Source organism: Mya arenaria, chromosome 3, assembly GCF_026914265.1.
Source record: "Mya arenaria isolate MELC-2E11 chromosome 3, ASM2691426v1".
NCBI classification, from domain to species: Eukaryota; Metazoa; Mollusca; class Bivalvia; order Myida; family Myidae; genus Mya; species Mya arenaria.
This window is the reverse complement of record NC_069124.1, coordinates 68,308,199-68,380,287: the sequence shown is the minus strand read 5'-3', so window position 1 is coordinate 68,380,287 and position 72,089 is coordinate 68,308,199. Positions and strand designations below refer to the sequence as shown.

The window sequence follows — 72,089 nt, the reverse complement described above, 5'->3', positions numbered from 1 at the left end:
CGAAAGACACGTGGAACACATACACGACAAATAACAAGCCTTTTTACATATTCATTGATTATATTGTTGAAATACACGACTGGATTTAATTGTAATAACACATTTTTCATTGATTCATGAAAAATAGCTCATCAATATCCGTGACTTCGTAGGGTAACGGCGACAAGAACTGTTTGAAGTTACCATACCAAGCTTCGTAACGTAACACCGTACATATCAATGACTGCTCGTACCTGCGAGTAGAGCGCTGACGAGCGCGATTGCCCTCCATCGGTAGAGTTTCGGGAAACAGAGGATGACACTGATAGCGAGGAGCGCGATAAACCCGAGCAGCAGGCCGATAATCTCAACAGCCTGGGTCCCCTTGAGCCAGTCTGTAAACATGCAGCAAAGAAAAACTTGAAGAAGAATATTTTCTAGATGGGTGTTATCTAATTTGTGAGAACTAGCATATCGTGTATTCGGATAATGTGTTTATGTAGTGTTGTCGACTTGTTTTGTGTCGACAAGATTGACACAAGTTATAAGTTATGTCGACTTATTATTAATGAGTTTGTTTAAGTTTACCAAAAAAAGATTAAGAAATGTCGAAAACAATGGTTCTAATGAAGGATACTGCGTTTAATTTGCAAGAAAGTGCAGAAAACATGGTATGATTATATTATGCCTTATGATGCGATAGTAGAACACAGTAAATTTTTTAGCATTCGCCAATCATTTAATATTTTTTGCGTGTTCATCTATTAAAAATATGGTTATAAACTTGGTATCAGTAATTAATATTTTCAATAAATGCATTATCTAGTAAGTGGTTGATGGTTTATCTCTCAAAATTTATGTTTTGTTATACATGTGTATGTACTGATTTTGAATAAGAGTGTCTCTTTAAACTTCTTTTTTCGCCCACAAATGATTGTTAATATAGGATTCAGGGGTCCTTCCAATACAGATCTGAATAGATTTATATCGAACTAAAATAATCTAATTCTCCTAGCTTCATTATTTTGCTACATACTTCAGTGAATTGTTAAAAATGAACATAAAATTCAGGAAATACAAATATAAGTGTGACTATATAAGTGTGACTATATAAGTGTGACTATATAAGTTGCGACTGTGGGCCTTAATTGAAACGGATGCGAGATATTTAAAACCTGCAAATAGAGTAATATTTCCTATTTAAGTATTGTACAACTTTCTAAAAGGTTTTCATTATAATACGGTTAGCTTCCCCCATCGACATACCATTCATGTTATAAGCCACGGGAACATCGACTTCGGCTTTCATAATCATAAGGACCATCGTAACATAAAACTATTCATATAATTCAGGTAGAAATTTTGAAAAAAAAGCTGTCATACCTGCATAAAAACAACTGCTATGACCAGTTTTAACCTTTTTGATCGAACGATCGACAAAACAAACAACACATTTTTTCAAGTTGGCAATGATTTAAACATAGTGGTTGATATAGATATATGATAAAGGCATTGGTTTGCGTTATCATAAATGCTTTAAAATGTTGTTTTAGGATCATTTTATAAGAGAAGATAATATATAAGTAATATCATTTACCTGTTGTTACATCGGTACCCGCGTAGGCGCACGTTCCAAGAGCACAGGTTCGCCACAGCCCGCTATGGATGCCAAGGACATTCACCCAGTAGTCAGTAGCAACCCCTACCACGTGCAGCACGAGGGCAATAAACAACAGCACAGCAGCTATAATCCATATCACAGACCTCGGGTATCGCGGTCTCTCGTCTCGCTCATAGTATCCCATCTTCAGCGTCCAGGCCTACGTCTAAAACTGTTTCAAAATTATGGTAATATAAATAACAAGGCCCGGTACGCTACGTTGGTTTTCCATAGCTGTAAGAAGGGTGGATCAAAACAGGTTTACATTACATACATTAAAGGTAAAGGATTGGTCTAAATATTTTAATACATATTGCATTAGTTTAATGGTGAACAGGTCCCTCAAGAGTTTCGACAATTATCAAAGCTTAAGCAGTGAGTTTTTTTTCAAATCCGGCGAAGATATGGGTGTTTGGCTTTTCTCGGGGTGGAGGGGGAATACAATGCACTTTTATTCTATAAATTTATACATGTGCTGTACCAAATAATCGCGTTCATATCGCAGACTGATGATGCTGCCATCCTTGGACTTTGTTTAATGACTTGAGGTTTTCAGGCAATCATAGTGTCGTAATGTCCCGAGAGTGCCAGCAAACACAAACCTTGACCCGACCCACATCCAGTGGGGCAAAACGTCGATACTTCATAGGTCCATTATATACATTTAAAAATAGTGGTGTCGTGTACGGCTCGCGGTTAAGGGTTTTGATAACACCGGCATACACGTGTGTCATTATACTTGTCAATTTTAGAGGCAATTCAACGCGGTGTATAGAAAGAAGATTGAGAAGAAAAAATATAAACTGATGAACGGACAAACAACAGAACTTTACCTATTTCAAAAGTACATTCGTAATAACATTAGAAAATAAATCAATAAAACTGATGAATGTGACCTGCAGTAAATATAATGTAAATCATGATAATATTCTATTATCGAACCATTTTTCACATATAGTCGAAACTCACTATATCGAACTTCGTTAGCTCGATGTTATGATCATCTTGAACCTTTTGGTTAGACATATTTTTGTATTTCGGTTACATCGAATGTTCGTTATAGCGACCTCGACATAGTTTTGACTGTGTAGTCAAACACAAACAAGTCACCATTTAACTTTTGCGACTGAAAAAGTGGACGGCCAACACAAATGATGTCTAGTTACTCAGGTATCGCTGTATTCGCTTCTAAACATCATATTTTAGCTTTTGTTCCAGTGAAATAGTATATCTTATTAACATGTTAAGTTTATATTCAATGCAAACACCTTAAAAAAACTAGTAGTTTTTCCTATTGAATTCTTAATACTGTACTGCGATTCGCCAATAAACTCTGAAACTATATGACAAATAAAGAAATTTTAAACAAGCCAGTTTTTATGTTTCGAAGTATTATAAGTAAGCTGAGTATTAAATGTTACATATTTTAAGTTCATAGACTGTTTTACCATTTAGACGAATTGTGATGTTACCTTAAGATAAAATAATAAATATTGATCGTTTAACTTTAGATTTTTATTTACTGTGCAATTGTCCAAAGCACACACGCTATGGTCAATGATGTCAAAAATACTCTTTTTTAAATTGTGTAGAAGTATTGTAACATGAAGTGTGTTTGTCGAATGGGTGTATGCGATTTTTATATGCTATTTTGTATTTTCAATGTGCTTATATGTTTAAATTTGAATTAGGACATTGGAAATTAATATCATTACAAGTAAATTTTAGATTTTTTTGTCGGAATTCGGTTTGTAAGTATGCAGAATAGAATGTGGCTCAATTGAGTAACGCTAATTATTGACTTGAGTTATGTCTCCCAATTGGTGTCTTGGTTGCTGTGCCATAAATATACATTCAGTATCGAACAATACACTTAACGAGGTGCTAAGTATACCATATATCACCTCATTAACTGATGGTTACCATATGACCATTTAATTTCTTAACGATTTAACGAATTGACTAAAAGAATGGTTACGAAATAACAGACAGACAGACAATTTATTTTGACTTATAAAATGTACATCGTTAACAACACATAATGATATAATATATAATGTCAACGTGTATGTAAAGTAACAGATAATGCAAATAAATGAGTATATATATATACAAATATATATGTACAAAAGTATTCAGTACTTCTAAGTAATTAAATGAAATAAACTAATTTATATATACATGTATCAGAGGATGAACATTAAACCGAATTATGCTCTAACATTAATCAAAGCGGATCTTTCTTTGAGAGCATTTTTAACAAACAGACATAGTTTAATCTGTTCAGCTCTATTGTGCGTTAGATTTCAACAGCTGCATATATAAACCATGCCAAGTCAATATTTTACTGGCAAATACATTAAATACATTGTCATAACACTGAATAAACAAGCATGGTGGTGAAATTAACAATAATTCAGCATAATTTTATAATAATATTATGGAGAAAAGTATGCAAACTATACAGTATGGGTTTTATAAGATCATCTTCATAATTAAGCACATCATTATTTAAGTCATGTATAAACGTGAAAAAGTATTATCATTGCCATTTAAAAGCTTGATATAAATAAGTTGCGTTTTTGTTGATAATATATACATTTGTTGTTGACAAAAATGTTACAAATTTGGACAAACATGGCCAACGTGTATAATACTTAGGCAAGTGGGATGTTCTAAGATTACGATAAAATGGACATATATGTATAAAGTGGTATTCATTTTCAACACAGTTCATATTACATTTATTACATATCTATTCTCCCTTTCAATATTTCTATATCTGCCTTTTACTACCAATAAAACCAAGATTCAGCGGTAACGAAATGGAAAGGTTACGAAATAACCAGATCCCATAATGACATCCAAGCAATTCATTCCTTAAGTAATAGTGGAATGTGGCCTATCAACTTGACCTTGACTGACACACGGAAAGGAGTAAACCATCATTATTCAGTTCCGTATAAATGTCAACTCACCATATTTATCTCACACAATCAACAAAGACATAATTGTTATTTCATTAAAAGGACCACAGTTCAATTCTATATCTTCATATTTGATAATTTTAATTCCTCAACTTTGCTGTTCCTATTTCCGAAAATCCCTTCAACATTAATGTGAAAAAATGGCAGCCCTCCGAACGGCATGGAACCTGTCAAAGGACAAAACTGCAAAACGATTGATTCTTGAACTGTCAAGTAGAGGAGAAACTTCCCAGTGCATATTTTCAGTCAACCTTTCAACCTTCCAGTTGCCTTTGTCAAGAAACAGTATAAGCGGTATGAGAAAATAAACATTCAATGATAAGTCATATAAGTTCGCGACTCAAGGGTCAATGTCAAACAGAATATTGCGTAAGATACAAGTAAATTTTATTATTAAGTTGGAATTTGTTCTGCTCTGACCACTGTGATATTGCTATGGTAATGTATTGGATTGTCACCATTTGTTCCTTAATCGCAATCTTCATGACCTTTCATAAAGCCACTGGTACATGTATTTCTTGCTTCCAAAAACGTGCAGATGTTTTTTATAAACCCGTATCAAGTGACAACAATGATCTGATAAAATGAGGCTTGAAAAGTAAGGAATTACAACACATTCAATATGCAAGCATAAGTAACTGATTTTCCTACTAAATAATCAATGTTTTAGTTTTAGTAAATTACCAGTTTGTCAACACAGACAATGTGAATGTCCGTCGGACAGTCGGACATGTCCGGTATATTTCAATTTTGACCGACAAAACTTTTGTTTTGGTCGGTCACAATGTCCAGTGAAAAATTAAAGTCAGCACCGTTTAATTTTCGGAAAATTTACTTTCAGTTTCTAAATAAATGTTCAGAGTTATTTTTATATCATGATTATTCAGCGTGTTAATCCGTGTTTCACTATTTGTAAACCCCTTTTCGACATGTTTCCGTAAAAAACGATAAAACGCGTAAGGTTCCGATTTCAGCTGGTACTCTAATACTTTTATTCTACGGAAATGTTCGGAAATTACAAAATTCCGTATGTAGTGGTTCCCGGCAATTTTGTTAATTTAAATATGATGATTAATATACCCAGCTGACTTTCTTTCCGCTCTGTTTAGCATTGCCAATAACAAGAACTCTACTTTCGTTTTAGCATAAATGTTGTGCCTGAGTTTGACTTGTAGTACAATTTCGTTACATTTTATAACCGTATTGTTTCTTTAATTTAAAGATGAATTAAAAGAGTAAGAATTAGCTGTTCCATGGGTAGACAAACCAGATATGAGGTTTTTTTTTGGGAGGCAAGGGAAGAAAAAAAATATGACATTTATAAGATCCGAATATTGATTTTTTTACATTATGTTTGGCTTTTTTTGTAATTTATTATAGTACTTTAGGACAAATCTAACCAAAAAGATCTAAACCTGTTATAATGGGGAATTACAAAACTTATTTTAAAAAAACAGGCTTAAAATCAAGGTTTAGGCTGATGTTACTGAATACTGTTTGTAACATTGCGACAGGTAAAAATTTGGTGCGACAGGTAAACTTTCAGTGTTCACCTGTCGCAATGTCCTGTGAAGAAGGAAAAGTTTTCGCGTTGTCTGTCAACATTGCCTATGATTTCAAGCATGAGACTCAGCAATCATACGATGATTGATTACAATTTTAGCATCTGAATCACATTGTAAATTTAGTTGAAACCCAATGTAATTAGATTACAAATAGTTAAAATTTATCTATTTCAAATTATTGTAAGGGGTCAAAATTAACACAAGCCTGCAAGCCCTGCACTGGTAAAATGTCTTCCGGGCATGCTTATATTCTGAATTTCATATAGCAGGGCATGTTAAAAAAATTGATGCCAAGCAATAGCATATATATAAGAATTCGGACTTGTTCATCCGAAAATCTAATTTCGATGACTGTGTTTTGTCAAGAAATTGTTATTTACATCAATCAAACGTAAGGCAGAAATGACTTTTTATTAAATGTTAAGCCATGACAACATTTCAGATCAGTCATTAAAGTTCGTCTTTTGGATAAGCAAGCCTGAATGATTGAATCCTTTTCCCATCAAAGTGAATAAACAAGCCATGACTTATAAATCCACAATTTGAGCAAGCCTGGAAACCTTTTGAGAGAGCTTACTTGCTTGTCCCAATTTCGACCATGGATGTCTGATAATATTATTCTTGAGTGGTATCACTCTTGGTCTTGAAGTATTTTCCTAAAAATCATGATGTTTACATTACCTTGTCACTGACCTACTTTGCATTTTTGTTAAAAAAGTTTAAACCATAATTAATGATTAATAATTTGATAAATAATTTTCCAAATGAATTATAATCTTTGTATTTGTACAAATGTTTATGTAAAAACTCACAAATATGCATAAACTTCACCATTGTTTCCAACATTTTTGTATTTCTAACCTTGAGTTGATCCAGTTGCTATTCCACATGGACTTGTAAGGACAACTCCTGATTGATTTTTTTTTCTTTGGTGAGGCTCTACTAATATTTTATTTTCTTAATACAGAAGTCAAAGATAATGATAGTAATGGGGCTATGTCTTTTAATTTTTTCATAGCCAATGTCAAAATCTTATTATATAGCTAAACAATTTTAACATGAAAAATAACAAAAAACAACATTTTAATGTTCATGCAGTCTGCATATGTTATGTAGCAGTTACTTCCCTTTGACATATAATACGGTTCAGGGGTTTCAATAAGACCCAAAATCAGGAATTTTTTAAAATTCAATGTCTGATTTTCAGGAATTTTTATAGAATTTGTAGGAAAAGTAGGGCGTTTGATGCACAATTTAAAATGTTTATATTCAACTATAATACAAGAGTCTAAAACAAATGTTTTCCTATGGTGTAATATGTATTATATCAGAACTTTTTTTGTTATGAATTAAATCATAAATGCACTTAAAAGGTGAACATAATAAAGCTATCTTATACATATTTATTTACAAACATCACATCATTATCAATAAATTAAAAAAAAACATGTTTTCATGAAGAAAAAAAAACACATGAAATTAAATATTTTTATTAAGGCATCTATCAAAAGCAAGAAATAATCCAACTCACAAAAAACTAAGAAACATAGCCTAAATAAATAAATTACATAATGATTTCATAAAAAAGCAAATTGACATTAGCAGCAACACTTGTCAAATTCCAATATGCACCAGCGATTGTTTAGTTGCAACGGCATCTTTCTTACTTTAACTTTCAGTTTCACGTTTTCTGTTCTCCGGAAGTAAACAAAAACATTCTACATTCCTATTGCCAATATTGCAACATTGTATTTTTCATAAATGGCATTAACAATAACTTTTATCAATACTGTTTTGTTATAGAACTTAACTGTAACACTGACAAGGGTTTAAGCAGTTCTCCTTTCACTTTCATTAAAATCAGGAATTTAGCGCGCACCTGTTTTCCGCGCTTTTTAGACCATGTGCTACGAAAAATGTTTGTTTTTCTGTTACACATTAACAACTTATAAGAATATTTTTAAATTAACCTGAAATAAAATAAAACAACTTAAAATAAATGAACAAAATAGCATCTTTGTTTTTCAAACCCATGGTACTTAGCGAAAAAATGGAAGGTATCCGTTAATTTTCATGATGGGCGGAGTTGATATTACGTCATTGAGTTTGAGTGCTGCTAATTGACACGGGTACCGATCAGATTCCAGATCGATAATTACTTGTCACTTCGGGTGTTATTTGCTCTTGCGGAATAAACAAACATTCAGATCATGCATTGAGGCTCCTTTCAGATGATATTGACTCTCACACTGAAATTATCTCGGGTCAAAACTGACGCATACCTAAATTTATGAATCGTCAATTTCGGGTCATAAACGATTTCTGTGCGTCAAAACCCGGGAACCCGGGCAGGAGACACGTTTTACACATTTTCTAGACGGTATGCACCTTACCTAATGATTTACTGAACATAGCATTCTTTGGGGATATGATTGGAATGATTACTTAATATTTACAAAGGTCGGATTTTCATAGCAAATTGGGCGATCGGATTTAATTTTTTCATAGCCTGGTCCCCATTTTCATCGCCATTGGTGATCGGGCGACAGGTTAATTCGCACACTGTAACTCTGCTAGAGACAATCTCAAAAGGGCATATATGAAGCCACTAAAATTAACCACTGAAAAAATTAACATTTCCTGAAAGCCATCCAAACATCACAGCTGTTTTTTTTTTTTAAAGTTAGCAGTTATAGAGTCCTATGGAAGAGCAGCTCCTCCATGAAGATGCAAATACTATGCTGAAGAATAAGCTTCAACAGTTTTGGTTTATATACTTTATCAGTAAACTTATACAGTTTCCAAACATAAATATATTTTCAAATCTTATTCAATTGACTGATGTTTACCCGTAATTCCTATACAGTAAATTAACAGATGTTATTCGCAACTCTTAAAGGACATAAGAGATCCAAGATTGAAAATTACTTTTGTCAATTTACTGTTTTGATTACTCTGTGCATTTTATGTCACGATTTACAGATGTATAACATATGTGAAATAAACACAAGAAATTTGCTGAACCTGCTGGAGGTCCAGGGACCTGATGGTTCAAGTATCAGCATCACATTTCAATGATTTTAGAGTCAACAGTAAATCATATTTATTTTTTTATTTCCAGAGAAAAATATTCTTAATTGTGAGACAACCCTGGGTCCTGCTTACTTGAGTAAAGCAAGTTTCCACTCCAGTCAACAGCATAATAAAGAAGATTACTACAAAGTCCTTGGAATCAGCAAAAGTGCTACTGCAAAAGATATCAAGAACGCATATTACAAGGTATGAAATCATTAGAAGATTACCATTTAAATATCTGTGAAGTTGAATTTTCATATATGTTTAATTTACTTTCAAAAACTATCATTTGAATCAACACATGTATAAGAGCAAAAAGTATAGTGTCTGTGTATGTGCAACATTCAATTTAAATAAAATGTGTATACATGTATACCGGGTAACAGAGAAATTAAATGAGCTTCTTTGAAGTGGAAAAAATGATGTATGTACCTTGATTCAGGATGATGCTGTAAAAAGGGGGGAGTAAGGCCTAAAAACAACAACATTTGGTTCGGGTAACCTGACCCTAAGTACGGAATAGGCGCCGACCCTACTGTTTTATAGTCAATTTAAAAAAGAAAAGAAAAACTAAATAAAAATAAAAATGATTGTTTTTATGTATCAGTTTAATCTGTTTTTAAAATAATTGTTGTTGTCATTACATTTGACACGTGTTTAGACCACAATTAAATAGTTGTTTTAGCCACAGCAACATTTCAAATTTTGACTATTTATAAAGTTTCATTGTTATAAAATGTTCATGTTTGCATATAATTCAAAGCGTGCAGAGAGGACACTGTATTTTAGCATTTTTCTTCCTGCATTTGAGTGTATCTTATTTACATTTAGAAAATGAGGACTGTTTAATACTAACTAAATTCTTAGCATATTATTTATATTATTTAAGAAATTGATGAGTGATCTACCCAGACTCGCATGGAATGTGAGAACACATTTGTCACGGATCTTGATTAAAAAAATGGTTTTATGCAAAAACACCAGAAATTCCTGGTCCTTGCATACTTTGATGTTATTCACTTTTATGATTCCCTTTATGCATTAAGGTCTAATCCTTATTTTTTTTATTCAGAATTTATTATTGTTTTTACAGTATACAGTGATATATATTTTTGTAGCAGCATATGCTTGTATATGTGTTGTACAAACAAAATAGTTTTACAGTTACACAATCCCATTGTTTATCATTTGCGCAGTTTGTTGTTTATTCCTGAATTGTCTAGAAATTATAATATGGACGAAGGTTACAAAGCAAGTTCTTAACAAATTAATGTTACAGCTTGCCAAAAAGTACCATCCAGATGTAAGCAAGGACGACCCTAATGCTGAAAAGAAATTCCAGTCTGTCTCAGAGGCATATGAAGTAAGTTGGTGGTATTTAAGAATAATCCCGATTGTGAAATTGAGTGTGCACCAATTGTTTTCTTTGAACCTTTGAAGAAATTTGTTACATAGTAATTTGAATTTAATAGTTATATTTACTGTCAGAATGTGTGATTAGTATATTTACGTTTAAGTATATATATACGTCTGAGTTTTTATTTTCTTTAATCTTATGTAATGTAAAAAAACAAGAATTAACCAGATTTTTATATAAAACATTGGAAAGTTGGTATTTTCTACTAGGAGAAAACATGAGTTAGGTTTTTATAGGGCAAGGGAATATTGATCACTTTATGCATTTTAATCACATGTAAAATTTAAGTCTAACAAATGCTCTTTCTGAATATTTATCTTATTGAGGCAATTAAAATTGAAAATGTAGGAGGAAGTGTTTGCTCAAAAAACAGATGATTTATGTTGATCCTAGGTGTTGAGTGATGAAGGGAAACGTCGCCAGTATGACACGTATGGGATGGCGGGCGCAGGAATGGGCGGAGGAGGGCAAGGACCAAGCCCAGGGGCGGGAGGCTTCACTGGATTCCAAGGTATGTCGGACTGGCTATGGAACACTTGTCATGGCTTCAGTTCAATTCTGACCGTGAATGATTTAGAAGAGTTAGGAAGCCTTTGTCTTTAAATCTATGACTTGACTGAGGTGTTAATAATTCGTGCAAAATTACAAAAAAATCAGATTTACATAAGAACAAAGAAATTAGTGTACAATAAATAGCTTCAGAATGTTGGAAACTGATGTATATAAAGTGTTTTTTTTTTATAAGGCTGAATGCAATTACAACTTTTTCATGCAGGATTTGACAACTTCCACAGTCAGATTGACCCAGAGGAGCTTTTTCGTCAGATGTTTGGTAATGCTGGATTTGGAGGGTTTCGCCAGACAAGGAACAACGACTTTGAGGAAAACATTTGGGGACATGCTCCAGCTTCAGAGGTGAGAAAACAGCTTTAATTTACTAGTTACACGTATTAATGCATGCATGTGTGTAAAATTTCTATTATGGTAATGTTGTTTCATTGGTTAATTACAGAAAACACTCGATTTCATCTTTTTTTTATTTTAAAATTCATGTCTTTAGACTCTTTAATATACCCGTAATGCAACTCCACACGTCCAATTTTGGAAGCCCTTGCACAATGGATTAACTTTAAATTATGTTACCATAATTCATGGTACCTATGAAAGCTTTGAGGTAAAGATGACTTCTAACACTAATTAAAACAGCATTTTAGAAGATCAAGTATTTGTCTAATTCATTTGTATAAGAAATAGTTTCCACTATTTTCAAATACAAGCATGCTTGAAATTCAGTGTCGAGGCTGTTGAGTTTCACTATGAATTTGTCTTAAACTCACTGGGAGCAGTATTTATTCAAAAGGGATTCGAACAAGCTTAGACTAGGATTTTGTACTCTTAAATTTTACCAATGTGGCACGCTGGTACTAACATAGATTGTAACTAGTAATTTATTTTAAATATCTAACTTGAAAAACAATATTTCAACTTTCCTGTTCCGTTTCAGATTATGATGAACATCTCATTTCAAGAGGCTTGCCGTGGCGTGAATAAGGAGATAGAGTTGAATGTGAAAAGCACCTGTCATGCCTGTAACGGGTCAAAAGCCGCCCCCGGGTACAAACCAGAGACATGTCCACAGTGTCAGGGCACAGGACTGGTAAGAATAAGGACATATATGCAGGTTTAAGTGTACAGATTTGATTACTCAACAGAGATCTGCAAATAGAATGGTTTGATAATTCAAATCATGATTAGCTAGTGTGGTGTTTCTTATTCAGTGTATGTATTTGTATGCTTGTAATTTTAATCTACCAGGTATTTCTTATTGCCTTTTCAATAAAGTAATTAAGTGTTTAAAACTTAAAATCAATGAAGCCTGTAGTGATATGTGAGCCCATGTTGAGGAAAATGACCAACAACACAAGTTACACGATTGAGAACAACAGCATGAACTCAATTTAAATAATATCCTTGAACATTTGCTTTTGCTATGCATATAAGGTAACTTGAAAACATCTTTACTTATGTAGTTTAATATTTATTAAAACATTTAGCAAGAAGGAAATCCAATATTTCTTAAAACATTTATCAAGAAGGAAATCCATTAATTAGATGATAACACTTCTATAATGTCCTTGCAGGAGACCATGAATACAGGAGTATTCATGATGAGCACTACTTGCCGGATGTGCCAGGGTCAAAAGAAGATCATAAAGAAGCGATGTGAAGTTTGCCGCGGCAATGGCAAGGTGCTCGGAAGGAAGAAAGTTGTGGTTGCCATACCGGCAGGTGGGTGGGCGGGCGCAGTGCTGAGGGTTTTTTTTCAATTAAGAAACCTGTTGTTAATAATTTCTTGATGGGTATGGTCACAGATGATTGGTCTTTAAATTCTTTTGTTTTAAGTTAGGAAAGTAAGGATCTGACAATATCAGTGCTTTGTATCAAAATAAATAACTAGGTCTGCTATTTTACCTTAAAATTCTATTTTAAATCTTCAATTTGAAAGAATTCCAAAAAAGTATTTTACCAGTGCAGGGCTTGTGTTAGTTTAGACTACTGCATACATACATGTATGTCTGCATTAAATTGTTAAAGGTTTATGGTATTAGACCAAAAAATTAAAAAATTACAATTGGTATATTGACTGTTCTTACTGCAGGTATTGAAGACGGGCAAACTGTAAGACAACATGTTGGTGACCAAGAGCTTTTCATCACATTTAAGGTATAACCCAAGTCTATTGTACAACATGCGTGTTCATTTGCTCATATAAATATCCATGACTTTTGTAAGGAAGTTTTTATCTTCGAATTCTTTCATATCACTTACGGTATATACCAAATATACACACAAATCCTGAAAATGTCAACTGGTGTTTGAGTAAATACATGTTGGAGATGTTTAGATAATATCTGTTTCTGCATTACAGGTAGGACGCAGTAACATATTCCGACGTGAGGGAGCGGACGTCCACAGTGATGTGACTATCACTCTAGCACAAGCTGTGCTTGGAGGAACCAAACGTGTGCCCGGCATTTATGAGGATATACTATTAAGTGTAAGATCTCTTGGTTTTGCTTCAATTTTGGTATCTGATGATGGATAGGAAATATATCAGTTTATTACATACACAATATAAGGATTGGGCTGGAAGAAGATCAACCATTTATGAGAGCTCTTTCCAACAGTTGATGAATTGCAAAATTTTGTCATATCAATGCTTTTCGGATAATACAAATGAACATAAGTCAGTTTTCATATGTGGTTCTATAAAACCGAATTAATTTAAATCCTAGAATATGTTTTACAGGAAAAACAATTACAAAGATATAAGAAGGCAATATTTTTATTGTTAAGTAATAGAATTGACTAAATACTTTACACAGTTGTTCAGGACCATCACACAATGAGGTTACATAACTCCATATTATCCTAAATACAAGTTATGGTCCCAGATTGACTTAGGTTAAAGTTTTAGGGCAGGTTAAAGTTTTAGGGTATTGCAGGGATTTTCACATACCATTCATTCAATTGACTTAATACTTCACACAGATGTTCAGAGCCATCACATAATGAGGTTATATAACTCCATATTATCTTTTATACAAATTATGGCCCCTGATTGACTATGGAACTTAGGTTAAAGTTTTAGGGCAGGTTGGGATATTGTTCATTCAATGGACATAATACTTCACACAATTGTTCAGGACCATCACCCAATGAGGTTACATAACTCCATATCTTTAATACAAGTTATGGCCCCTGATTGACTTATGTTAAAGTTTTAGGCAAGTAAAAGTTAAGGGCAAGTTAGGATTTTAATAAAAAAACTTCTATACCGTTCATTAAATGCACTTAATAAAATTCAAAATTATTAATTACGACCATCTTACAACAAGAAACATAACTCCTTTTTAAGCCTAAATACAAATTATGGCCCTTGAATATTTTAAAAAAAAATTATTATTTTTTTAATTTCCTTTGAAAGGCATATTTGTTTATTCTTAACCACATTTTCATAATGGGAAATCAAGTTATTTGAATGACTTGCGTTATTGTTTGGGCAGGCTGGTGGGAGGGCAGCATCAAAGTCACCTTATGTATCAAATAATTTTAGTTGGGTTTGACATAAAGAGATCAAACTTGGTATTATTACATCGTTATTGTATTCTTAGTCAAAGCGGCGTAGTCGAGCGCGCTGTCTTACGACGGCTCTTGTTTTATAAAGCTATAATTTTAAATTTGTTTGGATTTTCAAAGATGTTTTTCGAAAATAGATCAGCAGCTAAAGCACTTTAGTTTCTGTAAAACTTGGAAGTGATCTATCTCCGTGACAAAAGTAGAAGAAGGTACTCTCAATATTGAAAGGACATTTGTGTAAAAAATGTATATACATTTTAATATATTAAAATATATTATCTTCTTTTTTTCTCAGATTCCAGCCGGGACCCAGTCCCATGACAGGATGAGACTGAGTGGGAAGGGCATCAGTCGTGTAAACACATACGGACATGGAGATCACTATGTACACTTCAAAATCAAGGTCCCACTGTGAGTACCTCTGCTACGTGTTGGTTGATAAAGAAATATGTCAAGCATGTTTGCTCTGGAATTTTTTCCAACATGTTTGTTTGAAAATTGGCTTAATTATCTCCATGTTAAAATGCAGTCATTTGGATCATAAATGTATGTACTCCGTATATACGTTGTGCCAGATTATAAAAAAATATATATAAAAACACCACTGTATTGCTGCATTGAGGTTGATTTTCTTGAACCATATTTTTAAGTCACCTGAGTGCAGAACAACGGGCATTACTGTTGGCATATGCTGAGACAGAGAGGAATGTTGATGGCACGATTAGCGGGCTGGTTGATACAAAGTCTGGTATGTCAAATTTCTTATGTTTGTTTTTCAAAAGTATGTAAATTGGTAACTGCAGTAACAGGAGGAGATTTCCCCAAAAAGTTCAATAATTGAATGTTTTGGGACAGTAAATTGTTACAAAAGTTAATTATTTAGTTTAAAGTTATAAAAAGAAAAAAGAAACACATTGTGATAAGATCAAAATTTTCTTTACTAACTGGTATGGGTCATCATAGAAAATATTTAATCAGCTTTGAACTGCCAAAGGCTCAGGACTTTGTCACCTTTCTATTACAGGAGGTGGCAAAGCAACGGAAGAGCCAGTACAAGGGGAATGCTCCTCCTCCAGTGATAGCTCCTACACTCATGACATGCCACAAGAAAACGAATCCTTCTTTGGCAAAATTAAACGAAAACTGTTTGGATGATGATAGACTTATGCTAGGCTCATATTGATATTTATTATGTAAGTTCAGGGCCCAGGGGCCATGATTATGAACAGACGCAAACACAAGTCTAGACTCAGATTCAGACAAGCACTTCTATTAAATTACAAACAATTATCTTTGTTCCATTTGTTTTACAAAAATAAATGAAAATAATTGTACGATATCAAATAGTAAAAATTGCCAGTTTTATTATCAACACTCAACTAGAATGAGAGTTAAAATGAAAGGAATATTTGCAGTGTGGCATCTTGCGTATAAATTAAGACTGTTTTTAATTTTGGCCCCTGGATTACGAGCAGTGTCAAGTATGAATCTAAACTCAGAAAACGACTTTATTGGGGCCTCCCATTTTTAGCTCTACTGGCCAAAGGCCAGAAGAGCTTATGCGATGGTAATGTGTACGTAGTATGTGCATTTGTGCGGTCGTGCGTCTGTAGACAATTACTTGTGAACACGATACAGTCTTCAGTTTTGATTGTATCTCGATGAAACTTGTACAGTATCTAGATATCCATCAGAGCTCGGTTCCTTTCGAAAACCAGCAAGATCCGCCCTGAAAGTTTTAAAGAAATGCTTTCTATTTTTAGCCAGGTCTGCATGAGCGAATTCTATTTTAAGCCAAGTTTACATGTACATGTAAATTCAAGTCTAGAGTTAAGGGAGACAATTTGCAAGTCTAGGATTTTGAGAGACAATTTGCTTTTTGCTTCTGCAGTTGATTTTGTGAATTACTCTGCCTTGTTTTTGTTGAAAGCCCAAAAGCCATTTTTTAGCTTTAAGTTCTGTAGTTTGCACATTCATCTTAACAAAATTGGTTGTGAATGTTTAAGTTATGCACCTGGTGTCATTACTGGCCACACCCAGGGTTCACAGGTTTGGTAAACATAAATCTGGAAAGGTTTGAAAATCTTTTTGTGTGTTCGTGCATCCATCTCAGCACAATTGATTGTGAATGTTCAAATTGATCAATGTTGTCCTTGACTTTGACCTTTTGACCAACTTTTTTTAACTTTTAAAACTACAGAAATTTTTACTATGAGTACAGTTTTGAAAGCATTTTTTTTTGTCAGATGACTTTTAATTGGCACATATTAAAAAAGTTCATGCAACTTATCTGCTTACAATACTTTCTGGGCTCAGATGTTGAACGTGCTACCTTTTCAGGTAACCCAAACACAAAACATAAACTATATGTCTGTTGCCTTTTACCCATACATACATGCTCTGGATTGATATGACCACAAAAGCCATGCCAGTAGAGCATGGGCCTCTTGTTTTATGAAGAAATCATGGCCCCAGGTTTAAATAGATTACGCAGTTTGTTAAAGAGCTCTGAAAACGACTCAACAAAACTTGACTGAAAATATGATTACAATGTAGATTATATTTAGTTGCAAAATAGAAACATTTTCATTATCAGTACACATATTTCATTCATGTACATACAGGTCGTAAAGCTGCGGACGAGGGTGGCCTTGTCTCAAAGATTCGGGATGCCATTAACACTACTGGAAATGAAAACACCAGCACTGAAGAAGGCTCCGACTCTGGTGGCACTAGTGGGACACCTGGTGAGAATGACTCAGATTTCAAATCATCCGATACATCAAGCTCTAATGAAACTGAAGCTAGCTTGGACAAAGACAGTAAAAACAGTTCAACAAAGAAGACCGACAAGAAAAGTAAAAGTGCAACTGGTTCAATTAATGGCAAGAAAATGGAGGCCCAGTCTGGGGACAAAAATGACAAGGCCAAACTGGACAAGGCAGAGAAGAAAGTAGGAAAGATGGCTTGTTGACCTATACATTCTTCAGTAAATCGCACTTCACACTTGATTTTTGTCCAAAACTGATAATCTGCCAGTAATGATGCTTGCCTTGCATCATTTATACAAATATATTAAATTGACAATCTTTCTATACCTTTCATAAAAACCTTAATAGTGTTCATCAGAGATACATACATGTTTATGCTGTAACATCATTATACCAGGAATACGTATTTTGGAATTTCATGTTCATAAAATTTATTATTGTCAGTAATTTTCTAATCTTGCACGAATTTCAACTTGCTGTATGATAGTGAGGTCTGTCATTTGATATGGTATGTATATTTTAAGAAATATAAACATTTTTAAGATAATAATTTAATTGTTAACTGTGTGTATATTAAGTATGCTTGTGTAAGTGGTAGTTTTCACTTAGAAACCTGTTTTTAGCTATATTTCTGTGATATGCAGTCATCTGTAAATTGAAGAATTTATTAACAGAAATTGCCTTGCTTTCTTATACTATTTATACTCCCTATCATAGCATTATGATATATATGTAAAAGAAATATATAGCAAACTTCAACGATTGACCTTAAAATGTGACTGACCTATGACATACATGCTTGGAACCTATGATGTACATACTGGAGATCTATAACAAACAAACTGGGGACCTATGTTGTTCATGCTGGTGAACTATGACATACAAGCTGGAGACCTATGTTGTACATACTGAGGACCTATGACATACATACTGGGGACCTATGGCGTACATACTGGGGACCCATGACGTACATACTGGGGACCCATGACGTACATACTGGGGACCTATGATGTACATACTGGGGACCTATGACATACATACTGGGGACCCATGACGTACATACTGGGGACCTATGACGTACATACTGGGGACCCATGACGTACATACTGGGGACCCATGACGTACATACTGGGGACCTATGATGTATATACTGGGGACCTATGTCGTACATACTGGGGACCTATGATGTACATACTGGGGACCTATGACGTACATACTGGGGACCTATGATGTACATACTGGGGACCCATGACGTACATACTGGGGACCTATGGCGTACATACTGGGGACCTATGATGTACATACTGGAGACCTATGATGTACATACTGGGGACCTATGATGTACATACTGGGAACCCATGGCGTACATACTGGGGACCCATGACGTACATACTGGGGACCCATGACGTACATACTGGGGACCTATGACGTACATACTGGGGACCCATGGCGTACATACTGGGGAGCCATGACGTACATACTGGGGACCCATGACGTACATACTGGGGACCTATGGCGTTCATACTGGGGACCTATGGCGTACATACTGGGGACCTATGATGTACATACTGGGGACCTATGATGTACATACTGGAGACCTATGATGTACATACTGGGGACCCATGACGTACATACTGGGGACCTATGATGTACATACTGGGGACCCATGACGTACATACTGGGAATCTATGGCATACATATCGGTTTCCCCACCCATCTTTCGAAATAGGGTAGGTAGGTAGGTAGATAAAAACTAACAAGAGTAGATAAATCTTAAGCTATATAGGTGTTACATTTGTCGCACCATATCTCGTCTGAAAAATCATGTCATGTGGCACCAGAAGTATTGTTCCTTTACAAGGATTATGTGATATTATTGATAAACAGATATATTCTGATACTGAACAGAAGTGATGTGTATCGATAAAAATGGGCAATTGTATTGATAGTTTGTGTGGGTATTATATGACATAATTTATTGCACATTTAGAATACCTTTCACTAGTTCCTGATAGCTATTTACATTTTTAGCTCAGGGTGAGCTTATCCCATCAGCCGGCGTGTGTCGTCAGTCAAATTGCATAAAAAGACATCTCCTAAACCACCTGGCCAATTAAGATGAAACTTCACTGGGTAACCTTGGATGTTTGCCTTTTTAAAGAAATTCATTCCATGAGGAAAAATCTCGACAAAAACCATGGGGTTTAAAGCTTAAATATCTGGTTAGTGACTTTGTCTAGTGGTCCGCTACCAAGCTTGATCAAATATGGTCAAAACTGACCCCGCTTGTGGGTCACAAGTTCCTTACATACCTACATCGAGAAATATTTGAAAATCTTCTTGTCTGAAACCACTAGGCCCAGACCCTTTTTGTTTTGTATGTAGCACCATAGAGCATTTCTCTATCAGGTTCGTTCAAATCTTGCAGCTGGGGTCAAAACTGGCTGTGCTTAGGGGTCACAAGTTTCTTATACACCTGAAATGTTTGAAAATCTTGTCTGAAATGGCTAGGCCCAGATTTTCGATAGTTTTATGTAGCATCATACAGTTGTCTTCCACCAAGTTTGTTCAAATTATGCTCCTGGGGACAAAACTGGCACTACCCTCGGGTTTACAAGTTTCCTGTACCCAAATATGAGGAAATCATTGAAAATATTCTTGTCTGAAACCTCTAGGCACTTGATTTGTGTATGCATTATCAAGTGTGTCTCCCAGGATTTATTTAAGGGATGTCCGGTTGAACAGAGTGTAGGGAGGTGTGTCCCTCTTTTTAGTATTTTATTCACTGATGGTGTAATTTCACGTTTATTTCAAGATCAAGTTTTATTATAGACTTATATAAGGAAATCTTTTCTCAAACCACATGGCCCAGACCTTTAATATTGTTATGTAGCATCAAATTTGTTCAAATTATGCCCCTGAGGTCAAAGCTGGCCCAACCCCTTTTGACCTCCTTTCTTATTTTTGAAGCTTGGACTATGTGTACTGTTACGAAAACAAATATCAAAGCTGCACTTGTATGTCCTTTTCTGTGACCTTTTGACCTACTTTCTTATTTTTGAAGCTACAGCAATGAAATTTACAACAAATAATGTGAAAAGTATCCCCGCATGCCCAAATGTAGGAATTACTGCCTGGATAGAACAATTAAAGCAAGCAAGTGGAAAGTGTTTCACTGAAGGGAAACATGCACAAAATTGTCAATTAAGTAGAGCCAAGAGGAAGAATGGGAAAAATTGGTACTGTTATGTGACACAAACTATCATCAAGTTTATACAGGAAAACATACCAGGTTTAGAAGGTTGCCATGACCTTGACCTCAAAGGTACAGAGTACAGACACAGGTCTTGTGCTTGACAGTTGACACGTCCTCATGCTATGGTAGTCAGTTCTGCCCCCAAAACAATAAATTCGAAATTGTATGACAAAGATTTGAACCAAACACAAACTATTATTAGTAAAGCTTACCAGGGTTTGACACTAAGGGAACCTCAACGATCTCAAATTTCAAGGAGGGACTCCTACTTTTGCAAGTCAGGTGTTTCTGCGGGATCCCTTGTTTGGGAGCCGACTTACTTTTTAGTATTAAAAATGCAAAAACCAAGAGCTGTCATAGAAACTAAGACGCTGCTTTTAAGTTTAAGGATTGTAAAATTTTGGTGAAACATGCATGGATCACTGTAAAATTACATGCAAAACCCTAACTAGTATAAATAATAAAGGGGCAAAATCAATATTATATGCAAGACAGAGTTAGCTTACTTGATTAAGAAGGGTGGATGGTTGAGTGGGAGGCCTTCGTTTCAATGCAATACATGAAGTAGTTGCTGAATTATTGAGTTATATGTGCTTAGATGCACAACCTTGACAAGAATTTCTGAGTTGAATAATAAAGGGGCAACATTTATATTATATGGGAGATAGAGTTACCTAACTTATTATTAAGGTTGGATGGATAGGAGCCCTTGTATAATGTTTCAATGCAATACAGGATGTGTTTGCCAAGATATTGACTAAAATGTGGTTACATGCAAAACCTCAACCATAATTTCCAAGTCGAATAATAAAGGGTCATCATTTGCATCATCTGCAAACATGATATTAATAATGCCCTTTGTTTTTCACCTGAAACAAACACACAAAAGAGTGTCAGAAGGGTTAAATCCATCTGGTTTAGATTTGATGAATTAAATCATGTTGTGTTCGCCCGGCTTCTGTTTTTTCCCCACAGTTTCCACATGTAATGTTTATTTTCAGAGGGTTTCAAGGAGGAATCCCAAGCAGGTGGAGTCCCGCGGGACCCTTACAATTTTTTTACTATTGACACTTGCAAAACATACAAAGTTTAGATGGATGCCGTGTCCTTAATCAAAGGTAGGGACACAGGTCTTAAATGCAACACATCCTCATACTGTGGTTGTCACTGCTGCCAAATAATTTTAAAATTCAACCATAAATGAGTAAGATATGGACTGGACATGAACAAACTATTATCAGCTAGGCTTATATTGCAAAACATAACATAAAACATTTCACTAATTATACCCCCACAAACAAAGTTTGAGGGGATATATAGGAGTGAGCTTGTCAGTCGGTCTGTCTGTCAGTCGGTTGGTCGGTCGGTCTGTCTGTCGGTTTTCATGGTTTCCGGACGATAACTCATGAAAGGCTAGACAGATTTGAAAAAATTTTGGTACACAGGTGTAACATTAGAAGATACAGGTCAAGTTCGATATTGGGGCTGGTGGGGTCAAGGTCAAGGTCACTGTTACTAAAAATAGAAAAACGGTTTCCGGACGATAACTCATGAAAGGTTTGACAGATTTAAAAAAAATTTGGTATACAGGTGTAACATCAGAAGATACAGGTCAAGTTTGATATTGGGGCTGGTGGGGCCAAGGTCAAGGTCACTGTTACTAAAAAAAGAAAAACGGTTTCCGGACGATATCTCATGAAAGGCTAAATGGATTTGAACAATTTTTGGTACACAGGTGTAACATCAGAAGATACAGATCAAGTTCGATATTGGGGCTGGTGGGGTCAAGGTCACTGTTACTAAAAATAGAAAAATGGTTTCCGGACGATAACTCGTGAAAGGCTTGACAGATTTGAACATTTTTTGGTACACAGGTGTAACATCAGAAGATACAGGTCAAGTTCGGTATTGGGGCTGGTGGGGCCAAGGTCAAGGTCACTGTTACTAAAACTAGAAAAATGGTTTCCGCTTCATAACTTAAATTGGGCATGAGATATTGTGATAAAACTTGCTGTATAGGCAGCCTCTGTGAAGACAATGCTTGTGATTGAAAATGGGGCCAGTGGAGTAAAGGTTTTTGTGCACTGTTACGAAAATAAAAAAAACGGTTTCCAGACAAGAAGATGCAGTGAGCAGTAACCTTGGAGTTATGGCCTCTTTTCAAAGGAATGGTTTGCCATTCCTGTGTCCAGGCGGCATTTGGGGGTATTCGTCACTCCTGTGACAGCTCTAGTTTCGGTTGCTGTGACTTTGACCTCAAACGTAGGGACAAGGGCTAAATTGGGTTATATCTCACCTCACCATGGCAATCTAGTGATTCTAAATCCTTATTAGCATAACTGTGGCAAGGACTGGACAAGATGAATGTTCTAACCTAAACAGATGGATGCAGCTACAATAAACTTGACCGCAATTGTAACAATTATATTGAGCTTACCACACTGGCTTAAAAGTTATCTTTTTAAATTTTATATAAATGGAGCAATAAAAAATAAGAACAGAATATATATTTTTTTGTAAGGTTACAGCAATAAAATAAAATATAATTTTTTTTAGAAAACACAGATGTATACTGAATGTTTAATAGCAATTTGTTACAACATGCGTATAAATAAATATTTATAGTTGATAGTAAAAATAGTATCGTTGCTAGGCAAATCAATGTCCATTTGTATGTTCTGGTTTAATAATCTTTACATCCAGACAACTGTTCTGCAAGACCACTTTGGCCACTAGGGTCTGACTGTGACCCACCACAAGGTCATCCTTAATCATTATTCCTGCCTGTTTCCAATGGCAACGTGCATCCAGGGTGTTAACTACGGTGTCTTTATCAAGTCTCATTTCAAACCAATAGACTAGGGCTGTGACCTTCCCAGAGGCTATGACCTCTGTTGACCTTTCTACATTGAGGTCAAGAACTTCAGGTCCTGTTTCTACAGTGATGCTAGCAAGGTCAATTGAGAGCAGCTCAGTAACATCAGTGAGTTTTGTGTAGTTTAGAGTTGTAAGGTCAATATTCAGGTGGTTCTGCATCTGAAATAAAATGCATAAATTTGTACTGTAAGTGCTATTTTAATTGTCTGTTTTTTTACTCGACCCTGGGTTGTCCCTCAAGATCTTGATTGAAAATACAGTACGCATTTGACCATCTTGTGACCTGCTTTGGTGATAAAAGCCTGTTCCAAAGTTTTGCTCAAAGAAAGTAGTTGTCTACAAAAAACAACACTAGATGTTTGACACCTAGTTACCACTGTCACAATATTGAAACAGTTCAGAGAAAAGTTGATCGTTGACCTTGAATCTAACTGCTGAAAAGTTAATGGCTTTGCATGACAGTGATATCAAACAAGTTAAGAAAACTCGAACAAATGACCCCAAAGTGTGGCCTCTTTGATCCACCTATACAGGTCTTGCCTTCTGACATGTCCCCGTCTTATGTTGAATTATTGTGCTATTATTGTTATTTTAAAATCCCCTAATGCATTGCCTTTCCAACCTAAAATACAAGGATTTAAACCAATGACCTTGAATGTGATAATGATCTTTGACTCACCTGTCTTGGCCTTGCCTTTTGGTAAGCAGTTGTTATTTCAGTTATTTTAAAATACCCCAATGCATGGTCTTATTAGTCTGGACAAGGCAACAGTAAAAGGGATTTTTACCAATTATCCATGAGTGTGACCTTGAACTTGATCTTGCACATGACACGCAATCATCTCATGGTGACTAAATGTGCCACGTTATTTAAATTTTTTCCAAGGTATGGCCATGTTACAGCCTAGACATGGCTAAAAAAACGGGATTTTTTACAATTGACCATTGAACATGACCTTGACTTATATTTGTATGACCTACAGACAAGTTACAGCCCTGACAAGCCAATATCAGCTGGATGGACACCTCGAGTGGGCTAAACAAAACTATAGTTTAAGACCAAATGGATAGTAAAGAAACCATACCAGGTGCAAACAATTATCAAACATCAATTGCTTTGTATCTTAGAAACTTCCAGTATTGTCTATAATGCTCCTATATTTAACATAGATGCCAAACTTGTGTATCTCAAACAAGTCAAAAGTAAACTGAGGAACAAACAAATTTTGTCATGAATAATTGTATTTGAACTTTCACCTGTGAGTGGACTGCATGAATACAGACTTACATAATACTAGAAGACAGACCAGCCACACTTGTAATAAAAATACCTGAAAGACATTGATGAACTCTGCTATTCTGAAGTCGAGTGTTTTGTCATTTCCTGTCACATGACTCAGATTCTCCAGTTCCTCTGATTCTATAAATAGACCATGGATCTTCACCTCCACAGGCAAAACCTTCCCAGATGGAGCTAGACTTGTGATTCTGAAAGATGAAACCAGTGAAATTAAATTAACCACAATAGCAATTAACATAATTAACATCATTAGTTAACATTGCTTAGCGATGATTAATCCATTTAAATCTCACAGTAATCTGAGGTAATAGAGTAAAATCAAATAATCCGACAATCTTTGATTTTGACATTTTTGGACATTGTCTGAATTAATCATATAAGTATTTTTGAACTGGTTTGTCCTGGAATTACAACAAAGAGTCTCTTTAATGCAAATATCTTGACATAAGATCTTTATTTTTGCACTTTGTGTTCCTGAATCAATAACTGAACAATTTGGCTATAAGTGGATGCAATGAAAGAGGTCTCAAAACCAGGTGGCCTACTCGCCTCAATTATTATGACACCATTTAATACCTGATTCTTGATATAATACAAATCTTTCTTTTTGCTGTTGTACATGAAAGCTATCAATTTGTCTTGGATTGAACTATTCCCCAATCAACAATATGAACAATGCGCTATGATATCATTGGAAATGCCAAATATTAGTTTCGGATGGCAAATTCCTAGTTTGGCTCTACATCATAAATCCACGTTAACCTTTGTAAAACAGACCAGCTTTAAACAAATTATGTTAATATCAACATGAACTGACTTGTGAAAAATTAAGTCCTCCAGTGCCTGCTGTCTGAAAGCTCCACATGGATCAACAAGGTCACACACCACCAAATCTGCCTGCATCTCTAGCTCTTGCAGTGCAGATAACTCCGCAAGGCACACACTCCCCTTCTCACAACCGTTTACACCAGCTACCTGCTGTATGATGGGGAAATGTTCTTCTATGGTCACCATGGTGACAGATTTGAAGCCCATCTTGACAGCCTGAATTCCAAGGAATGATAATCTGGGAGTGATATAAAGCAAAGAAATATCCTTCTTTTCACTGTCAGACACAAACTTTTCTAACACATGGCAATACTGCTTGTTTAAGTGAATATCATTTACATATTCTATTTCCGAAGTCTCCGTTACAAACTCTAACTTCTGGGAAATGTTGTAACTAGATTTTAAGGAACATTTTGACATGTCAAACAGTACATCGTTTCCATCACCTTCCATTTGTACATCACTTGATTGAGTAAATGTTATGTCATGTGTTCCAGCTTTATCAGTTTGGTATGTTGCATTGCCCTCAGGATTATTCACAAAGCTGCCATGTTTCAGTTGTGATGAACATGTTTCATGTTCAACTTTAAACAATTTATCATTTTCTTTATAATCAGTTTTGTTTTCTGGTTCACTGCACTCTCCATAGTTTTCTGCAGTTTTTGAGTTTGGAATTCCCTGACAATCATTTTCAACTTTGCGTTTCCTAAACGGTAGATTATTCATGCTGCATTCCCTGACTGAGACCCCAGATCCAGTTTCTGTGTCACCATGGCAACTGGAATTGTCAGCCGATGCTGATGTCCCGGCTGTTGGCTTTGTGACCACATTTTGAGGCTGGGACAATACCAAGTCACATTTGGTCAATCTCAAACAGTCCTGCTCAAAATGGAATTTGGTCACTAGTTTGTCTTTCTTTCTAACATGGTAATTTTCATGATCTGAAAAAAGAAATGAATATATCAAAAACAAAATAAACATAGATATACATTGTACAACAATTGACAGTGCTCACTCAATCTGGTTTACCATTATAATAATGTTTTGAAGCTAGTCAACCCACCACTTCACATGAAATGCACAAATCAATTGTTCGAAGATCATGGGAATACAGTTTATGTACAAGGTTAAACGCATCACAGATGTTGTACGTGTTAACAGGGATATAGATGTAGAAAGACTAATCAAAACAGACCTGGATCTCCAGTTAGGTGGACAGCTGACACAGGGTATATGGCCTGTTCCCAGCAGCTTTGGGAGTCTGCCCCAGTTCCTATGGTGATGGTGTCATCAAGGTGAAGGTCAAACCAGACAGCCAGGGCATCCAGCCTGCCCTGCCTCCGCAAAAACAGCTCACAGATCCAGTCCTTCCCTTTGTGTAAGGACTCTAGATCCTAAAGAATCACAAACAATACAGAATGATAATATTCCAATTTAAACTTTCTATATTAAGGAAGGAGAAGATATAGTGCCTATCATGATCAGGGGAACAGATACGTTGGCTCCATCTTATAAGCCTTAGAACTAGTGGAATAATACTCTTATGACCGTAAAACTTATAGTAATAGCTCAAACCTGTTTTTATTTTTGCTCTGACAATTCATTTGCCCTGTTTAAGGTATATATATAATATACCCTTTTTAAGGTACATATAATACAAGAAAACTTCAGGGAAAAAACAAGTAGTCAAAAATTCAACTATTAACCATGTTTACATGCACAAGTCAACAGCCCAAATGACACTAAATGAGAGGCGTTATCATACAAACACCTCAACCAATTCACAAATGCTTAAAAAAAAGCATTATCAATAAATGAAGGAATTACTGCCTTGGAACAGTCAGTAAAACATGAGTGTACTGGAACATGTGTGACAGTGTCCACTGCAGGTTTAAACTAGTTTATATGAACATAACTTCACTTGTCTCAATATTCCAACATGAAAACCATGAAGTAAAACTAACATTTACACAAATAAAGTAAGTTCAAGTAGCTTGCTAAAGCAATTTCATGGTTTCAAACTAAGTCTACATACAGTCTCGTAAATGGATCATTGTACAAAAAAATATATTTCAATATTTTAAACTCAAGTGACAATACCCATTTTCTTTTAATATTTTTAAGATTTTACACAAGGAAGACTACAAGGAAGCATTACATGTACAATAGTGGATGCACACATACACAGAGGTTACAGAAGCTGACACGGAGGAGCTCGGATATGTTGGTGAGTATCTTGTAGCCCCCACAGATGTTAGCGAGGTTCTCTGTGGTGTATGGCTCCTCCCCAACCCTGCCCGTGGAGCACACAAGGTTCACACACCCGAGGTCAATGTGCTGTAACACCGGGTACAGCAGCCTGAGAAAATAATGGGCAAACACACACTGATCAGAATAATAAAATCTTTGAAGTGATTTAGCTGGTAGTGAAATCTAATTATGATTCACTTTAACAAAAAGTAAGACATTTGATCAAGAACCAAATAAGAAAATGGAATATTATTTTATGAGTTTTTTGTATAAAAAATGTTAAAATTTCCAACAAGAAAGCATTAAATAAGCTGATAAAAATAGTAATATTATCAAACTTCAATCAATGTTGCTGAAAAGAATTAAGATTTCAATAAAATCACAAATGAAATAAAAAATAAAATCACCTTGTTTTTGCCCTGATGGTATCACATTCAATGCCACACACATAGACTGTAGCCCCACATGGAATTACAGTACCAGTCTGAAAGAGTTGAGCTATATTAATTACAAATTTATATATATTTGTTTTTGGAATTACAAATGAGAAAAAATTACTCTAAATTATGTTTATAAAAACCAGTTGAAATTAGATGTGATCAGTGGATGTGAATTATGACCCCCTCTACACCACCTTCTTGTAGTTAGAAGTATCACTAGGAGTGTGCACGCTCAATGAATACCCTATGTCGTTGAGGAGGCATAAATTTAGTTACCACGCACAAGTTCTACTATATGGAAACAAGAGCTATCACAGAATGTGATTAATACCCCAGCATGCCAAAATATATTTAAAAATCTGAACTTGTATGTCAAAGATATCACCAGATACAAACTATCAACAGTATAAGTCTTAAATTGGAAATTATACGTTCAGAAGGTTGCTGTGACCTTGACTGCGAAGGTAGGGACACAGGTCACAGGCCACACATCCTGACACATATTATGATGGTCACTTCTGCCAAATAATTTTAAATTTCAACTGCGAATGAGAAAGATATGGACCCAAAAATAGTATGGATCGACAGACACATACTTCAGATGGATGCTGAGACATTGACCTTGGTGGTAAGCAAATGGGTCTTTTGCACAACACATCTTAATGCTATGGTGGTAACTAATGCTAAATAAAAATCTGACCATGAATGAGTATGATATGGACCAAACAAAAACAGGACAGACCGACGGACACATACTTAGTTCTTAGGGTTGCTGTGACCTTGGCCTTGAATGTAGGGACATGGGTCTTGGGACACATTCTTATTGTATGGAGGTCACCTTTACCAAATAAATTTAAAATTTAACCATGAATGAGCATGATATGGACCAAACAAAATCAGAACAGACTGACGGACACAGACTGACGGACACAGACTGACGGACACAGACTGACGGACACATACTTAGTTCAGAAGGTTGCTGTGACCTTGGCCTTGAAGGACATGGGTCTTGTGTGAAACACATTCTTATTGTATGGAGATCATTTTTAACAAATAATTTTAAAATTTAACCATGAATGAGCAAAAATATGGACCAGACACAAACTATTATCAGTTAGGCTTATATAACAAAACATATTAAGTTCAGACAGTTACTGTGACCTTAACCTTGAAGATAGGGACACATAGCATGTTTGCTACACATCCTCATATGCTATGATAGTCACTTTTGCAACATATTTCTAAAATCTGATCATGAATGAGAAAGTTATGGATTAGACAAAAATGAGACAGACTGACGTACACATACTAAGTTAAGAAGGATGCTGTGACCTTGAATCATTCTCATACTAAGGTGGTGACTCCAGCTAAAATAATTTTATATCTGACCATGAATGAGACAGATATGGACAGAACAAAAATGTGACAGGTGTGATGATGCACATGATTTCTATGTAGCCCAGGACTTCACTTTGTGAAGAGGATGTATTCTAAGGTCGTAAAGAACTATTATATTTGTGAAATAAGGCATGACATTTCCTTTTTAGGTTTAAAAGTTTTTTAGGGAAGTAACAAAAACAAGTATTAAATTAATCAAAGGACAATAATGCTAATAAATTTTGTTTCTTATGCACAGCAAGTAGACTTGTCTCAGTAAAAATATTAAGTATAATAAAGTGAAAAGGCAATATCTCTAAAAATACCATACTCAAAATAATGTTCCTTTTCCACAGCACTTCTACTCAACACGGTCAATAAGTGTATTAAGTCAATACCTTAAGACTATTTGTTTTAAAAGAAGTAAAGACCACTTACAGGGCTAGTAGACAGAAGATTCTTCCATGCGTGAACAAGAGTTGACACGATATGTTCCCCAAACAAACCAGCATCAAACGTCTCTGTGACTACAAGCTTCACTCTAGAATCATTCAAAGGAATAACTCAACCAAACAAGATACAAAACATTCTATGATTCCTTTAAATGCTTTCCTTTCAAGTACAGCCCTGAGCCTGTATTCATAAAACATTTTTAGTCATTTCCTAAGTTACGTCATTTTCCTCAGTTAAGTATTTCACTGTGATTTTGATCCAATTTCATGACAATATCTAAAATATTTCAATATTTTCATTGATGTTAAAGAAAATATTTTTCTTTTAATTTGACTATGAAAAATTTAAGAATTCAACTTAAGTTAAGAAATTACTCAATATGTTTTATGAATACCCACCCTGGAATTAAATCTTATATGCATCTGTTGAACATCAAGCATATTGTGAATGACTAAAGTTTGTACTGAAAATGCCAGAAAGTCCCAAACAACGTAACAAAACAAATATTATAGATACATATATAACATAATCTGAGAATGTAAGTAAAGGTGTCCCATATTTTAATGAAACCTGATTATTCATATGTACTAGGTATATACTTTTTTCCTGCTTACCGTACATTGTCAGCAAAACAATGAAATTTAAAACTAAACCAAGTTGGAAGTTTTATTTATAGTAGATTATGTAGATATAGCCACAGACTGTGATATAGCTATAAAATGGACACCATGTTTTGTTTTTTGCAGGATAGGGTAAACTTAGAACCTTGTTTTTGTCACCATGCCACAGCAGATCTCCAAATTTGAGTTTGGTCACTAGTTAAACAATATAAACTGATTTAATTAGGTTTATTTGAACAACTTACTATTACAAGTTGAATGCCACGTGCCCAGTACCGCCAGTGAGTTTTAGCACATATATAAATATGTACAGAAGGTTTGGGTACTTTCTGGCGTTAACCCAATAAAACATTCCATCTGTAGTACTTTACAATGCCTTACAAAATTTACAACAGTGAACTGAATGTATATTCCAAATATAGAATTTTAAATCATTCGAGAATCAATGCAAATCAACTAAAAGATGATTTAATATCGACTTTTTATTATTGTTTCAACTATCATTATTTCTTTTGTGCCATCACCTTTCTGGAATATCTGTGGGCAATTGCAAGGCTGTGGAATGTTTGTGAAGGAGGTGTACTTTGTTCTGGGCTCCATTTGCCAGGAGCACATCTCTGGCAACATCAATCATCGCTTGGGAACTGTCACAGGCCGTTATGTGATGCGCCCCGGCAGAGGAGCACATCAAGCTATAATGATTTCATATTACCGGTAATAACATTTATTGATTATATTTCATAACTAAATATAAAACTAGTATTTAGTCCAATATGATAACTAAGACCAACATTTGACAGAACACACAAACCAAATTAAAAAAACTGCCTGTGAGGACATTTTCTAGAATAAGGCACAATACACAAGTTCATGATAAGAGTCATCATTTAATTTTATAAACAAGTTCAAACTGTTGACCAGGGTTCATAAATATGGATTGCATGTCTTTGTTATATTTTTAATGAGTTCCTGGTATCACTCAAAAGTTAAATGGAATTGTACTATTTATTTACATATCTTTCTGGCAGTCATACTATATAATGAAAATAGCTTTACAATTGGTTAGTTACATAGTATTCGCTGTATCAGTCAACATTACCTTAGAATTCCTGTCCCTGTTCCAATGTCAAGCACAGAGTTGTAGCCAGACTTTATGGCCTTGTGAATGGCAAACCTATCAGTATTAAACAATAAAAAACAATATAACAAGTGATATTGTAAGTTTATAAAACATTCCTCAAGGGATATGTGTCTTTTAATATGTAGTTTAAAATTTGTACAGAAGATTACTTGAACACCATTCAACTATGACATTCTTACATAAAGTCTTATAAAAAATCTACCTAAACTACCTTTCTATATTAAGAATGTAACAAAAACATGATGACAATAATTATTAGCTACACAATGCAACTGTATAAAGGATACCGAGCTACACAATGCACCTGTATGAAGGATACCTAGCTACACAATGTACCTGTATAAAGGGTACCGAGCTACACAATGCACCTGTATAAAGGGTACCGAGCTACACAATGCATCTGTATGAAGGATACCGAGCTACACAAAACACCTGTATGAAGGGTACCAAGCTAAACAATGCACCTGTACAAAGGATACCGAGCTACACAATGCACCTGTATGAAGGCTGCCGAGCTACACAATGCACCTGTATGAAGGGTACTAAGCTACACAATGCACCTGTATGAAGGGTACCAAGCTAAACAATGCACCTGTATGACTTATTTCTCTTTCTGTCATTCAGCATGGCAAAATGCCAGCGCTCCACAAGATGACTGCATATGTTCTCAAGGTTATCTCTTGCTGCCAGATAGTCAGGGCTTATCAGCAAAGACTTCCGTATGTACGCTGCTGCTTCTTGTACATATCCTAATCTGAAGTATCAACTAAAGCTCATTAATTAAAAGTAAATTAAGTAATTGGATTAATAAGAAAGCAGTACCAATACAAAACATTTGCATGTGCCACAGTAAAAGTGTTTTGGATCTAAATCTGATCCCAGGGATATGGACAATCTGGTTTGCATACAAATGACTGATACCTTTTTTAATTTTCCATCTTATTTGACACTTTTCAAATTTTTTAATGGTAAACATAATCGCCATTTAAAATAAAAACTAAAATTATTTTATATGTTTACACTTGTACACCAGTCAATTGTAACCACGGTCCCCCCAGGTCTGGGGGTATACCGGGGATACCCAGGGAAATGGGCCATGTTTTTACCTTTCAGGTGGCCCTGCAGTGCCGGGTGAATTCGGTGGTTATGTCTTCGCGCAAAATATAGTGGGGAATGGGCTTTACCTAGGTCCCTTGGGTGTGGGGGCATTTAGCGGGGATTTTACCATCAGTTCATCCCGCAGGGTGGTGATTTTATCCGGGGTTGGCTGGGCCGAAAGTCAGTCTCGCTATTCCCCGGACCGGGGGGGGGGGGGGGGGCGTGGTTACAATTGACTGGTGCCTTATTGCAGTACATTTTTTTGCTGTCTTTAAGTTATCTTCAATTTTTAAGCACTTAACTCTTCTACTGGTAAAAATATAAAAAAGAATGCTTTTTAAGACATAACTAGAAGTAGAAACCAAGGAACCAGTCAGAAATAAATTTTACCGGAATAGTTGTGCTCCAATATTGTTGTAAACAACCTCATGGTTTGGAAAAAGAACACATGCTTGGTCGTAACTTTTAAAAAGGTCTTCAAATCTTCTTTCCTCCTCCAGTTGCTCGAACCACTCTTTAGAAGCAAGTGCAAATTCTGTAAAAACTGAATGGGACTCATCAGATTTCAATTTTAGAAACAAGAGATAGTTGGAAAAGGCTCTGCCATAATTTTTAGTTTCTAAACAATGTCTTGCATTGCAGAGTGATATTTGGGCTATTTTAGCAACGTTCGACATGTTGTCAATCGCTGTCAAAGCAGCATTCTGCAAAACAAATTATGAAAATTAAGTCAGAGATTTTGTTTTTCTTGTCACGTAATGTATACTTCAGAAAATTAGCATCATGGGTTAAACTCCACCAATTCTTTCAGAGTTAAATTATACTATATTTCTTTTAACCTGAGTTTGATGCTAAATATGTTTTTTTAAATCTTATACTGTTAAATATTGATAATGTTGAACAGTACTGATAAATATACAGCACCTTGTTAAATTTTCAAACAACATCAACAACAACAACAACAACAAAAATAACAACAGCAAAAAATAATAATGATATCTTTATTTATAGACGATGACACAATTAAGCCAAATACATGTACCATACCTGATGTGGTGCGTATGGTAGCATGTCATTAAAAAATTAAATTCAATTTTAAGTATTTTATACTCAGTTGAAATCACACTTTCAGTGACCGGCATTTCCTTGAAACTGTTCCTAGTTATATTGTTTTCAGGCCAGTGGAGTATTCGCCTATAACTATAAGATGTTGTTTAAAAACTTGAATACAGATAAAGTAGCTTTCGTTAATAAATCTGGGAATCATTACACCGTACTGCTTGGTGTACATTCATTCTTTTATTTGACAATATTGTGTTAAATACCCTAACAACATAACAAAAAATGGGCATGAAATTGTAAACATTTTCCAAATCTTTTAGTTTATTTGCATATAATATATATACTAACTTCCCATTACGTTATGTACTACGTCTGGTACAGTTGTAAATATTCCTTGGTTTCTCCAAGAACAACGAAATCGTCGGCAAATAACAATAAAATCATTTTAGTAAATATCATTTAAGCTTAACCAAAATCTTTCCAAAATCTTTTCTATTTTGCGATACAATTAATTAAGCCTTCAACAAATCGAGAAAACATTGATGTCGTCCAATTCATGAACATGTTATTATCACTGTGAAGCGTTAAACTCACTACTGTTTTGTAAAAAAACAACAACACTTTTTTGTGACTAAATAATGTATGGTAAATCATTCGACCGAGTATTGAAACTAAGATATACTGACAGCTAAAATCCCTCAGCAAATGTTGATATTTGGTCCAATATCATCCTTGAAGACCACAATATTTAAAAGCGTTATAAACGGGATTCAGCGATTCGTTGTAGCGTGATGTTGTTAATGTATTCTTAAAACGTCAAAGCATTCATATTCGGGTGTATAAATCACTGTTGTTTTCTTCTTTTTATTACACTCAACACATATATACACATATATGTGAATAGAGGTAGACGTTATATTCTAATATAGATATAATTATAATATAAAAACAACAACGAATGAACCAGATTTTTGTGGTCAGATGTTATTTAATTAAAGCATAATATATGTCAATATGAAAAGCCATAGATATACTTAACCATCTATGATCTAATTATAGTCGAACTATTCATCTTTAAAATATTAGGTTATAATTCCAAGTGGGTTTCGCAATATTTTAAATAAAAACATATATGAATTTGATTGTGTCGATTAGCTTTTGACAATCATTCTCACACATTATACTTTGAAAGTATAAAATATTCATCGACATAATTTCTTAATTTGTATAGCTGGTAAATATTGCCTTCTTTAATTTGCAAAGTGGTCGCATTTCAGAATGAACTTTTTTTTTTACTTTTTGGATGAAATAGTGTATTTTCCAGAACTACTACTACTACTACTTGATAGCCCATTTATATGATTATTAAAATGGACGAATTTTCCAGCAGATTAAGTCATTACAGCTTACTTGTTGGCCCTCGATCATAGTTGTGCGATTTAATTCCTACTTCTTTACATATGTGAGTATACATGAGTCCTTGGGAGAAAGCAAAGAACATGCCATACTCATAAACATACCATCTTTAATAAAAGATATATGAACATTTAACATATAAAATGGCAGCATCTTCGGAAATACTTTATACAGATCCTGGGAATTTTGAGAGCCAAGTGCCCTCTGAAATAACCGTTTCGATCATTTGGCCACATTTTGTCTTTGGGAAATCAAACTGTGGTGGAGGAACCCAGTCTTTCTTCAGGACATGATGCCTTTCACCGGCTGCCAAGGAACCTTGTTGCTTAATGTTCGAGCTGATATCTTCGACATCAACCGCTGTCGGAGAGCTGGGGAAAAACATAGAAAACATTCTTAAAAATGTTTGTAAAACTCAAAAAAATAAATAAATAGAAAATCAATTGTTCACGTTCAGAGTCCTGATAAGTAAGATATAATATTTAATGAACAAGCATATTACAAGTGTTCAACCGTTCTACGTATAGTTCATATGGTATATTTTTATGACTTAAATTGTATTCAATCACGAATTTATCGATAACCCGATATGGCTGATATTATAATGACATAAGACTTGATAATCTTACAGGCTTGAGCAATTTTAACCAGCTTATTTTATTTTCACTGGTTATAAGTAAATCGAGTTTAAATTATTAATACAACTGGATACGTACAAAGATTGATCTTATATCATGAAAATGGTCAAAATGTACAGTATAGTTGCATGTAGCCTTTCAATGACTTTTTTCCCAGAGGCAAATTATACACGCACCGACAACACATGCGCACGAAAGCGGCCATATTCGAGCAACGTTACCGGCAACAAGCAAAATAAAGGTTTAATGTGATTACAAATATTATTCACAAGTAGACCAACGAACGATTAATAAATGACGTTTTATTAATGATTTGTCATTAATGGATTTCGTGTTTATATTGAAATTGATCCAATTTCTTTTCCATATGTTTTGGGTGGGGGTATGTTTACAAAAAAACAACCAGATGTTGTGCAATAGTTGTTGGTTTAGTAGTGGATGTCATAGTAGCCACATAAAGGGACGATTCTTTATTAAATCAATTGTGGTTTGCAAGGTTTTGATTGATCAAATTCAATTTGTGTTTCTTTGATTGACACAACATTTCATTAATGTTATCTGTTCAAAGTTCATTTTTTGAAGGATTTTTAAGTATTGTAAGCTGGCTTTGTTGTCTGTGTAAGCTTGCTTTAACATAAACATTTAATCTTTATTTTATTCAATTAAGAATACAACCTACATTTTACGCCAATGAAATTGCAGAAAGGCAACCATTAAGTAGTAGACTAGTCCACCTAAATGGCCGTCAACCAGTCTTTTGACAATTTTTAGACTATGGCAGACTGGTGACGTCCACCATCCCAGCAAAAAGTAGCAAACGGGCCTTGCGCAGAGGATCCTCGCGGCCACAATTTTTAAATTATCTTTGTTATAAATTCAAATTTCTACGAAAATATCATTGCCTACTATCAAACACACATTTATTTATGTCATTATGCCAAAAAAACATGTTCAGATACCATAATGCACTTACATGCATCGATTGTATCCATTAATCTGTAAATCTAGGACAAATCTGACAGGTTGTGTACATGTATGAAACGGGGTAGAGGATTTCGAATATTTTGGTCGTTAATAGGCTCGGTTAAATAACACTATTAAAATGCAACCATTTCAATGCGCTGAACGCTAACGTGTTTGATGGGTCAAGTTGGGTGAAGTTCATGATGATGATGTTCGTGATGATGATGATGATGATGATGATGATGATGATGATGATTAGGTATCACCATTTTTGAACACTGTTGCGTTGCTCTGCACAATACATAGAAAAGGGAGGATAACTGTGACTGCGCACAGGGTTAACCATCATTGACGGATGGGTACAAATTTATTCGATAAAAATCAACATGTATATAAAATGGTGGACTGCTACGCTCATTTCGTGACCCAGAGTATATTTATGTAAAAATAACGACTCTAACGACAAATCCAACCCAGTTAAGATCACTGTTAGGTACATTTGTAACAATTATATCATTATTAATCAACATCGATGCATAATATTACTATATATTCTTTCGTCCAGTGTTAAATGGTAGAGAGTTGTAGCGTTACAGGGATACACATGAAATGTCAAAATAATAAAAAAGTATCCCTGATCGCTCATTATTGTAGCTAAGTAGTAGACTTAAACATTAAGAATTTCAACCTTTGCGCGTGTTAAAAAGTCTGCCTACTGCCAATCATCCAATACACGCTACGCTTACTCCTCCCATTCTTAATCATTAAGAATTCACTTTATGTCATCTAACTATTACTAAGAGCTACATATTTAATATACAATTAGGTTTGGTGAAGTATTGGAACATGACATATTCCCCAACCTTAGACTTTAAAAAGGAAGTGTTTTAGGCTTTAAACAATATTGATCAGTGATTTTAATACTCATTATATACTGGTTGACGTCACAAATCCGAACACTTTTTGAGGTTTTTCACAATTATCTTGGAGAGTTTTTGTTGAAGTAAGTTAAAATTGGGTATGAATCATCTTTGGTTAATGTGACAGTGCTCCAGCTAGGCCTAAATAGCAGGGTGGGGCACCCCGCTGCCCTTTTCAAGCACCCTGCTGTGCCATTTTGTTTGACAGAGTCAATTTTCAGAAATAAGTATGAAAATAATAAATATAAATAGTTTTGACACTAAATTAAAGAAAACAGGTAAAGTATTCATAACCAACTATTAGGATTGAAAGTAATTACAACAAATACACAATAAGAATTCAACATTGGCCCTTGCAAGTGCCTGATCAAGGCTCATTGAAAGTGCCCTTTTTAACCTAGCACCCTGCCCTTTTCAAATCCTGGCTGGAGCACTGATGTGACAACATCTGTCAAAGTACAGATTCACGATCTCATCAATTTTATGTCGAAAATCGATCATTTTATAGACAGTTAATCACCCTTAAATTTATGCTATGGAGGGCACAAATACTGAACACTTGAAAAGCGAAAATACATGGTCATACAATTATAATCATTAAGTATGCTATATTAAATATACACTTAGCTGCAAAGTTATTTATTGTTTCCGATGTTTTTCAAAACATGAAATTCCAATGCAAAGCGTGATTTCTGTTTATAAATATCTTGAATGTAGGTCAACATAACTGCAAAACCTAAAGATGCGCGTCCGCCCTCTGACGTCATTCCCCCCGTGTGCTACATTTTGATCCTTTAGCGTATAAACATTGAATGGCATTTTTTTAGGAAAATACTCAACAAAACAAGATGAAACTTCCGCAAGTGTGACCAAGGCAAGCCTTTGTATTGATCTAGATCATCGAATAATCGATCACGGTAAACAAACGTGTGTTTTAGCTGGTGTTCGGGATTTGTGCCCTGTTCGGAAATGTACCATCAACCAGTAGATGCTCTTACATCAGCGTATAATTCATAGATTTTGATTACAGAAAAATCTCAACAAATCATTTGCCTTGTAACAAAAACATTACCTAACCTGGCCTAACTTTTTCTTAAGCTTTTTTACGCCTTATAAATGTGATCATTTTTTCTTTAAACAATTAAATCATGAGTATTTATATTTTAATTATCCACTGGCATGAAAACAATATTACTAGATATTTACCATTTGGCTTTTTAAACATTTGATCCCTTATTCACTTCGAACTTTGTACATACCATTACATGTAGTCCAAATAATTGTGTATTAAAAGTATTTTTAGTAATAATATACACATGTGAAAGGAGGCAAATACCTCTTATAATTGATGAATAATTAAATAATAGCCCTTTTAGTGAGTGATTAGAATTGGGAGTTTAGGTTACATATTTTAACATAATTACATTGTTTCTGTCTTCCAGGTGTCAAGATGTCCAAGAGGAAACCTAAAGTTGAGGAAGAGAAAGATAAGCTGACAAGAATCGCCATTGTCAGCAGTGACAAATGTAAACCTAAGAAATGTCGTCAAGAATGCAAGAAGTTTTGTCCTGTAGTACGAATGGGTACGTTATAAACTGCTGTTAATCATTTCATAGAATAATCATTTTTGACTGCAAATTCTTTAACTTATATTTGTACACATTTAACTCATACTACTAAAGCCCTCGTTAATTACCTGCTTTGTTCAACAAAAGAATCTGTTAAGGTGAAGTTCACCTGAATTTGTTTGTTCTTTGTAATCTTGCAAATTTGGTTCAGTATCTTGTCAATTTCATGTTTATCATGAATTATATTTAACTTATATGTTTAAAATGATATAATTCGGGTGAAATATACATTTCAAAAATGATTACTTCCTTTTTCTTTGCAGGAAAATTATGCATTGAAGTTACACCAACAGATAAAATAGCCTTTATATCAGAAGATCTTTGCATTGGATGTGGTATATGTTCAAAGGTAGGCAGACTTAAAAGTCATCGAAATTAGACTTTTGGATGAACAAGCCCGAATGCTTATACTATTGCTTTTGAACAAGCCCTGCTATATAAAATTCAGAATTTGAGCAAGCCCGAAAGACATTTTACCAGTGCAGGGCTAGCGGGCTTGTGCTAATTTCGACCACTGCCTTAAGTTTTAATAATGTGCAACACTTAATACAGAATGAAAGGGTTTAGGCCTGTTTTGAAATGCCAGGTTGCTTTCAGAAATGATTTCATTATGAACCGGGTCTTAATGTTAAAAATGACCATTATAGTTTTCAATATATTATTACATGATTGGTTGACCTGTAACAGTGTTCATAAAGATATCATTGTTGCTCATGTAAGATGACATGTAACAGTTGTTGTTGTATTTGACTTCAGAAATGTCCTTTTGAAGCAATCAACATCATCAATTTACCAAGTAATCTTGCGAAAGACACAACACATAGGTACAGCGCAAACAGCTTTAAACTGCATAGGTAAGAGTTACACTTCATAATGTGTTACATAGATGACAGTTATGCAAGGAGTTCACTTCTTTAACATGAATGTCATTTATATAAATTTTTAAACTTCTATTTAATCTGTGATAATTATAAACTATAATTGTGTACTTTTGAGTTTTAACATGTTCAGAAATCTTATACATAATTATCTGATGTTTTAAGATTGTTCTAATTAATGTTGAAGTCTATACAATTTATTAACCTTAAATCAGATTGCCGACCCCTAGACCAGGTGAAGTCCTTGGTCTGGTGGGGACAAACGGTATCGGGAAGTCAACAGCGCTCAAGATTCTTGCTGGGAAACAAAAGCCAAATCTTGGCAGATTCAGCGTAAGTTCATTAGTTTATCATTGTATACAGTGCTATGATCTATCTTAATTTTTGTAATTGTCTCCATAAATGTGTCCCCCGCCAAATCTGGTTTCAGGAGGGGGATATTGTTTTGGTGTTGTCCATCTGTCTGTCCGGTACCATATCTTGGTAGGCATTGATCAGAAAATGTTCAAACTTGGTCAGAATGTTCCCTTTGACCAAATCTCAACTACTTTTAAAATTGGGTCACATGGGGTCAAAAACTAGGTCACTAGGTCAAATCTTAAAAAAATCTTTGGAAACATACTAGAGGCATTGTACATGTCTTCATGAAACTTGATCAGAATGTTTGCCTTGATGAAATCTTAGATTAGTTTGGAACTGGGTAACATGGAGTCATAAGCTAGGTTTCTTGGTCAATTCTAAATGCTACATTATATACAATATTTTTTTTATTTCATACAGTTGCAATCAAACTCAAACTCATATATATATTATATTGTTCTAATTAATGTTGAAGTCTATACAATTTATATATTTGTAAATATATATATTTCACCAACAATTGATTTCCATTCCTTGACTTAGCCTTATCAGGCGGGGGATATCAATTCAACAAATTTGCTTGTTAAATGGCTTTTTTAATTTCTTTTTATGCCCCCGAAGGTGGGCATATTAAAATTGCACCGTCCATCCGTCCGGCTCTGTAACTTTCCCTTGTATGGACAGATTTTAAAATAACTTGCCACATGTGTTCCACATACCAAGACAACGTGTGGCGTGCAAGACTGGTGTCCATACCTCAAAGGTCAAGGTCACACTTAGTGTTTATTCACAATGGAGTGCTGCATATAAGGACATAGAGTATAGGTTGTCGTGTCCGGGCTGTAACTTTCTCTTGTATGGACAGATTTTCAAATAACTTGCCACATGTGTTCCACATAACAAGACGACGTGTCACGTGCAAGACCCGTGTCCCTGCCTCAAAGGTTAAGGTCACACAGTGTTTATTCACAATGGAGTGCTGCATATAAGGACATAGAGTATAGGTTGTCGTGTCCGAGCTGTAACTTTCCCTTGTATGGACAGATTTTAAAATAACTTGCCACATGTGTTCCACATACCAAGACGATGTGTCGCGTGCAAGACCCGTGTCCCTACCTAAAAGGTCAAGGTCACACTCAGTGGTTATTCACAATGGAGTGCTGCATATAAGGACATAGAGTATAGGTTGTCGTGTCCGGACTGTAACTTTCCCTTGTATGGACAGATTTTAAAATAACTTGCCACATGTGTTCCACATACCAAGACGATGTGTCGCGTGCAAGACCCGTGTCCCTGCCTCAAAGGTCAAGGTCACACATAGTGTTTATTCACAATGGAGTGCTGCATATAAGGACATAAGAGTATAGGTTGTCGTGTCAGGGCTGTTACTTTCCCTTGTATGGACAGATTTTAAAATCACTTGCTAAATGTGTTCCACATATGAAGACGACGTGTCGTGTGCAAGACCCATGTCCCTACCTCTAAGGTAAAAGATACACTAAGTGTTTATTCACAAGGGAATTCTGAATATAAGGACATAACAGTGTAGGTTGTCAAGTATGGGTGGTATTTTTTTATGTTCAGAGGCAATTTAAAATAACTTGCCATATGTATTTGACACGTAAAGGCAATATCAACTTTTCATGTACTGACCTTGTTCGTAGGTCAATGTCACATTCGGGGGCTTTCGTCACATACTGTGACAGCTCTTGTTTCAATTTATAACCTATTTTAAAATATATGCTTTTATCCCCATGTCAGCAATTCATTGTTATGTTTTGTGATGTCATGTATGTTTGTTACGCATGTCGGAAAACAGCTCATGGAGCTAATGCTTCTTGTTATCATATACACAACTTAAGATAAAGATTCTTGTATCAGTCATCAAAATATTTGTGAAAAAAGTCCAATACAGACCCATGTTCGAGGAAAAAAGTCTCTTGATATTGTGATAGCAGCAGGTTATTGATATAATCTACATGTACTACGTTTTTCTTTATGTAGACTAAACATTTTATATGAACAGTGTACATTAGCTAAAGTGAACAAGATTTATTGTTAAATACAAAGGCTAAATAGATCATGAATATATGGTCTGAAATGAACATCTGATTCTGAAGGCAATGGATGTAATGTTTTGACCAAGAGGCGATTTCATGAGCCTAGGACCTTTCATACAGACTGTGAGATTAGGCACAGTGTGTTTTACAGCTTTACGCTTTCCTTTAATCCATCTCTGTCACTCACATTTTATAACAACCTAACTATTGATAGGTTACTTAATCTTTGTTTGACTTCACCTTGCACAGGATCCCCCAGACTGGACGGAGATCCTGACCTACTTTCGAGGCTCAGAGTTGCAGAATTTCTTCACTAAGATTCTGGAAGATGACCTGAAAGCCATCATCAAGCCCCAATATGTGGACCAGATTCCCCGCGCTGTCAAGGTATGATTTGAGCTTATAAGCCGTGGGAAGTTTCATGAAGAAGTTAAGGAGCAACTGTATCTAGGAGAGATTTCCAACAGTAATACTGCATTGTTGAATATCTCTCCAAGGAATCAACCTCTTTAATTATTTTATTTTTTTAATTGGTATTGAGTTGTCTTTCATTTCATGCTTTGTGTTAATTCACTTGAGGCATTTACTGATATGTTTGTTTGTGTGTAAGAATGACATGTTACTGTTGAGGAGTTTAATTGAATTATTAATCCATAAAAATACTGTAATGAAGTAAGTTTTGACATATTTACTGACTTTGTTGTAGGGGTCAGTTCAGACACTTTTGGACAAAAAAGATGATATAGGAATCCAGGATGAGATCTGCAAACAGCTAGGTAATAGTCACTCATGAAGTATGAAATTTTCCTGTTTCATGATTAAAGAAATCAGTATTCTAATGTTTATAGAATTTCATCATTATGTCCAACTATCTATAGATATTTGTATATGGATTTTATCTAAAATAAGAGTTAAACAAACTGATTCCTGAGATTAATGTTTTGGTTTGGTGCATGCCAATTTGGTTTTGAATGATACGTAAGATTTATTGTTTATGCCACAATTTTTTTGTTTTATTTTAAGCCCATTAGCAAATAGTGAAATATAAGTGCAAGACCTTCTCTTATAACTATTGTTTCCTTCTGTGTTGCAGACCTTCTGCATGTGAAGGATCGAGATGTGGAAGCGTTGTCCGGCGGAGAGCTACAGAGATTTGCCTGTGCAATGGTCTGCATACAGAAGGCTGACATGTACGTGCATTATGAACAAAGTCTTGCCGAGCATCCATCTGATTAATCACATGATTTAAGTATATAACTGATCAGAGTTTTTCTGGGATTTTATAAACAGTATTCTGTAATGTTCCCAATGGCAAAAATAGCCTTTTTTCAAATTTTCCAATAAAAAATTCCTTTCAGAGGTTCTGCATACATGTAGTTATGCATACAAATTCCTATCAAAGCATCATAATTGCATATTGCTTAAAAGAAATATGGATCGGCTTAGTTTTTTAGTCTATTGAATTTGATCACTTCCCAAAAATGTTGCACAATGCAAAGTACATTTTAAAAAAAAAATGAAAAAACTTAGACGATAAATATTTTCTTTGTTGATCAAACAATTGACTATTTCCAAAAGTAAAACAAATGGATTAAATTAAGCTATGTAGGGTGTTAACTGCAAAAAAAAAACACCATAATATTAATGATTATTGTCTAGTATTTGGGTTTGTGAGGCCCATCTGGCCCAGCTTTTAAGTTACATGTAGCTTGTAAAATTTGAGTGGGTCTGGTAAAATATTTGCAAAATTAATTAAATTGTAAACAAAGAGCCAAAAGTATGTTTAATGTGGTTTTTTTTCGAACAGATAAAAGCTCAAAATCATTCTCAATGTTTGGAAATAGCCATTTCTCAATAAGGTTTTACTCAATTGATTTAACTTCCTTTTAACATTAAATAACCTGAAAGAAATGTTAATTTACAAGTTTATATATATATTGTTTCAGCTTTATGTTTGATGAGCCATCAAGTTACCTGGACGTAAAGCAGAGATTGAATGCTGCCATTGCCATCCGTAACCTGATTGCCTCGGACAAGTACATCATTGTGGTGGAGCACGATCTCTCTGTGCTGGACTACCTCTCTGACTTCATCTGCTGTTTGTATGGCGTGCCTGGAGCATATGGTGTGGTCACTATGCCCTTCGGTGTCAGAGAAGGTCAGTCCATTTGATTGGTTAATACAGTCACCTGTTATAGCTGTTATTTTTAACATAAAGTATCTTACATATTATGTTTGTACAAATTAAAAAAATAAACACATGTCAAATTGATACTATTGTGGTATTTAGGTTTTAATCAAACTTGTCATCTTGAAAAGTTTCATAAATCTATCATTAAGATGCCAGTATTTTGTTTGGTTTCAATGAGTCTAACAAACGTTATTAATTTGAAAATGAGTTGAATGTTGTGAAAAAGTAGTTAGGACATATTTTTATATATGTAATATTTGTATCAGTAATTTTCCATGTACTCAGGTATCAACATTTTCCTTGATGGGTTTGTGCCTACTGAGAACCTGCGTTTCCGAGAGGTGTCACTCACCTTCAAAGTGGCGGAGACTGCAATGGAGGAGGAGATCAAGAGAATGTGCAGATATGAGTACCCAGATATGGTGAAAAACCTCGGTAAGTAGGCTTTCAGAAGTAACAAGGATTGGATTTAATGATGAACAGGTTTAGACATTTTGTTGTGCATTTGATGCTATTGTTATTGTAGTAAAAGCTGTCATGTTGGATATAACTTGCAGAATTCAGAAACAAACTAAGTTCATATGTTCACAATGACATAGGCGTATATGTTGCATTTCTTGTCACTCAAACTTAAAATGAGGGAGTTAAACCTTTGATTTATGAAGGAAACTGAAGAGAATTAATACATTACATTTTTTGGGGTTGGTTTCCAATCACCAGCTATCATGGCAATATATTGAAGGTTGTTTTATTCAGGTTCATTCAGCCTGAAAGTGAATGCTGGCCAGTTTACAGACTCTGAGATTGTTGTGATGTTGGGGGAAAATGGAACCGGGAAGACAACATTCATCAGGATGTTGGCTGGCAAACTGCAGCCAGATTCAGGAGGTAAGTGTCTTTTCCTAATGAGACGTAAACTTCTTAGATGGTATGTTATTGTTACATGGATTATTGAAGCACACTAACAGTTAGCACTACAAAATGATATGATTTGTAACAATCGTCCTCGACATAAAGTTTAAGATGAAACATAAGTAATTTTTGGCTCCTAAAATACTCTCTAAGACATGATGAAACATAAGTAATTTTTGGCTCCTAAAATACTCTCTAAGACATGTGTTGCCTTAACTTTTAATTATTAAAAGAATTTATTATCATTCAACCAATAAAAGCTTACTTGACCCAAAGTGTATTCTATTCAGGCCAGTGTCCGGTGCTAAATGTGAGCTACAAGCCCCAGAAGATCAGCCCCAAGTCTCAGGGCTCGGTCCGCCAGTTACTTCATGATCGCATCAGGGACGCCTACATCCACCCGCAGTTTGTGACTGACGTGATGAAACCGCTCCTCATTGAATGTATCATGGATCAGGAGGTAAGGAATAGGTTCAAGATACTCCTTAGATTATTTAATAATATGCCTTAAATGGTATTTGACACATTTTGTTTTGGAAATCCCTGGGATATTGATGAATGTTTGAATTGAACTGAAGTCATGTTCTGTTTATAAAATGCCAGTTTTGAAAAAAAAAAGTGTTACTAATAAATTTTAAGGATATAGCTTGTTATACATGTGATTGTTGATAAACGTTGTAAATCATCTAAGAATGTTCTGTTGTTTTAATGTTGGTAAAATGTTATGAAGTGTTTAGTGGGCACTATGCAGTAAACAAACAGTTCCGGTTACCGGGGTAAAATTATCTTGTTAATTTACTGATGTTATCGAGACATGGATGGTTATCTGATGCGCAGTGAATTATATAAACTCATGTGTATATTAGATATTGAATTCAAAGACTATAAATTAATTTGGTCAAAAATAAATTAGAATAAGCCAATGAGGACAATTTTAATGAATTGCTGAATAAATGTGTTGAGTGATCCCTAAACTGAGGCTTGAAAAGATATAAAAATTAATAAGTAGTTAAATCAAGATTTTAGTTTCAAAAGCTCTGTACCAGTGATAAATAATGAAATTAAGAATGTCTTCAGGTACAAAATCTGTCTGGAGGAGAATTACAGAGAGTGGCACTGACCCTGTGCCTTGGAAAGCCTGCGGATGTGTACCTGATCGACGAGCCCTCCGCCTACCTAGACTCTGAACAGCGTCTCCATGCTGCCAAGGTTATCAAGAGGTTAGTACTCATGGCTTGATCAAACGTTTGCTGGTAGTGCTGAAAGCTATATTGACAGTATTTAGCTGGGCTTTATCACCTTCTCTAGCAGTGGCCACGGTTTGGCTACATTGCAGTTAAAAATATTAAAAATATTTACATTTTCCCCAATTTACTGGTACAAACACTTGTTTCCAAAATATTATTAACAAAAACATAAAAGAATAAATTTTTAAATCAAGGTATCAATGTGTACTAATGTTTTTAAAGCTGTGTCTGTTTTATCACATGTCACTCTTATATAAATTTTATTAAATGATCTAGAAGCATTTAGGCGAACCTTTTTGGCTGATCTTTACCCATTTTTGCTGAAAAAGCACTGAGGTAAAGAAAAACTTCAAGGTATTGTCAGAAGATGTCCTTGATATCGGTGTTGTCCAAAAACTTTCAAATAAATTTGAAACACATGTTGCCTCACGTTAAATACACATGAACAGCAAGGCCCATAACTCTGGCTTTCATGATGGGAAAATTTTGCCCCCTTTTAGACTGAAAGTAACAAGCAATCCCGGGCATATGCTTGCGATATTCTTGTTAATAATCAGTTTGACTCCACTTAAAAGATTTCCATTGATGATTCAGTATTATTTTGTATCTCCAGGTTTATCCTTCATGCTAAGAAGACGGCGTTTGTGGTCGAGCACGATTTCATCATGGCGACATACCTGGCCGACAGAGTGGTTGTGTTTGAAGGCAACCCTGGCATCGACACTATAGCTAACACGTGAGCACAATTGTCATGTCACTTATGATAAAGACAAGAAATGTAGCTTGGAGTTTAAGATGATAACACCAGTGTTGTGATAAAAAAAATATTACTGATTGCTTTTTCTCCATGCCAGTTATTGCTTCTAGATAGCTCTTTGTAGCTAATGGTTACTGTATTAATGCTCCCAACAACAAAGCTTTACCTTAAAGGCTTTAACCTTTAACTGGACTAATGAAAGTTATGCAGTTGCCTTGACCTTATTACCTATCCATGTTGCAGGCCTCAGTCTCTACTGAATGGCATGAACAAGTTCCTCAAGTCCCTGGACATCACATTCCGTCGGGACCCAAACAACTTCCGACCCAGAATCAACAAGCTCGCCTCCGTCAAGGTAACATACACTATCAGAAAAGAGTTGTCGCCCTTAAGTCTTATATTGGCCGTTATTGCTTTTCTTGTAGCTGAAGGCATTAACTTCTTACCTGATTCATATACATTTGTCAGTCTCTGACCTTATAATATTATATTTAATGGAGTAATATGTTATAATCAATATAATTTTCTTCTGCTAAAAAGAGTACCGGTAGACAAAATTTATCTCTTAAGAATGTAATGTGATCTATCCTTTTTATCAGTGATTCATTATCATTTCAGGATACAGAGCAGAAGAAGGGTGGGAATTATTTCTTCCTTGAAGATTAAGGCACCCTAGTGGTGTCTGACAAACCACTCGTTAGGAGGCCCAGCCTGCAGTACATGAAAACAGTCAATCTGGTCTGCTGGTCAAGGTTTAATACTTCAAAAGACAGTAACAATGAAGAAATTTGTGCGATCAAATCCTTGTTGCATGGATACACATTCTATATTCAAGAGTCCCTGCATGGCATTTGTTTTCTATCAATTTGCCATTTTAACAGGCAAAGTTTTGACCCTGTCCCAGTCTTGCTGTTATTTTATATCACTACAGCATTTGAAAATTTAACATCGTTGACAGAAGATTTGTTTTCTTGGATACAACCTTTGACCCCTGCTTGTTCAGGTCCAGGTCATCTAGGTGGAGGGAAGAAGTATTGCAGGCTGTTTTGGTGGATTGCAGGGGATAGTTTCACAGTAACAGTGACCTTCATGTGGGGTTGGCAAGGGTTAGATGACTTTGTTGGTTTCTGTTGCTATGACAACTATTTTAGCCTCCCAATAATAGATGAAATATATTTTGATTTTTTTCTGTCTTTAATTTTAAGGTAGAATACTTGTCTGTGTGTTTCTTTTCAAGTTTTTTTTTCCTGTTAAGGGGAATTGATTTCAATTCTTGTTATGTCCTTGATTTTAGTTTCCTGAAAATTTAACCATATTGTCATAGCAACAGAAACCAAACATGCACAGCCCAAAAGATACTATTTGTATAAGTCTTAGGATAAAATAGTATCACAGTGCTCCAGCTAGGCCTAAATAGCAGGATGGGGCATTATACTGCCCTTTTCCCGCTCCCTGCTGCCTTTTTACCAAATGTCCCTAAATCTGGTCCGTAGTGTCCCTAAATCTGGTCCGTAATGTCTGGTCCATAATGTCCATGGTCCGTAGTGTCCGTAATTCATCCTGATGTGCCCTTTTGTTTGACAGAGTTAATTTTCAAAAGTATAGAAATAATATACATAATTTTGACACTGATGTATACATAACATCTAAGGTATTCGAAACAAACTATTAGTTATAAAAGAAGTTGCAACACGTACACAATAACAATTGAACATTGACGCTTGCAAGTGCCCAATCACTGCTCATTCAATGCGCATCACAAATGCCCTTTCTGACCTAGCACCCTTTCCCATTTCAAATCCTTGCTGGAGCACTGGTGTCTAAAGTATTTAACAGCCAAACACTTGACATCAATTAGCTGCTCGTTGATATGAATGGTTTATATTGGGGATAGTGGAACAAAGACACCACACAGTTACTGTGATTTTATTCCATTGAAGTGAACTCGCTAGTGCTAGAATTTGGTGCTGTTGGTCACCTTAGGTAATCTGTATGGTACACAGATGCGCCTACTCACTGAATTTTATTTGTAAAATAACCTGGTTATGTATTTATTTGTACAAAAATGAAATTTTTATGTGATGCTGATAATTCAAAACGAAATTGTTGAAATGTTGCATGAATCAAAGACTACAAGGAAATGTATAGTGGCATGTTTTAGCCATACTGCTTAACCCTTGATTAAAAAAAACTGTAATCATGTCTTAAACACTATTCACGACAACCTATGACTTAGAAGATTGATATTTTTGTTATTTGTGATAAAGAAGATAACAAAAGTGATTAAGTTTTCAGGAAAATAAAAGATAACTTCTTTATACATTGTGTTTATTTTCATTTCATGTCCTGGCTGCATACCTGTACTTTATCAACCAGGTTTTCACAAAGTGAAACCTGGTTATTAGAATGGCGAACGTCGTTGTTCGGGTGGGCGGCGTCAAACTCACCTATGAAACTGAATAACTTTAGTAAGGGTTGACATATCTTGACCAAACCTGGTCTATAGAAAGAGTTTATGGGTACTTTCATGGGATTGCGTTTGGGGTCCCTAGGGTCGAGGTCACTTACTAAAAATAGAAAAATGGTTGACACTGAATTACTTTAGTTAGGGATAACATATCTTGACTAAACTTGGTCAATAGGAAGAGTTTATGGATACCTTTCATGGGATTGCGTTTGGGGTCCCTAGATTCAAGGTCATGGTCACTGTTACTGAAATTAGAAAAAACGGTTGAAACTGAATAACTTTAGTTAGGGATGACATATCTTGACTAAACTTGGTCTATAGGAAGAGTTTATGGAGGCCTTTCATGGGATTGCATTTGGGGTCCCTAGGGTCAAGGTCACTTTTACTAAAAATAGAAAAATGGTTGAAACTGAATTACTTTAGTTAGGGATAACATATCTTGACTAAACTTGGTTAATAGGAAGAGTTTATGGAGACCTTTCATGGTATTGCGTTTAGGGTCCCTAGGGTCAAGGTCAAGGTCAATGTTACAAAAATAGAAAAACGGTTGAAACTGAATAACTTTAGTAAGGGTTGATATATCTTGACACTTGGTCAATAGGAAGAGTTTATGGATACCTTTCATGAGATTGGGTTTGGGGTACCTAGATTCAAGGTCAAGGTCACTGTTACTAAAAATAGAAAAACGGTTGAAACTGAATAACTTGAGGGATGACATATCTTGACTAAGCTTGGTCTATGGGAAGAGTTTATGGAGACCTTTCATGGGATTGCGTTTGGGGTCCCTAGATTCAAGGTCACTGTTACTAAAAATAGAAAAATGGTTGGAACTGAATAACTTATGTTAGGGTTGACATATCCTGACACAACTTGATTAAAAGGAAGAGTTTATGGATACCTTTCAATGGATTGCATTTGGAGTCCCTAGGTTCAAGGTCACTGTTACTAAAAATAGAAAAACAGACACAGGCTGAAGTTCTTCTGTCAATCATTAAAAACCTGGTTTCGTGACATTGTGGCGTTTCTTGTTACCAATACGTTAGCTTGATACCCCCTTCATGCTAACGTTTCTATAGACGTATGGGTAAACTACCTTTATGTATATCTAGCGTATACATAACCTAACTTTTGGTATCATACCAAAATACTTTTTTTTCGTAAGAACATGTAAAATATAGATCAGCCACTTTATACAAATATATATTATTGGAAAAATCATTGCTTTATTGGCAAAAATCCAGCGACTCCTTCGTTTATGTAAAAGTAATAGAACAGAACAGAATATTTATTTAGATACAAGCATATACAGCTTATGATCATAAACATTAGCAATATTTAGTAATGCATGCACATACAATACATATGATAACATAAATGGAGTAAACAAAAAGCAATTGAGCAAATATTAGCAAAGTTAGAGTACATATTTTAACATAATTTTCATGAGAGTAAATTTCTTATCCCGGAACGTTTAAATAAGCATCTCTATGTTCATTTGCTTTAAAAATAAATATCGCTAATCTGTGTAGCAAAGTCTTCTTGGTAGTGTTCAATAGTTGCACAAGTTTATACACACTTGGTCAATTAAAATAAAAGCGCGGTATATATTGTTCCCGTAAGTGTACATATTTGTCACATATTAACACAAAGTGGTATTCGTCCTCAATGTCATTAGAGGTACAGAGTTCACATTTCCTCTCATTTCTTGGTATATTTCGGTAACGTCCGTCCTCGATCCTGAGTCTGTGTGATGAAAGTCTTAGTTTGCTTAAAGCATGTCTGTGTTTTACATTGTCAACTAAACATAAATATGGAGACATTGCAAATGTTGTAAAAGTAATAGATGGAAAAGGTTTATGTTAAAACATAATCTTAATAATTAAGAATGAGCGGAGAGGGCATCGCGAATGAGCCCTTTTCAGTAAAGATATAGCTTCAGGTCATTTAAATGACTGAATACAAACTCATTGGCTGACACTTGGTCAACGCAAAATCTGACACAGGGGGTGTATATTGGATGAGTGGCAGTAGGTGGACGTGGACACCCGGAAATTTAGAATAAACATACATGATTAAATATAATATAGATGTAAGTCATTGATAGTCATGTAAGAACAAAATTGGACTGAAAGGAACCAGGCCTTAATGACAATTGTGCTGAATTGACGGGACCCCTCTCATTTTTTCAAGACCTGCTTGTTTTGCTACATGTTTAAATCCATTAAACTAGAACAGTACATCAGACAAGTCATTCAAGATGATTTTTTTAAAGTGTTTGTATTGGCTTGGTCTGAAGTTTTTTTTCTAGATCTCGAGCGCGTTAATGTCCAATTTACCTCCGTTTTACAATCGGATGATGATGATGATGACGACGATGATGCCAATGGTGATCCATAGGAACAACTGATCATATTAGGAACACTAGAATTTTCATTCAAAGTGAGACCGTCGGTAAACAAAAGGATTGGTTGCAGAAATTAAATAAACAAAAGTTTCAACGAAAGAAAGTCTTAAAAGTAAATATTTTTATTAGAAACGAATGTTGTGTCTGTTGCTGTGCTATAGATGTATTTTATTGACATTCACCCGTTTTAAGCTCACCTGAGCACAATGTGCTCAGCGTTAGCTATTGTGATCAGGTGATTGTCGGTCGTCCATTGTCATCTCTCCGTCCGTTGTCATCCATCCGTTCGTTGTCAACATTTTCCTTCAAATAACTTCCATAAATTATTGGAACAGTTTCAACTAAACTTCACAGAAATGTTCCTTGGGTGATCCTCTTCCAGATTCCTTCAAAGAAAGTTGTTCTTCAAAGTGCTCTGCCGTGGTGAGTAAAATAAAAAAAAATCGACTATTGCTACTTTTTCCTAACTCGTATAAGAAAATAATTGGCTATAATTTTGTATTGCCCGTATTAGAAACCCGTTTTCTCCCCATTGGGACGTTTTTTAGTTCATTTTTCAAGTAATATTCATTTAATTAAATTGCTTTCGAAAATCAATTCTACCCTGTCGATGGTAAAATGTGTGGCCTCGGTGATGACAGTCATATCCTGCATTGTATTTCGCAATGGAGCAATAAGGTAGGTTTCAAACAAAGTACTAATTGATGGCCAATTACGGACAATCTGGAAGTCATAATCTGCTTAATAGAAATAGATACTCGCTGTCAAATTTCAGGAGTGCAAAACAGTTGCTTTATTGAACAAAGTACGCACAAGCAACTAAAAATGTAGGCTTTGTTCAAAGGAAATACTTTTTTGCATTGGCCCATTGACCAGAAAGATTATTTGACATATCGTCTACATTTGTTTTTAATGTTAACACTTAATAAACTTAGTAATTTTAAATGTCCAAAGCGACCCCTAGGTAAAAAGTATCCATACAGATTTTAACATTTAGAATCGCTCCTGGGATCACTGTGATGAGGTTATATTAATATGAAAACATATGGTTACACATGTAATATTGTTTGAGCCGTTAATTGACTGTTCTTCCATGTATTACTTTTCTATTTCAGTCCTAAAATCTTGCGTTGTGTTTAGTTTGCATGATTGCAATTAGAGAGGACAAACTCTCTTATTCCAATATTTTTAGCAAAAAAACTACAGAAACAAGCTCAGTAGCAAAATGTTTAAACATAAACCCGGTTTAATGGCACTCAGAGTAAACGCCAAAGATATATAACATAAAATCACAAACAAGAAACATGGAAGAACAGCACAAAACTCCACAAGCAGCACAGTGCATACATACTATATATAAAAAACTAAGTATGTTTATTAAGGATTGTTAGGTACCGCCTTGGAACCAAGGCAACTCTGCGCATGCACTCGGAAGCTACTTTAGCCTGGACTTGCGCAAACGATATATTTTGATGGAAGGAAACACACCAATACACTTTTGGTAGAATTTAAGTTGACAAGTGCTGTTGTGTCAGTTTTTAAGCAAAACGTGAACTGTTAGTACAGCTTTTAAAACAAACTTGGATATTAACGTATATATGCCATCAAGCTTAACTTGATAAGTCTTTGAGATTTATATTCTTATTTCAAACTTCATAATCAGACAGATCTCATTGAGGAGGATTGCAGTGCAAAGGAACCATCACTATGGCTGCAGTATTTTTTCAGTAAATGCGCTTTTCTAATGCTCATTGGTATCCTTTGTCTAATGGCTAAATTGATACTGTTTGTAATTCGACGGAGGATACGGCAGCCTCTGACTGCTCTTGTTAAAATATTTTTTTTATACTACTTGAATTTTATTCTTAGCATAAACCAGTAAGCGCCATTTTGTATTGTTTACCCCAAAATCTGCTTTCGGCACCTCTGATATAGCCAAACAATTTCCACATTTAAACCAAGGCATATTATTTTCAGTTCTGTATTACGCAGCACATGTAAGAAGTTGCAAATCCTGGAATTGCCGATGTGTCCTCACTGTCCGAACATGGGGACACATGGGGACACAACCTTTACATGATATTGTCAACCAAAACCAATGGAAACAGCACTTCAACAAGATCAGGTCAACATAAACCACTGCGAACTAATAGTAGGTAAGAAGATAAAAAAAAGTCCTATTGATTATTATAATTAATTGAATACAGCTTGTTTAAATGGAAAAAAAAAACTGTCTAACATCATGGTTAAGTTAAAGACCTCATCTTATCACAGACCATAAGAGAGTTTTAATTACAAATTGAAATACACTTACCAGTCTATTGTCTAAAAATATATTATTAATAAGGATTATCAATGTAAAAACAAGTGTACACTAAATGCACAACATCCAAAAAGGGAAACGTTATTTAATTTAAGAAAGTCAATGAACAATGGCAACACTCTAAAATTATTCTGCATGAACACTAAAGAAGGAATCATGTTTTTCCATTCATAATTAAATTGCAGTCTTCTGGAGACACTCTTACCAGTATAACCAGACATGTCAACACCCCGTAGATATATGCCAGAAGTGGTCCTTCACGAACAGATACAGAACACATAACCTCAATGAGTTCTGTTCAGCATGAATCCTTAACTTGATCTGGTCAACATGAACATGGGAACAATATGAACCACACGAACCACTCCTGAGCACAGAACCCTGGTCAACATGAAAAATAGGAAAAAGGTAGTAAGTAAATAGATAATCATTATCATACTCGTTTAAATGATATCAAAGTATATGTTTTGTTATTATTGTATGATTAAGGTTGTTTTACAATTGCTCTTAAAATGAACCATAAGAAAATGAGGTAGAAACATTTAATTCAAACCACCTAAATGCGTTTATTTTTAAAGAGTTGAAGAAAAGAATGATTCAACTGTGTAATTGAGCAAATAATTAAAAGGCAACCCATAAGTATCTTGGTCAAGTATCCCTCCATCATCATCATCATCATCATCATCATCATCATCATCAAATAATGAAATGTCTGGATTTCGACTTTATAACCATTCAAGATATTGACAGGGAGATTTGTATACATGTTTCTAGATACAAAATGCTCATGTGTAATAAGGCCCATTACTCAGGTTCATAGAATGTCCAATGTCCAATCTTCACCAAATTTGTGAATGTGGATGGGCATAATAGCTTTGACAAGTTTAATAACCAGCCATATCGCTTTAGTCACTAAAGAGTTTTCTGCCTTTAATTATAGAAAGTACCTAAAAATCGTCTTGCCCGATAAAATACTCCAGGAGCCTGTCCTCTCATCAATAAATTGGGTTGGAATGTGTATGGGCATAGTATTTTAAACAGGTTCAAAAACCAGCCATATTGCTTGAGTCACTCAAAAATTATCGCCCTAGAATTATAAAAAAAATCCATTAATCTGTCTTCTCCGATAAATAGTTTTAGAATCCTTTCTGCAATTATCTTGGACAATTTCAAAAAATATCAGTCGTGTCGATTGAATCATTCTAGAGTTATCACCCTTTAATTATGAAAAATACCTAAATTTGGTCTTGTTCAATAAATAATTTAGAAGCCTTTGTCCAATCATGACCAAATTCAGTCAGAATGTGTATAAGAATATAAGAATAATATCTTGGACATGTTTGATAACCAGTCATATCACTTGAGTCACGAAAGATAAATCATCCTTTCATTAGAAAAAACAACAACTGTATTTACAGTGTCTGCTCTCGAAAATTTGCTTCTCGTTTAACCACTTGTCACCAAACTTTGTGTCCTTAAAATAAAGATGGGTGCATTTTGTGACAGTTGGCGTTCTTGTAATAATTGTCAAGTTATGTCCATTGCTGGGTTGAAAAAGTCAAGCAAATACATTACTTGTAAATCATTCAAGATATTCATTTGAAACTTTGTACACATGTTATAAGTGACATATGATGTTTTGTTGGAAGGCCATTACCTCTTGATTTTATAGTTGTCAAGTTATGCGCACGTACACACACACACACACACACACACACACGCGCAGGCTAACACACACACTTTTTCTGCCAATAGCAACTTTGTCCATTATCAAATACCCAATACCAGCTAACAACAGCTGTGCCCTTTCAGGTATATGTACAAGAACCTGATGGCCTAATCCTTTGCAAGCAGTTATTTACGGGTACTCTGTTATTCTGCATAATAACCATAGACACCATATCACTGTCCACAACTATTTATTCTTTTAAGAATGCGATTATGAACTACAGGCACTTGATGCCCACAAACACCTATATTCTTGAAAGCAATCTAGTATGTCTACAAGAATAGTGAAAACTCAGGCTTTTCAAATATAAACACAGATATCAACATCTCCTTCATCTCATTAAAAACCCAAGGCACCAGTGTCTGCTTACAATAACTTTTAAAACTACAAATGTATGTCCTTTCAGATACCAAATTAAGCAGCCCACTGCAGTTCGCTTCATAGTTTCAGATATTACTACAGTCTGACAGACACACTTTGTCTGCCAACATTTTTTTTCTGGCATTCAATATATAACAATATCACACTATATCCACCAACACACATTGCTATGATTGAGATGTGACCATGGTACCACATGCAACTGATGCATGTTTACACCAATTTGCAAATTACTCAGTTTTATTAGATACAGCCACAGATTCCCTTATATGCCAGCAATGATTGACTCTGTCTTTACAGATATAACATCAGGCCTCTGATGCATGTTAACACCAATATGCTGTATTAACACTTACAACTCTGATAGCCTTGTATGCCAACAATTTACTCAGTCCTTAAAGATAATACTATATAAACCTGATGACCCCAATGACACTCTTTCCAGTCTTTTAGCATATAACCACATTAACCAATTGCCTGCCAATGGCAACTTACTGAGGTTATGCCGTTCGACAACAGCAATTTATTCAGTCCTTTAATATATTCCCATAGAAACCTGTTGCCTGCGAACTCATTTACCCAGTCCTAAAGGAACCTGCTGCTCGACAACAGCAATTTACTTAGTCCATCAAGATACAACCATTGGAACGTTATGCACATCAACATCATTTTACTCAGTCCTTCTAGATCACACTAATAAATAAAAACTTGATGCTGGACAACAGCAATTTACTTAGTTTTTTATGATATACCCATACGAACCTGCTTGACAACAACATTTTACTGAGTCCTTTTAAGGTAAAACCATATGAACTTGATGCCCCCAAAAAACACTTTATTCGGTTCATCAAGCTCATTATAATCATAGGAACCAGCTGCCCGTCAACAACAATTTACTCAAATCTTCAATAAATACCCATAGGAACCTGATGCCTTCCAGCAACAATATCTCCAGTCCTTCAAGATATAATCAAAGGAACTTGATGCTCCCAATAACACTTGACTCAATAACTTAGAATATAACCATAGAAACCAGATGCCTGCTATCAACAATTTACTCACTGATTTAAAAATATTACCATTGAAACTTTATGCTAGCCGACAACAATTTACTCAGTCCTTCAAGATCATAATAACCATAGTAACCGGATGTCTGCCGAAAACAATTAACTCAGACCTTAAATATATAACCATAGGATCTTATTGCCCCAACAATTATTTTCTCAGTCCTTCAAGATGAAACCTTTGTGTCTTCCAACAACAATTTGCTGTCATTGAAAACAACCAGGCACCCTATGCCCAACAACAGTAAGTTCCATTTCCCTTTCTGGTAAAACCATACACACCCTATGCTAGACATCAATGAATTCCTGTTTTACAGATTTGACTATAGACACCCTACTATGTCCGCCTTTGAGTAAATGACTCGTTTTTTTTTAAGATTTTACCACACGCACTTGGTGCCTACCAACAACAACTAACTATCAGATATGAACAGAGGTACCCTATGCCTGCCAACCACATCACTTAGCTCTGTCCTTCTGGACATTACACAGAGACAATTTTCTGCCAGCAGCAATTTACTCAATCTATGAAGAAATAAATACATGCATGATCTTTCTGCCAACATCAATTTACTCTATTCTACCAGTAATAACAGCAGGAATCTGTTGCTCACCAACGGCATTTTTTATCCTTCTTCATATAACCACATATGTGTTCACCCTTTCTATGCACGAGTATACTCAATTCTTCTAGATATAACCATGCATACCTGATATTTACCAACAACAATTGTGCTCTGTCCATTTAGGTATAACGTTCATCCTATGTGGTCTAACAGCATTGAATTCCTATCCTTCCTAGTTGGTATCACTACCGTCATCTCACACATTCTACACTCTAGCTGTACTATTTATGTAGATACCTGCCATCTACCGGCAACAATTGTGCTATGTCCATTTAGGTATAGCGTTCATCCTATGTCTTCCAACAGCATTGCATTTCATTCCTAGTTGATATTGCTGCCGTTAGCTAACACATTCTACTCTCTAGCTGTGCTATTATTTACTTCAAGTTGGGGTGACAAAGGCACTGCCCAGCTGAAAACTCAATCAATTTGATGCCAACCCTGAACATATAACTAAATGTTTCCTCTCCATTAACTTACGACATCATGGATTTAAAATATTTTTCTTCATAGGTTTATGGGTTTAACCACAAAATCTTTTGTCATTTAGTCATTTGTGTTCATAGTTCAAGTACATTAAAATATCATGAATTTAAGAAGGATTTGTTGAATTTACAGACATGTATATGTAATCATTATAGTTTTTGGTTTGAACTATTTGGGGTATAATTGAACTGTTTTCATTAATTATTCTATGTCTCATATAATAATGTATGTGCATACGGTGCATAATTGAACTTTCTTCATTAATTATTGTTATTTGTATATGTGAACCGCATCAAACATAAATGGGTCTAATTGTATACATGTACTTTAAAATCACACCATAAAATGTAAATACATGTGTTATAACTCATCAAAAGAAACGTGAACAGCCTTAAATGTTCCATGTACCTTAATTAACATGTCACACTGTGTTTGCACCATTCCAGTTTTAGTCACAGGAATCTATGACTATACTTTACTTAAAGCTCCAATCTGCCAGGCCTATTTCTGCCAGTCACAGGTTCATGTACATTTGTGCTTACATTATTGAAAGCAGTCACTGACTGTATTAAAGAATGGGTGTTGAATAGTTTTCACTATTTCTATTTAAAAGGGATCACTTTTTTTATTGCTTGCAGCCAATTTCTATTGAAGTGCATTGAAACCGTTCTGTTGTATCAATATGTCTGTGTTTTAGAGATAAACGTTATTACCATTGCCTTCGTGTCAACATCAACGTCAGTGTGCCAATCCTTACCATGGTAAACTCTAAAAAAATGTTCAAGATATTTAAATGAAAATTTGAACACATGCTGCAAGATTATTACGCACATGTATAGCAAGTCCCATACATGTACTTGAATAGTTATCTTGTAATGTCTCTTGATAGGAACAATGGCATGCACAAACTTTAACTTGGCCATAACTTTATAACCAATCATTGCATTAACATGAATCTTTGTGCACATATTATTTGATACAAAATACACATGTGTAGCAAGGCCCATTACTCTGGATGTAATACCTGTTCAGTTATGGCTTTGATAGTTAGGAAAAGTGATGTAAAAACCTGAACTTGGTCATTATCTAAGATTTGTTCAAGGTACATAATAATTATTATATGCAACGTTGAAAACATGTTACTTGACAAAATGCATATGTGTAGCAAGGCCCATAACCCTGTATTTAATAATTGTCATGTTATGCCCATTTTCTTGGTAGCCTTGGTCTGTGTTGAGCAATTTTTATTAACTATTTTGTAGTTACCTTAATTTGTTTTTGGTTTATGTCGATTAAGGTTATTAATTTATTAACTTGTTATCTATGTATTATGTTGTTATCTATGTATTATGTTGTTTGAACCATTTTCTTGTTACCTTTTGAGTTTTTTTATGCTGATAACGGCTTAAACTCTATTATGCCATAATGTCCTCAAAAATGAACAGTCTTAACTGTTGGCATGATTGGACAACTTGATAAAACATCAACTGGTGACATTGGATTGCTGATAACTGTTAAGTTCCATGAAGGATGAAAAACGGCGCTAAGGGAGAAAAGATCAAACATAGATATAGACAGCCTGCTTGAATTCCAGCTACAAGAAGAGTAGTTTAGTATAGTTAAAAGTTCATTCCAACGGACCTGAGATGGTTCTGTAGTGAAAATTTTACGAGAAACAAATCTTTACAAAAAGCATTTTGGAGCAGTGTTTGTCTATTTGACAGACCGTGATGTGAAGAAATGAATCAGAAATGGATGAAAAGGCACTGGTTGTACGTTACATGAAGCTGTGTTAACATTGAGAGGATGCACGTGCTGCTTCAGGATGACTGTATTTAACGTTATTTTGACCTGGTACTCGGGAATGTCTTTGACTACTTTTGTTATATGGTTTATTCAGAAATACATGTATACATACTGTCCATGTGTATACATTTGAGAACATAATATATATATTTAAGTTGTCAAGTGATCAATGCCATATTCATAATATACAGAACATATATGACATCGCGTAAAATACAAAACTAAATAACTATTGTATACATGTAGAGTAAAATCAATACATGACAATATATGACAGCGAGAGATCAGTGTGAAATAACGTTTATATAGGCTATCACTAGTCATAATAATAATGATACTTGTTTCTTAAACTAAATGCATAATTAACATACATGGCTAAATTTCTTTTCACTTTAACATTTTCGGATTGCATTAATTCAACAAATTTTGGCACGTTTGGACTATTTCGATAATACTTATTAATATATGAATTTCGTAATTCGTTATACAGAGGGCATTCAAGAATAAATGAAATTCATCTTCCAAAACATCACACACATATGTATATATGAAATATCTTTGTTTTCAATATTTATGAACCACATTTTATTATAATGTGTATTTGTTTTTGTTTGTTTCTTAACCTGAATTAATTGTACTTCCTTATCACATCTTGTATAATGTTAAACTTATTATACATTCTGCTGTAACTTAAGTTTGTTTTAAGCTGCTATGTTTTAGGTGACTTTTAACCAGTTTTATGTTAACTGAAATAGTTTTTAAATGTATTTTTTGGTACCCATAATCGATGTATCAACTGAATTTTAAACAGAGTAATGTAATGTGCGTTTTAATCTGTTTGCTGGCAGCCATGGTCTTTGTAACTAATGAATTTGAACCATAGTCATGTAACCTTAATATGTTTTGCTCTTTTTGCGGCAGCATTGGTCAATGTATTAAGTTATTTCATGTTTTATTTTTCCCTGGTTTGTATTTTGCTGCAGCCATGGTTTATGTATAAAGTTCTTTTTGAGCAGCTTATATTGTTACCATAAGTTGTAATTAGCTGTATTTTTGAGACAGCTATGATCTATGTATTAAGTTATTTAACTGCTATGTTGTAACTTTAGTTTGTATTTTTTTGTGGCAGCCATGATTTATATCTTATGTAAATACTGATTTACTTTGTTGCTTCGTTAGTTTGTATTTGGCTCTTTTTGAAGCAGCCATGATTTATGTAAGTTATTTTCACTCAGTGTCATGTTACCTTGGCCTGTGCTTAGCTCAGATTTGGAGGCCATAGTGTATGCACTTTAGTATTTTTAACCTGTGTCATGTAACCCTAGTTTGTTTTTGACTCTTTTTGCTGCAGCCATGATTAATGTATTCAGTTCTTACAGGTTTATTTTTACCTTAGTTTGTAGGTCTTTTTTGCGGCAGCCATGATCTATGAAAAACTAATTTTAAACGGGTGTCATGTTGCCTAATTTTGTATTTGGCTCTTTTAGCTGAAGCTGTGATCTATGTATTAAGTGACTTTAAACAAGTGACATATAACCTTAGTTTGTATTTGGCTCTTTTTGCGGAAGCTGTGATCTATGTATTAAGTGACTATTAACAAGTGACATATATAACCTTATTGTTTGTATTGGGTTTTTTTTTCGGAAGCAATGTTCTATGTTTTAGATCATTATTGAACACTATATTGTCATCTAAGTTTGAATTTTGCTCTTTTGCAGCTGTCGTGATCTATATATTTAGTTGTTATTGAAATGCTATGTTGTTACCGTAGTTTGTATTAGGCTCTTTTTCAGCTGCCATGATCTATATATTAAGTTACTGTTGAAAGGCTCTGTTGTTACCTTAGTTTGTATTTGGCTCTTTTGCAGCAGCCATTACCTATTTATTATAGTTCATATTGAACAGATATAGTTTTAATTTGGTTTGTATTTGGTTATTTTTGCTGAAGCCATGATCTATGTATTAAGTTATTATTAAACGACTATGTTGTTACCTTAGTTTGTATTTGGCTCTTTTTTCAGCTGCCATAATCTATATTAAGTTATTGTTGAAATGCTATGTTGTTATCTAAAGTTGTATTTGGCTCTTTTTCAGCTGCCATAATCAATGTTCCAAGTTATTATTAAAATGCTTTGTTGCTACCTAAGTTTGTATTTGGCTCTTTTTCAGCTGCCATGATCTATATATTAAGTTACTGTTGAAAGGCTATGTGGTTACATTAGTTTGTACTTGGCTCTTTTGCGGCAGCCATTACCTATTTATTATAGTTCATATTGAACAGCTATAGTTTTAACTTTGTTTGTATTTGGCTCTTTTTGTGACAGTCATGATGTATAATTTAAATTATTATTGAACCGCTATATTGTTACCTTAGTTTGTATTTGGCACTATTTGTTGCATCCATGATCTTATGTATTTAATTATTATTGAACTGCTATGTTGCTACCTTAGTTTGTATTTGGCTGCTTCTTGGTAGCAGTTTGATATGTAATTAGTGAATAAGAACCGGTTGTTTTAACACTTATATTTTTATTTCTTTGTTTTATCATTGTCAGAGTTTATAACATAGAACCATTTTGATATAACCTTAGTTTGGCTGTTTTCTTTTATCTATATGCAAAGTGATGTTGATCCATTTTAACCACTTGAAACCCATATCAAAACATATCCCTTTGTTTCCATTATATCATTCTTATTGATTGCAAGGCCTTTATCATTCCCAATGACACACTATGGTAAATTGGTAAAACATTTGCGATTTACATTCTTTGACCACTCTTTCATAATATAGATTCTCTTGCATTAAACCAATGGTATTGTATCCTTTCATATTCAATTACAGGCAGTTGGTGCCAGCCAATATCAATTTACTCTGTCCTTCCTAATGGAGCCACGGTTACTCTTTGCCTGCCAATAACCCACAACTCTGTCCTTTAATATATAAACACCGGCACCATTTCAATTGGCCCACATGTCTACCAACAACATATAACTCTGTCCTTTAATATATAAACACAGGCGTCAATATCCACTGATAAAGCTTAATTATGTCCTTTAATTTATAAACACAGGCACCTCATTACTCTCCTTTAAATTTGGACACACGCCTTCATGTATGCAAACAACACATAACTCTGTCATTTAATAAAAAAACATAGACCTGATGTCGGCCAACTACACGTTACTCTGTCCTTGGATATTTAAACACAGGCACTAATGTCCACCGACAACATATAACTTTGTGCTTTGATATATAAACTCAGTCACTCTGTCCTTTAGTATATAAACACTGGCCCAAATTTCTATCAATAACGTGTTACACTGTCCTTTCATTTACGAACACATTCACCAATGTCTACCGACAACGCGTAACTCCTTTAAAATATATAAACAAAGGACCCAATGGCTACCAGCATCGAGTAACTCTGACCTTTATTAGATACACATAGCTACACATTTTTGTCTTTTAATATATTAACACAGGCACTAATGGCACAAACTCAATCCTTAAAATAAGTTTATAAACACAGGCCCCAATGTCTTTCAACAACACGTAACACTGTCCTTTTATAGATAAACCAGAGCTCAGTGTACGCAAACACCACGTTACTCTTTGTCCTTTATTATATAAACACAGAGCACCATGTCTTCAAACAACGCGTTACTCTGTTCTTTACTATATAAACCCAGGATCCAATGGCTTTGTACACCAGAAATATGTAAACGTAGTCCCCCATGCCTTCAACAACATGGGGCCCCATGTGTACATACATTACAAAACACTTTCCCTTAATACATAAACAAGGATTCCCATGTCTACCAACAATAAGTTACTCTGTCCTGGTTGTCATCTTCATCTCTTTAAAACTGCAGAATGACACATGTCTACTTCATCTCTACGTTGAAGTGCAAAAAACTCCTAGGTTGCCTACTTTCTCTCTACACAGAGCTGTTTAATGACGCAGCCCGTCCACTCCATCTTTACATTAAACTGCAGAGTGGTACGGGTTGTTCACTTCATCTCTAAATCAACTGCAGAATGACACATTTCTTTAACTTAATCTGCATGTCTACATATGATGCCGAATAACACTCCATTAGAAAGATCGCAGAAGGAAACCATATTGTTCTCTTCATCTCTACTCTGCAGAATGACCTAGGTTGCCCCATTTTCCTCGATGTATAATGCATAATGGCAAAAATGTCAAGTCAAGTCAATAAGGAATGACAAGGATTGTGCACTTTTATCTCTACATATAATACAGAATGACATGAACATGTCCACCATATCTTTACATAGAACTGCAGAAATACAGAAATTATACACTTCATCTCTACATAGAACTGCAGAATGGCAAAAGTTGTCTGCTTTATACGTACACAGAAGTGCAAACTGATACAGTTTATCAAATAAATCTCAACATAGTCCTGCACAAGGACACATGTTGTCAACTTCATCTCTATATAGAACTGTAGACACGGGTTGTTCACTTTATCTCTTCATAGAACTGTATATTGACACAGGTAGTCCCTCTTATATATTCATAGAACTGCAATATGACACAATATATCCACTTCATATGTACACAAAGAACGGCAGAATAAGACATGTTGGTCACTTCAGCTCTACGAGGTATAAGGAATGGCACAGGATGTCAACTTAATCACTTATTAAATTGTATAATTACAGAGGTTGTCCACTTCTTCTCTACATAATGCTGCAGAATTACGCAGGTTGTCTACATATAATTTTATAATGACAACGCCATGTCTTAAAGCAACTGCAGAATGACACATTTTGTCAACTTCATCGGAATGACATGGATTTTTGACTTTATCTCTTCAAATAGTTGCAGAATGATAGAAATTTCAAAATAATCTCTACTCAGTATTCACAATAGCACATGTTGTCCATTCCATCTCTACTGCAGGGTGACATAGGCTGAACATTGCATATCTCCAAAGAACTACAAAACGACACAGTTTGTCCACTTAATCTCTACATAGTATTGCAGAATGACATAATTTCTCAGCTCCATCTCCACAAAGAATTGCAGAATGACACAGGCTGTCCAATTCATGTCTTCAAAGTATTGCAGAATAAAACAACTTATCCACTTTATCTCTACGTAAAACTGCAGAATGGCAGAATGTTTCTTATTCATCTCTACACAGTATACAGAAACACATGTTGTTCACTTCCTCCTCTCGGCATAGAACTGCATAATGACGAAGGACTCTTCTTGTCTTCAATGAACTGCAAAGAAATGAGTAGCACAGTTTTTCCACTTTATCTTTACAAAGAATTGCACAATGTCACATGGCACAAAGTCATGATGTCAGTTTCATCTGTTCAGAATGCTGCAAATTGCCTACTTAATCTCATAATTCAGAATGATGCATTTTGTCACTTTTATCTTTACATCTGTAGGTCTGTGAAAGGCAAAACTTATCAAATTCCTACACTGTAACACATGTTGTCCATGTTAACTTTACATATAACTGTAGGATGACCCAGGCTGTCCACTTCATCTCTGCATACAACTGCAGAATGTCACTGCATAACTTAATTATAAATGTTTTCCATTCATCAATAAAGTGTATGCAGTGTGACTAATGTTACCCACTTCATCTTTTAAATGATTGCAGAATGAAACAGGCTGTCCACTTAATATCTCTCCAGAGAAGAATGACACTATCTTGAAAAAACTGCAGAATCACACAAGTTGTCCACTCCACCGGTATTACGAACAGTAGAACTACACAAGATGTCCACTTCATCTCTACAAGGAACTGCACAATGAAATAGGTTTTCCACTTTATCTTTGCATTGTACTTCAGGTTGTCCTCTTCATCACTAAAATAATTGCAGAATGACAAGCTTTTTTACCTCGTCTCTACAAAAAACATGGAAAATGACATGGGTTGTACCCTTCCTCTCCTTATAGACTTGCAGAATGACACAATTTGTCCTCTTCATCTCTTCATAAAACTACTGTTTGGCACAAGTTGTTTACTTTATCTCTTTATAGAACTGCAGAATGTCACAAGATGTTTTCTTTATCTCTTCATAGTACTGCAGAATGTCACAAAGTTGTCCGCTTCATCTCTTTTTACAATTGTTATCTTCCTCTCCTCATGGAACTGCAGAATGATACGGGCTAACAACTTTCAAATTGGCGCCCAAATTTGGACCATCAACTGAAAGCTCCGAATTTCGTAACCATTCGCACATTAAGGTTAAACAGGTAACATTTCGTCAGAGTAACCCTTTGTAGAATAATGGTTAAAGAAATAATTACAAGTGTTTTTGTCTAGGTATGCAAACGTATATTTGAATATTCGACCGAACGTTTTGTATTCGAATGTCAAAATCGGTAGTCAACTATTCGATGTCTTTTGTTGAATAAATAAACAAATAAACCATTTGCCTACATCTGTGTCGTTGTGTATGAAATTCCTTTGTCTTGTTTTTACAACAATTGGCCCCTAATGCCAGAGATGGAATGTGATGACATTACACTATACACGCTATACACGCGTCATACGCCATTAAGGGCATATGGTCGTAAGTTTTCAGATAGATTGGTTAAACCGTTGGAGGTTAAGGATACACAAAATCCCAAACGTTTACGGAGCTGACTGGGGGAGGCATTCAAATGGAATGTACCAAACGGTCAGAGAGACAAGTATGAGAACGTTTTATTGAAATATTAAAACCTATACATAAACTACCACCAATATAACATGCAGTAAAATCACAAAAAGGTGATGGAAAATTCGTTTTGAAAATCCCTTGAGACCCATTGCACCAACTGAAAGGATACTAACACTATATGCATGTGGTAGAACATGTACCACCGTATAAGATTCAACAAACCCAGTGTTCCAAGTAAGTCTACAAAAGACAAACGATGTGCCCTTCACAAGATCATTGGCAAAATCAAGGGTGTAAAATCTCTGGTAAGCAAACTAAAATAAAAGATACAAGGAAAAAGCACAGTGTGAAAGACGATTGTTGATGATGTTCACTTAAAATTGAACACCAATCTCGTTCAAAATTACCAATATATTAGGCATTAGGTTACTTGCAAGTGACTTAATGTGTTGGCCAAAAGAAAAGGGGAATGCATAACTATTTTTAAAATAATATTCTGGATTGGCGACATTCTTACTTTCGCAGGAGAATTGAGATATGAGCCATCGAAACCAATAGGATTTATATCATTAAGATGAGACATTTACATCCAAGTGCTGTGGACCAATCAATATGGGACTCGGTTGTAGCGAGATATTCAGTTTTTGAGGTGTAAATATAAAACTCACCGAGATGTTAATAGCGCAAGAACTATTTTGCTCAAATCTCTAAGACAAGAAATACATTTATCGTTGAAAAAGGAAAAAAAAACATAAGGCCCCAATTTCTCGAAAGTTCTTAAGCTTAACAGGCTTAAGTAGCTTATTTCAATAAGCCAAAATACATACTTAAATTGATTTTTGATAAATGAAAAATGGTTAATGTGATCATCATAATGACAACTCCTATCTACAGTATAAAAACTCTTAAAGAAGTTAATGTTATGCAATGTATTGAACACCAAAAATAGTGAGCTTAGCTTAATCCTGTTATAAGGGACTTAAGAAGTTTCGAGAAATCGGGACCAGGTAACTGTATAAAATCTAGGTTACCATGTCAAATCTTAATGCGACATAAAAAACGAAATTATTTTACTTCAAACAGTTGCAAATAAATTAATTAAATTAAATCCAATGTCTATAGGAGTCCATCACTCTGCAGCCATATTGCATGTTTTGATTGGAAGATTTCACCAACACATGTTTACCATGCCATCTACTTTGCCTAATCTGGTGGGGTATATCAATGCATGGATTTTACTTGTTTAATGTTACCACGGCAGATACACTAGTGAAAGGCACATAATTACTTGACAATGTCGTCCTGCAATGAGCGTATTTCATTCATCAATAAAAAAAGTATCAGTTCAGTAATTATACCATTTAATTACCGTTACGTCATCCGTCAATGTACTTGGTTTGTTCATCAATAATGTTTCATCCGATGTCATGGAAGCAAACTGAAAAATACGTATAATACAATGCAAAAAACAAATATGTTTTTGTTATGTAAAACACAATCATTTATGTAGTACTGTTACAAGAGGGGCAGATCGTGAATGTTATAGTCATCTGAAGTCACCAATACAAGAAATTGTAGCTTTACTGTGAGGAGCAGTTTATCAAACCCATACAATCGTTTTAACAGTTTATTTCACATTTTACAAGAACTTTGTTTGATAAAAGTACCGACACGTATTTAAAAGCAGAAAGAAAAAAACATATTTATTTTCCTTAATTGGTTCCCATGGCAACCATTTTTATTGCAAGAAGTTTACAGTTTTAGAGTACTTTTTCTTGCGGAATATTATCGTTTATGAAAACACAGATTTTTGCAAATTAAGACTGTAATAATATAGTTGTATACAAAATGTCACAATGTTATCAATTAAACTGCAGGAAAATGATTGATTTCGTTACTATTCATATATCAGAATATGGCCCCGCATCTCTAGGTCAAAAATGACAATATCATTTTTAATGTGCATATCTCATTTCGCCGGCGTTGGTTCGCGACAGACCCTATACTTATTACTTGCTTTCTGGTGGTTTATAAAGATTTCATTGACAGTGAAATGAAAATCATGTTTCACTCAAATATAAAAAATGCAATTAAATGTCTTTTATAACGATTTTAGACATACATTATATAAATATCATATGGCAGCATGTGGGATATTGATATAATCAACCAGAGACCAGAATGTCAACCGAACAAAATTAAGAATATAAAAGGTTTTAAAGTGTTTTTAATTCATTTAATAAAACAGGTTTAACAAGGTAAACAAAATATAACATAATAAACTAAATATATCTCAAACAAAATTCAACCGTTAATTTTGCTAAAAATTCCTTCAAAAAACTAACAGTTCATGTCGTCCGGAGTTTTTGTGTACACATTGATTATTTATGTCATTGCATTATGTGTAAAAGGGAGGAAATCACGCCATGATTTAGCTAAAATATTGAAGCAGTTATTTGCCCTTATATGACATTCAAAATATCACTGCGGTCACATAAACTGACAGTGAATTTTTGCTTGGTCACGTGTCAAAAAGGTGGGAAATGTTTCTGATAGTCAAAATATCTCTTTTTCAGGTAATTTACCATTGTAGACAAAAGTGAGGTATAATAATATTTATTATATATCAATATATGTATCAATTTATATTGTTAATAAAAATAATAAAAGTAGTTTTTCTATTCAACATTAAAAATCACAGAGAAAGTGCATAAAGGCTTTGAATGTTGTTTTAACATGTTCTAGTCCGCTTAATGTTTGGTTACTAAATTATAAAACTATAAATATTTTATGTTAATAAGCTGAATTACCTCGTAAATATACTGTTTTCTGTGGTGTTGTATTTGTCAATAAGTCGTATACGAAAGGTGTGCAAATTTTTAGTGACTTTTCGTCAGGATTCCTTCAAATTATTGATTGGGGGAAAATGTTGTAAACTGTTGTAAGTATTTATGCACATAAACCACAAGCTTTCTGTTTTTGCTTTAACTAATGTTGCATGTCAATCGAAACTCATCTGCCATTTTCCATCAAAAACAAACACGGATGTATAAGGATGGCTTACAATGTCAGAATTCTTTACATTTAACTACATTGCAAGTAAATCGCGTAGTAATTTCAATTTAGCACTGACACCTCTACTCTTAGGATTATTAAATATTTGTTCAATAATACACTAGGAATCACTTGAATTTATTAATATAAATTACACCTTCAAACACTACAAATAATAAATATACTATTATTTTTAATTTTACGAACTACTTCTAACCGGCATACATTCGAGGTTTTTTTTCGGTGGAAATTGGCCGAGGAGTTCCGTTTGGTTACATATTTATGTATTTTAAATTTAGAACTTCATTGTTTAATGACAAAATATGTTTTTTGCCAATGAAATTATTATAATCTTTACATCAGGAAGTTGTTTTATTAAGTTTTCTCAAGTTAATGCATACTTTGATAAGATTTACCTTTTACGTTTTTACTTTATTATGGATTGTTTGGATTTGGATAAGAGTGAGGTTTTTGCACGTAAACTGGTTTTAACCCCAAGTAAATTTACATTTTACTGACCGTTCCAAGGCGGTACCTAACAATCCTTGATAAACACACCCAGTTATTCATAAAGGATATATGCACTGTGTTGTTTGTGGAGTTTTGTACTGTTGTCCCATGTTTCTTGTTTGTTTGTTTTTTTTGTTTTTGTGTTTCATGTCTTTGGTGTTTACCATGTGCCATTAAACGGGGTTAATGTTTAAATTTATGGCTACTGAACTTGTTTCAGTAGTTTTTCATATAAATATTGAGACATAGATTGTGTTAAGCCTTGTCAGTCGAGCAAGTGTCTAATGATTATTTGGAATCAGAAATAGAGAAATT

The 72,089-nt window shown here is 34.7% G+C and overlaps 4 protein-coding genes across 6 annotated transcripts in view; 2 read left to right on the top strand and 2 right to left on the bottom strand.

Moving 5' to 3' along the window:
* LOC128228274 (uncharacterized) overlaps nt 1-1,836 on the bottom strand; it is a 6,023-nt gene extending 4,187 nt beyond the window's left edge. The window contains exons 1-2 of the mRNA XM_052939475.1: nt 1,577-1,836; nt 234-374 (exon numbers count right to left, since the gene is read on the bottom strand). Coding sequence (XP_052795435.1) covers nt 234-374; nt 1,577-1,784 — 349 coding nt within the window. The 5' untranslated portion in view covers nt 1,785-1,836. The remainder of the gene's footprint in view (nt 1-233; nt 375-1,576) is intronic.
* A 2,750-nt stretch (nt 1,837-4,586) lies between these two features.
* Nucleotides 4,587-18,280, top strand: LOC128226259 (protein tumorous imaginal discs, mitochondrial-like). 2 transcript variants are annotated; one of them, XM_052936143.1, is made up of 13 exons: nt 4,587-4,920; nt 9,313-9,470; nt 10,546-10,629; nt 11,077-11,194; nt 11,459-11,598; nt 12,188-12,340; nt 12,825-12,972; nt 13,343-13,407; nt 13,613-13,741; nt 15,119-15,234; nt 15,474-15,571; nt 15,848-16,016; nt 17,448-17,585. In XM_052936143.1, the coding sequence occupies exons 1-12, from the start codon at nt 4,767-4,769 to the stop codon at nt 15,976-15,978; spliced, it is 1,494 nt and encodes a 497-aa protein (XP_052792103.1). In that variant the 5' UTR covers nt 4,587-4,766; the 3' UTR covers nt 15,979-16,016; nt 17,448-17,585. The 2 variants fall into 2 exon arrangements, with proteins under 2 accessions (XP_052792103.1, XP_052792102.1); XM_052936142.1 differs by lacking the exon at nt 15,848-16,016 and having other exon boundaries at nt 4,588-4,920; nt 17,448-18,280.
* A 5,138-nt stretch (nt 18,281-23,418) lies between these two features.
* LOC128225895 (protein arginine N-methyltransferase 9-like) lies at nt 23,419-33,976 on the bottom strand. Its single transcript, XM_052935793.1, has 11 exons — nt 33,625-33,976; nt 32,729-32,890; nt 32,095-32,169; nt 31,520-31,687; nt 30,361-30,463; nt 28,513-28,589; nt 28,040-28,214; nt 27,051-27,249; nt 25,845-26,796; nt 25,059-25,215; nt 23,419-23,886 (listed from the first exon to the last, which is right to left on the bottom strand). Exons 1-11 carry the CDS (start codon nt 33,909-33,911, stop codon nt 23,509-23,511), a joined length of 2,733 nt encoding a protein of 910 aa, XP_052791753.1. The 5' UTR covers nt 33,912-33,976; the 3' UTR covers nt 23,419-23,508.
* A 2,525-nt stretch (nt 33,977-36,501) lies between these two features.
* On the top strand, nt 36,502-50,584 carry LOC128228784 (ATP-binding cassette sub-family E member 1-like). Of its 2 annotated transcripts, none has more exons than XM_052940285.1 (16): nt 36,502-36,591; nt 39,676-39,816; nt 40,125-40,210; nt 40,618-40,715; nt 40,955-41,072; nt 43,409-43,546; nt 43,866-43,935; nt 44,253-44,349; nt 45,106-45,317; nt 45,636-45,785; nt 46,107-46,238; nt 46,553-46,722; nt 47,340-47,482; nt 48,123-48,245; nt 48,510-48,621; nt 48,885-50,584. In XM_052940285.1, exons 2-16 carry the CDS (start codon nt 39,684-39,686, stop codon nt 48,930-48,932), a joined length of 1,830 nt encoding a protein of 609 aa, XP_052796245.1. In that variant the 5' UTR covers nt 36,502-36,591; nt 39,676-39,683; the 3' UTR covers nt 48,933-50,584. The 2 variants fall into 2 exon arrangements, with proteins under 2 accessions (XP_052796245.1, XP_052796246.1); XM_052940286.1 differs by lacking the exon at nt 36,502-36,591 and adding an exon at nt 39,132-39,150.
* Nucleotides 50,585-72,089: the final 21,505 nt, after the last annotated feature.

Excerpts from the sequence above, each read along its gene's own strand:
- LOC128226259 (XM_052936142.1), top strand. The coding sequence starts at position 4,767 with ATGGCAGCCCTCCGAACGGCATGGAACCTGTCAAAGGACAAAACTGCA. Across the intron at positions 12,973-13,342 it reads TGTGGTTGCCATACCGGCAG|GTATTGAAGACGGGCAAACT; the intron begins GTGGGTGGGCGG and ends TTCTTACTGCAG. Across the intron at positions 13,742-15,118 it reads ATGAGGATATACTATTAAGT|ATTCCAGCCGGGACCCAGTC; the intron begins GTAAGATCTCTT and ends TTTTTTTCTCAG.
- LOC128225895 (XM_052935793.1), bottom strand. The coding sequence starts at position 33,911 with ATGTCGAACGTTGCTAAAATAGCCCAAATATCACTCTGCAATGCAAGA. Across the intron at positions 26,797-27,050 it reads CCACCTAACTGGAGATCCAG|ATCATGAAAATTACCATGTT; the intron begins GTCTGTTTTGAT and ends TTCTTTTTTCAG. Across the intron at positions 25,216-25,844 it reads GAGGACTTAATTTTTCACAA|AATCACAAGTCTAGCTCCAT; the intron begins GTCAGTTCATGT and ends TTCATCTTTCAG.
- LOC128228784 (XM_052940285.1), top strand. The coding sequence starts at position 39,684 with ATGTCCAAGAGGAAACCTAAAGTTGAGGAAGAGAAAGATAAGCTGACA. Across the intron at positions 43,936-44,252 it reads TGAGATCTGCAAACAGCTAG|ACCTTCTGCATGTGAAGGAT; the intron begins GTAATAGTCACT and ends TCTGTGTTGCAG. Across the intron at positions 48,622-48,884 it reads ACAAGCTCGCCTCCGTCAAG|GATACAGAGCAGAAGAAGGG; the intron begins GTAACATACACT and ends TTATCATTTCAG.